This window comes from Podarcis vaucheri (assembly GCF_965113315.1).
Source record: "Podarcis vaucheri genome assembly, chromosome: 1".
Lineage (NCBI taxonomy): Eukaryota > Metazoa > Chordata > Lepidosauria > Squamata > Lacertidae > Podarcis > Podarcis vaucheri.
The window spans coordinates 103,908,075-103,980,163 of record NC_138759.1 but is presented as its reverse complement, the minus strand read 5'-3'; the positions used below and the strand labels follow the sequence as shown (position 1 = coordinate 103,980,163).

Genomic DNA, 72,089 nt, shown 5'->3' with positions numbered 1-72,089 from the left:
TTAAAAGCTAAGCATACATGAACAGAGCACTGTCAATGTCACACACATAATTGGAATATAGGCCACAGCTGTACACCTTCAGAGGAAAAAGGCTGCATGGTTGAATAATGCTGTAGATTTTGTTTATTATTTGGAAATTATTGCCTTCATTCTCTTCCTCTTACATTTTCTTCAGACATTCAGATTCCCCCCCCCCTCCCCAAAGGATAACAGAACATAGCCAATTAACAACAAAATAATTGAACTCTGGCTATAACAATCTACCTTTAAATCAAAGGAGGAAGGCAACCAGTACTAAAATTTAATCTGTCCTCTGGGCAGAGGGCATCTTGCAGGTTCTAGTTGGATAGCAAATGCAGCTTAGAAGCAGTCAGAAAGGATCATGCGACTGGGGGCTAAAAACTAATTAATCTCCATAAAGCTGTAACTGAGGTAGGCAAGAAGACTTGAAATCCGATTACATTGTTGCATTTAAAAGGGGAGGTTGCAGTGCATATTTTTCATGTTGATTGTAACCACCTGAGCTCTTAGTGCCACTGAGAGCCTCCTGGGAAAAAAATGGGAAGAAGTAGTCCCATATCAGAGCTGCACAGATGCCCAAGTGGTGGAGCAGTTCAAGTGCCCAAGTGGAATTGGCCAATTTTGTTGGTGCCAATCTGAAAGGGAACATGTTTTGCCAGCTTCTTTAAAGGTTCTTTGCTGGTCAACATATGAAGGAAAAGATTCTGTTTTTTCAACAGAAAAGGACAACAGTAACAGAATCAAAACTCCTCAAACAGTAAACCTCCTTAAACCTTCTTACACAGTGATACAAAACCCTCTGCCACCAAAAAATAACCCCAAAGGAACAATTGTGGTTCGAGGACCCAACCCCCACAATGTGAAATGAATACACACGGACACATGATATAAGGTTAATGGGCATGGAAAGGCCACAACTTTATTGATTACAGCAGTGAAAAGGTATTGGCTTAGGCATTGGATCTCAAAACAAGTGGGTTTATTCACCAGTAGGTGGAGCCTGTTGATGCTAATCCAACTATAGGCTCCCCCCTTATGTCACCGAGGGTCGTGCTATGGCCTCCCGCCAAGCAGGCATCGGACAGAACACACGACCGCCAGATTCCTTTAACGGAATACCCAAAAATTGAAGGCACTCACAACGAGACGACAGCGACGAATGAGGCCAGGGAGAGGCTGGCGCCGCAGCAAAAGGCTGCTGGACACGCCCCCCCCCCGAGGCACCTGGTTGGATGCCCCCAGAGGGGCGTGGGCGCCAGACAGGTGAGGTGGAGGCAGGGGGCAACACCCCCTGCTAGGGGCGGTGCTCGGGCTCCTGGCCACAACCACTCCCCTCTCTTCCAGGGAGGAGAGTCCTTCCCCCACATACCAAATCCAACCGTGGGAAGCCTCAACAGCGTTTGGTCCATCACCCTCTCACCACATTGCCCTGAACTATCTGTACCTGCCTCAACCAGGGCTCCTAACCTGGACAATCAAGCCCTAGCTGGGCCACCCTCAAGGGAACCTCCTTGGTTTTTCTTCCACATTTTCCACTACAGAACACTTCTGCGCATACAGGGTTTTCAGCACAGGGGCAGGAAACTGGGTCAACTCCATGGAAGAAACCCTTTGTGTATTGCAGTACAGTCATACCTCGTGATAAATGTGCTTCGAATTAAGTATTTTCGGGTTGCGCTCCGTGGTGACCCAGAAGTAACGGAGTGCATTACTTCCAGGTTTCGCCACACATGCATGTGCAGACGGTCAAATGATGTCACGCGCATGCATGGAAGCGGGGAAACGCAGCATGCACAGATGTGCAGACACGGGTTGCATTCGCTTCAGGATGCGAACGGAGCTCCGGAATGGATGCCGTTCGCATCCCAAGGTACCACTGTAGTTCCCTTCAGACTTCCACCAGCCCCATGTCCTCCAGGTGGGGGAATGGCTGGTACATGTGGTGCTGCTGTTCCTGCTGGTTTCTTCAAACATTTGGTACCTCTTAGTACTGAGCAATTTGATGGAACTAATGGGAAATGGACCAGTAGTCTTAGGGTGATGGAAAGCATAGGAATGCAGGAAGCTGCCTTCTACTGAGTTAGACCATTTGTCCATCTAGCTTACACTGACCAGCCTTGGCTCTCTGGGGTTTCAGCAGAAATGGCATTAGAGACAAACCTTTCATCTTGTGGCCATTATGATGGTATTGAGAGTTTTCACAGTTAGACTTAGTAGTTTCACTGTATATTTCACCTATGCTCTTTTTTGCTGAAGCAAGGAACTGAACCTAAGAAATCTAACAGACATTAATGAAAACATATTCGCCAAGTTAAAGTGAGTCCGAAAGTAAGTTTTGATTAAAGCTTTGAGGTACCAGGCACATATTCTTATGTAATTATCGGCATCTATTAGCAGGTGCACACCACTTAGGGCTGTGGCTTTCTATACACTTTCATGTGTGATTCTCATTAATTATAGTAATGTCTGTGAGTGCATAATTTAGCAGTTTATGGATTAGTCCAAATATCCAAGATTAATACACAGGAGTACTTTCACATGTCACTCTCTAGAGATTATAGGATGGGTCATAACATAATTTTATTTACCCCTTATGTTCTACTCCAAGCTGTGCTGCATGCTGGAAGGTTACTATAAGTATATTTTCTTTCTTTCTTTCTTTCTTTCTTTCTTTCTTTCTTTCTTTCTTTCTTTCTTTCTTTGTTACTATGCTGCTGCTGACTGAGCAGATCTGAATATTATCCCCTAAATGTAAACAGACCGAAGTATTGGGGTCATATCCAGCTAGGTTCTACTCAGAATATACCCACTGAAATTAATAAATCTAACTTAGCCATGTTCATTAATTTCAACGGGTTGACTCTGTGTAACTTTGGATACAGGGCCAAATAGGAGATTAGCATCTAACCCAGGACTTTAATCAAGAGTTCAATTATATCCTAAAACCAAGAGGAGCAGAATGCTAAATGCTGAAATTTACATACAGTGGTACCTTGGGTTACATACGCTTCAGGTTACAGACTCCACTAACCCAGAAATAGTACCTTGGGTTAAGAACTTTGCTTCAGGAAGAGAACAGAAATCGCCCGGCAGCAGCGCAGTGGCAGCAGGAGGCCCCATTAGCTAAAGTTGGTGCTTCAGGTTAAGAACAGTTTCAGGTTAAGAACGGACCTCTAGAACGAATTAAGTACTTAACCCAAGGTACCACTGTATGTTTCTGTCTTCAGAGGCTGACTTCTCAGTTTGCATGTCTTAGGCCACATTTACACCATACATTTACAGCACATTGATACCAGTTTAAACAGCCATGTCTTCCCTCACATAATTATGGAACCCGTAGTTTGTTAAGGGTGCTGGGAGTTGGTTAGCTATTGTTCCCCTCCCAGAGCTACAATTCCCAGAGTGGTTTAACAATGTATCCCTCTTCCCAGGGAACTCTGTGAGGGGAACAGGGTCTCCTAACAACTCTTAGTACTCATAACAAACTACAGCACCCAGAATTCTCTGGAATAATAATAATAATAAAGTTATTGCTTATACACCGCCCATCTCCAGCCACACTGGGCGGCTTCCAACAGGAGATTAAAAATACATTAAAACATTAAAAATTTTCCTCAACAGGGCTGTCTTCAGATGCCTTCTAAACATCAGATAGTTGTTTATTCCTTTGACATATAGTGGGACGGCCTTCCACAGGGTGGGCGCCACTACCGAGAAGGCCCTCTGCCTTGTTCCCTGTAACTTTGCTTCTCAAAGTGAGGGAACTGACAGAAGGCCCTCGGCGCTGGATCTCAGTGTCCAGGCTGAACTATCGGGGTGGAGAAGCTCCTTCAGGTATACTCGACTGAGGCCAGTATAAGCTGTGACTGTTTATAAACCATTAGCATAGTGCTTTAAATGTATGGTATAAGTATGGCCTTAGCTGCCTCCAAACCATGGAATAGATTAAATTGGAGGCTATTTGAAAGCAAGGGTGAAGCACAGCTTCAGCCATTGCTATCCATAGCAAATGGCTCCTCCCAGCCCCCCCCCCCCCAGTTACGTTGTGCTGGCCATGGTGATTGTGTGCCCATGTTTTGTACAGAATTTAGTAAGAACACATGAAGTTATGGGGACTTTGCATACCACAAATGCCATCCCAGATCTTTATTTCTTTTGTCAAAAGTGTGCCAGAAAACTTGTATCGTGTTGTGTCAAATACAAAATGTTGCTATTGTTTTTCTTCTTCTCTCTCTTTTATTCTCCTTCCTTTTAAAAAGATGCTTTATGGATTCCACATTTTAAAGCAAGTTCATACCATATATGGCCAGTGCTGAGGGTATCCCCATGTCAAGTTTAACATTCCGAACATTGTTTTCTACCTACTCTTCTGTAATGATGCCCAAGTACTAATGCATTCCTGGGGTGGGGGGAACACTTTCTGCTGTGTTTCTGTTTTGCACTGGATGCCAGTTCTTACCTCACACAATAGAAAAATAGTAGAATGCATTAACGATGTTACAAAAATAAAGTCAACTCTTTTAGAAATGAAATTAAAACCTGAGGATTTCGTGGTTATTTCCACATTAAAATGCAATATCCTGCTATATTGGATCCTTATATAGGGGACAATCCCATGGCAAGATCCACTGGGATGAGCAGCTGAAGTTGCGGTGGATCTCTGAGCCACATGGCTGATTCCTAGCTAAACCAGAATTAGCTGGTGTTAAATCCCCAACCCAGGCTCATAGGAAGATAGGTAAAGGGACCCCTTACCATTAGGTCCAGTCGCGGACGACTCTTCCGGTTCATGTGGCCAGCATGACTAAGCCGCTTCTGGCGAACCAGAACAGCACACAGAAACGCCGTTTACCTTCCCGCCGGAGCGGTACCTATTTATCTACTTGCATGCACTTGGACGTGCTTTCGAACTGCTAGGTTGGCAGGAGCAGGGACTGAGCAACGGGAGCTCACCCCATCGCGGGGATTTGAACCACCATCCTTCTGATTGGCTAGCCCTAGGCTCTGTGGTTTAGACCAAGATAGACTGGCATAATATGCTGCGCCTGTCTCAAGCAGCTGAGCCAAGCCCAGTATAAGTCCAGAAAGTAGAGTTATTGGGGGGGGTGCAGGGTTGGGACCAGGGGAGGGGACTTAGGCTGGATCCTAAACCATTCAACTTGGTCACGTGACCTGACAACCTGGCACAAAACACTAATTTAAAGGCTTATTCTCCCTCTGCAGGCTTAGCCAGAGCAGCTGCTGCAGCAGCCCTGGTGATGAACAGGGTTTGGATCTGGTGTAACTCTACCCAGTGCCGGATTTACGTATAAGCTAAACAAGCTATAGCTTAGGGACCCACTCTCTTGGGCCCCCCCAAAAATGTAAAGAAAAAAAACCTGGATGTACATTTCCAAAATATAAGGTAAAAAAACAAATAAAATAAAACCTACATACAGCAACAGTGTTTTGTGTTGTGTAGGCTCCTATGATGTAAGTAATAGGGCCCCGCCTGCTAGCCTGGTCTCCAAAATATAACATATAAAGGGCCCCATTACCTCCAGTAGCTTAGGGCCTCATGAAACCTAAATCTGGCCCTGATTCTACCCCACCTTAATTTACACCAGCTTGTTTTATTCCAACTTTGTCTGCGTGTGATTGCTCCTTTAGCGTACACAGGGCATGATAGAAGTCATGTTTATAATTAGTCCAAAGTATTGTACACCTCAGACTTGCTCCCTAGTCAGTATGAACTAGATTTCAGTCTTCATTTAGAAAGGGGCCACTTTAAGTGTAAGGGAGTACCACTGAGAGCAATGTACCGGTACTTGTCTTTCTTTTAAAACTAAACCCATAGCTCATAAAGGATGGACAAAAGCACCTGAATGCTTAAAAACAATGGTGCCACAGTCTCCATTGTTAATAATTGAGCCAGAAAATATCATCCCCAGATCTATCTGAGAATGATGGCAACTAAATTCTGATTTAATATAAAAGGCACTTCAACTATTAATAATGATTACAGATAATTTACAATGTGGCATGATATCATATAATTAAAAAAAAATCAGAGGAAATGACAAATCATTTAAAAAAAAAATCTATGCCACATGTTAATAAGAGGCTAAAACAGACTTTATCATCTAACTCTCCTCACAAGCCTTAAATTACCAATTACACATGTATAAATAACCCATTTAATATTTTAAGATCTTCATTTGCCACATTATTCTCCCTCCTTCTCCCATGCTTTGTCTCAACAAATAAACTTGGCCACAATGAAAATAAACCCGCCGAAGTCTCGGCAACCAGAGACAAGCTCTAACACACTTCTGCACTGCGGGTTGGGCTCATGGGATACCTTACAGAGGAAATGCATGCCCACTGAGCATGCCCAGACTATTAAAATGAATTGACATGTTAATGGTGACAGGAAAAGAGCACCAGAGAGCTTGCTAAATTACTGCTCAGTCAGGCACTCGGAATTCCTGCGTGGCTCACTCTGGAGCAGAAACCTCCAGCAAGGGCTGTGTGGGAGGAAACGCGAGGAAGAAGAAGGAGAAAGTGAAAGGGACGGGGAGGGGGGGAGAGAATTGAAACTTTATTGTCAAGTGCACTAAAACAAACAAAAACTGAAGGGATGTCATGTTAGCAATGCACCTACTCATAAATCATATGGATTTTAATCATACCTGCCACCTCAGCCTGCTTCCCCCCTGAGACATTGTTTTCTTTGCTGCTTCCCTCCTTCCCTCGCTTTCAATTATCTGGAAGCTGTTTCATGTGTTTATTTATTTATCTAAAGTTCACATGCAGTATGCATGCACAAATTTCCTCCTGGGGACAGAGACCACGCAGATCATACAAAGATGCGGTGGAGCATAGCAACTCACAGCGCAAATGAACCTGCTAAGTCTTTCTTCTTCTTCTTTCTTCCCTCTCTTTTCTTTTTTTTGTAATGTGTTGCTGGACCGGGATGACAATGGAGGGGGAGGACAGAAAGTAATTAGGATGTGTACAATGATGGATTATGGCTTAATATTCAGGCATTGCACCTTTTCGATTCAATAGGTAGGCCCCGCAAGATGACAAACCCAAAATCGACACAATGGCTGATAAAAACCCAAGTACGGCTTATTATTATGCCTTTTGTGCATGCAAAAACAACACATAAAAAGAGTTTGATTTCAGTGGTTAGAATTATACTGGAGGTAAGCTAGTCTTATTCTGTGGCAGACATGATTCAGACTCCTTTCCAGTATCTCTTTAGTTACTTCTGTAGTTTAGGAGCTAAGAGTGTGGGCTATGAGCCCAGGAATCTTGAATCTCCTCTCAGCCATGAAGGAGCTATCCAAGCACAGTTTGATCCTGGTTAAACTATAGTCCCCATTTTGGACCTATCAGAGAACTGTGATTAAAGCAGATTAGGTTCAAAGTGCATAAGCAGAAACAGATTTTATGCTATTTTATACTAAACAAGATTCTGAGTTAAGACACTTTTGTAAGTATTATTTCTGTTATTATTAGACATATTTTAATCTACATTTACCACATGGTGTACTGCTCAATTAAAAGAACATCTAGACAGCTCTCTAGTTTGGAACACCCATAGAAATTAAAAGGATCACGGGGAGTTTGACATTTTGTAAATTGAAAGAATAATTAGTGCACCATATTGGGATTTTTTTTTCCATTTAAAAAGACTGTTCAAACCACCCTTGTGAGGCTTAGCAGGAAACAAAATTTAGGCCCAGGTTTCTATTGTATTTTCTCAGAAAATGATAATAAATAGAATAAACTATAATTAACTCTGTAATCACCAGACATCTCTCCTTTTATAAGATTGCATTTTGTGATAAGAGGTGTTCATTTTTCCATAATTTTGTGTAACCACAGTGATGTCAACTGATTGGCTATACCCGAGAGGCCTGTTGACAGTTTCATTCCTATTGGGTGCTCCTTACCCAGACAGCAGCCTGATTTATTCTTCTCAGTCTATAGCAAGCATCTTGTGAGACCCAGAACCATTTTAGAAATCTTGTTTGATGTAGCATGAGACTGCCTGTATTAAAATAGGTTTATACTTTGTCTCTATGGCTTTTGATTTGCTTGTCCAAAATACTATTTTCTACTCATGGACATGTGTCGCACAGCAAAGTCAAAATGCAGAGTCTTCACAGTAAATGAATAAAACTTTACTGAGGCAAAACATACTTCTTTACAAACACATAGTGTAGGAGAGCAAGGTAAAACGAAAGAAGATTAGTCTAGGCTGGAGATCACACAGAGTCCATTGTATTTATCCTTCCTGGCTCCTTGTGTCTTCCTGTAAAAGATACAATATTTGTACAAGGAATGAGTCATCTTAGAGGATGAGTCGGAGTGAGTCAGCTAGCTGAAAGAATCTGCACTTTTCAGCACTTTTCAGCACTTTCTATACTTTACTGCTTCTGCTCTCAAAGACCTTTGTCACATGACAACATGTTCTTGAACACTGTGCCAATGATACATGGCACATATACTATATATTTTGGAAAGTTGTTTGTCTATCTGTCTGCTTTCTATGAGTTCATACTGCTATTAAGACAGGGTATTAAGACAGAATATTTTTGTTTGCATTTCAGTGCAAGCCTACCTAATTCACTGTTCTCAAAACAATACAGTGGTGCCCCGCAAGACGAATGCCTCACAAGACGAAAAACTCGCTAGACGAAAGGGTTTTGCGTTTTTTGAGCTGCTTCACAAGACGAATTTCCCTATGGGCTTGCTTCGCAAGACAAAAACGTCTTGCGTTTTTTGCAAGTTTGTTTCCTTTTTCTTAACACCGTTAATACAGTTGCGACTTGACTTCGAGGAGCAACTCATAGAACGCGGTGTGGTAGCCTTTTTTGAGGTTTTTGGTGATGTTTGAAGCTTTTCCAAAACTTTTCCGACACCGTGCTTCACAAGACAAAAAATTCGCTAGACGAATAAACTCGTGGAATGAATTAATTTTGTCTTGCGAGGCACCACTGTACATAGAATGAGATGCCCCCTGCCTTCACACTTTTGAAATTTACACTTCTCTGGATCTTGCAGTGCATTTCTCCAACAAAAATGTGCACATTAGGGAAAAGTGAGCATAAAATGAACTTGTTAGTGAAAATGGTATACAAAAATGCATTATATTGGGAATGATTGCTTGCAAAAATATGTACATTAGGCAAAATTGCATACAATAGTAAAAACACAATGGGTAAAATACACATTAAAATGCTGATGATTATTATTTTATTTTTTAGACATCTACTTACTTTCTATGTCTGTGACCTGGGAACGTTGCCTGGGTGGATTCCAGCTTGCCCACAGATTGGCCAAGGGGCTGGAATTCCCAAGGGGGTAGACCCAACTGAACAATAAGCATCACTTGGGTTCGCTCCCAGGGTGGATAAATTGAGGTCTAGCCAGGCCTCATTCCTAGGCCTCCTCCCTGTTTTACATAGGTTGCTTGCTAGCAGATGAGATCTTGTTACGTACCTTGTTGGTTGCCATATTTGGGTCTGGGTAAGAATTTTTTCCACTTGGCAAACTGGCACCAGCCATTTGGTTTTCATCTACCTCATAGCAATCACCACAACTAAACACATAACTGTGTGGTTAGGCACTGGGTAAGTGGGGAGGTTATGGCCTCTGTCTGCCCCTCCTTGGTTAAGGGTATCCTGGTAAATTGATCCAGGAGGATATGCTTCTGTCCAAACGCCAAGGTGGGGTTAGGGGCCATAGCACTCCTCCAATGAGAACCCCTCGGTGGTAGCCTTATTTGATGTAGGTCATTAGGGCTCCCCCTACTGGTGGTTTACAATTAGATGCGCCCCAGCAGACAGACTTACCCAATGCCTAAGCCAAACATTTTTAATCTATAAAGTTGAGGCCTAATTGAAACCAGACTATATATTTGCTGTCCTTCTTGTCTGGATATTTCATAATTAGGGAGCAATGGAGTCAGAAGGCCTTGGCACACAACTTTCTTTTAAAAATGCCTGTTGATATAGAGATGCAAAGAAGTGATCTTAGGGCTGGAAAAAAATGGAAAACAGAGGAAATGAAATTGACAGACTCATTCATCCATACAAGGGCCAAACAAAAGGTAAGTATAGTGGTACCTCAGGTTAAGTACTTAATTCGTTCCGGAGGCCCGTTGTTAACCTGAAACTGTTCTTAACCTGAAGCACCACTTTAGCTAATGGGGCCTCCTCCTGCTGCCGCGCCGCCGGAGCACTATTTCCATTCTCATCCTGAAGCAAAGTTCTTAATCTGAAGCACTATTTCTGGGTTAGCGGAGTCTGTAACCTGAATCATATGTAACCTGAAGCTTATGTAACCTGAGGTACCACTGTATGGAAATGTGATGAAAAATGCAGAGGAAAAGGCTTAAATAATCCCCACTCAAAAAAGCTCCCAGGATTTTTACTGTATGAAATGACAACCTTATTGACTAGGAAACCCCATACCAACCAGTTTTCTACCCTTTAGGCAGGAAGCAAAATAGCAAATGTTAGAGGGAGCTCGCTCAGTTACAATGAAATGGAAGCTTGTGTCCTCTTATGTTCCAGAACGCAGTAAACATTTCTCTTTTTCTTCCTATCCACTAACCACCCCTGCCCTGTGTCATTCCTCTTCTTCACACATTACATTTGAAGATAAGCACTGAAAACCCATCTCCTTCATTCTGGCTTTTCGAGGAGTTGCCAGAACATGTAGGAAACATCACTTGATTCCTGCTGATGATTACATGCAAGCCAATATATGTGAGTTTAAGGCCAGCAACCACATCAAAGGAAAATGACATGAGCACACTCCCATTTCCCCTGACCTTCCAATTCATTTCACTTTCTCCCAACCCAAGACATATACCCTTTGTTCCGTTAAAAAACAACAGCAGTTGACAAAAAAACTACATTAATTATTATACTTACTATTATTACACCCTCCGAGTTTCTCATCCCATTTGAAGAAGAAGCGCAGAGGTGCTCTTTGCCCTTATAGGCAGGGATGAGAACTTTGCTCTCGACAGAACTATCAAGTTTTCCCGAGGTTTTAGAGAGTGTTTTACAGCCGTTTGCTCTCACCCTCTTTCTCATTACAAATGAGGTATCAGAATTCTAATGACTTACATGTTCTGTCATACTATACTACTCTGACCTTTTCAGTATTCCACATTTTGAAAGCTTGACAAGTCTACCTCCGCTCTGCAGGTTAGTAAAGGCTGTCAGGCAAAGTGGGGAAGAGGATGGAGGGAGAAGCAGAAAAGTGAGGAGAGATTCATGGGCTTTCCTGTCAAATGTATTTTGGTTTCTAAGGAATCTGGCAGGAGAATTTCACTCAAATTTATCTCAGCCATTCTCCGTTTCTCTTCTTAGCCACCCCTAATAGCAGGTGCCTAATAAGAGAAAGGGAAAGGAAGATGTTGGTTTCAAGAATAGCACAACAAAGGGCCACCATTTGCAAAAGACACATAAAATATGACCAAATACATGTCCCAGCTACACATTCTGAAATACTCTCTTCTACACAACTATTAAAGGTGCAGGAACCTATTAGCATCTAGCTGCCTTAACAAAGCAGGGCTGAAATCCAGACCGGACTACTGCAACGTGCTCTGTGGGGTGTTGCATTTAAAGACATTTTAGAAGATTTATCTGGCTCAAAATGCAGCTGCCAGGACCTCCCCCTGCATGAAGCATAACCCTCCAATTCTCAGCTTTCATTTATGAATAAGCTTTTAATATCTGCAGCACAAGATATATGAATCAAAGCGCACAGGCACGATCCTTTTCCTTTGTTGGTGGAAAACCAGTCAGCTTCTCCCTTTTAGTGTTTTACACTGCTGTGCCCAAAACTTTTTATGGAGTTTTCAAGCCTAATTTCAAGTGCTTGTTTTAATCTTAAAATATTTGGGATAAAGCTATTTGTTGCCCTGCTTGCATACAGAGATTTCCAGCGGAGACCCTCTTTGTGTGCCCTGCCTGCTACCTAGATCAGTGAGGTTGGTGGCCAAAGGGTCTTCTCTGTGGTGGCCCCATGGTTTCGTTAACTCCCTGCCAATTGATCAATGGTAGGTTACTATGCTTCAAGCATTTTGGAAGGTTTTAAAGGCATATATATTCCAGGTGGCTTATTTTTGACTGCTAGGCACCACAGTTGCTATGGGAAAAGCTTTAATTCATTGGCTAAGCACATCTCGTTGGCTTTTACTTCTGGGTGGATTTGATGGTATTTGTTTTTGTCTTGTTTGTTTCTCCTCTTTGTGTGTTTGTTCTTTTAAAATTGTTGTATGCTAGCATGGACGGGCACTGCTCTCCAAGGCAGCTCAGTGGCACAGCATCTGCCCAAGGACCCAGTTTCAACCACTGGCACCTCCAAGGGATGTCTATGTCCCCTGGATGCAAATGTCCCCTATCTGAAACTCTGCAGAGCTGCTACCAGGCTGTGCTGACAATATTGACCTGCATGGGCCAAGTGACTCATTTCCTATATTTTTACGTAGATTTTTTTTATAAACAACAACAACAAATTAATAGGCAATCTTGTGCCACGGTTACCTGGGAGAGAGACCTACTGGAGTCAGTGGGACTTATTTCTGTATAGGATTACATTATAGAGGTTGCTGAAGGCCCCTATGCATAGTAAAGGTCATTATCTTTATCTCTCTTTTTTGATAACAATTTATTAATTTTCCAAAGATAACAGGAAATAAAAAAACAATAACAATACAAAAATTTACTTCCCTCTAGTCCCTTCCTTCGTTCCATTATTTATTAATATACCGCGTGTCCATTGTTCAGTTTTAAACATATTTAAATTACTTATTATCCATCCATAACAAAATTACAAGTAATTTTAAAACCCTGCTAATGTATTAACATGTGTACAATGCTTCTGTACATATGCAATAAATGTCTTCCATTCTTCTTTAAATTTGTTGCCATCTCTTCTTCTTAGTTTCATTGTCAGCATATTCCATTGGTTTAACTTGCCAATCTTATTTAGTTGGGACACCATAAAGGTTATTATCTACATTGCATTCTAGAGTAAAGTTGCCATGGTTTTTTTTTAGAATCCAAGGAAGTGGCCTTATATACAATCAAACATGTGACTCATGTAGCTCAGAATTGCCAACAGAGTTTTGGACAGGAGTCTTTCCCAGCTTTATCTGGAATTGTACCTCTATGCTGGGAAAAGCGTCACCTTCTGATTTCTGCAGCTCAAGCTGCTGTTGAAGGCATGTAAGTAGGGCAGGCTTGATTTTGTAATTATTATTATTCAACATTATTATTGAATAATATTATTATTATTCAATCCTTCGCTTTTATAATGGATAATAAAAAGATGAGGTTGACGCGCAGTGTAAATTAATACTGCAGAGTCTTCCTCAGTAAAAGAATAAAAGCTTTACTGAGATAAAATAAACTTGTTTGCAAATAACAGCATAGTGAACAGAAGATTAAACTAGCTTCAGAGCATACACAGAGTTTCCACTGAGCACAGGCTTCACTGAGCACAGGCTCCACCACTCACACAGACAATGAGTCACTGAGCCACTGAGTCTGCCTGCAAGCAGATACAATACTTATACAGAGAATGAGTAATTTTCTGTATTCAGCATGTTACAATTCAGCATGCTACATGATTCTGCAGCTTTTCAGCAGTTCACAACATTTCTAGACTCCTTTACTGCTTCCTTTATGGCTTATGCTCTCAAATACCTTTGTCATATGACAGAGATAGCATTGCGAGAGACTATTGAGGATGAACAAGTAGCCTACTGTATCAGCCCAATGCCACACTTTCCGCCACCATCTCTTTCCCACAATTGCTTGTATTATAGGCCAAGCTCTTTACATTTTGAAAATTGGTTTTCTGCTAAATGTTGCTCCACATCATATTTTCAGCCCACAGCTCTCTAGATGAAATAGCCTTTCTCTGAACATTTGGGGCAGTTTGATTATTTTCTTCTCCTTCTCGTGCAACAGCTTTTGTTTGCTTTGACTTGCAAATCAACACTGAGATAATTCACTTTAATCAGCATAATATGGTACCCCAGGCTGCCATATTTTATGGACATGAACAGTACTTGCACAAATGTGGAACAGTTTAAGCAGGCTCTGCTGTACAAATACCATGCTACAAACAAGCTTTGTGACGGTGCTGCTGACACAGGCTCCATGCCTTTAACAGCTGGATAAGAGGAGAAATCCAACAGGTAAAGATTCCCCTGTTGCAACCTCTTCTTCTGAGGAAGTAAGCACCTGTTGGATTTAGTCTGTCAAGCAGCTGTCAACAGTACAAAGGTTTCCTGGGGGTCTTAAACCTCTCCCCGCATCCCTTTTTAAAAAACAACAGTTCTAATGGAGTACATTTGCTTTCTACAGGAAAATCACGAGTTAATGATCACTGGGCATATTTCTCATGGATTATTTAGAGCACCAGGTGCCTGCTATGTTCTTACTGGCTGGAAGTGGAGAGAAGATGAATCATTGTTGCAGCTGTGAACAAGAGTGCTCTGGAAGCTATAAGTGAGTAGCTTTGGAAGCTGGTAAGGATAAGGATCTGTTTTCTTGGAATCTCTCTTCTATGTTTATGCAAGCACTAAGTACTTACTTGCAAAGGAAGTCCAAAGAGATGTTTTTGGATTTTTCAGTGTGCTCCCATGGCTGTTGTTCTTCCCTCGATTCTCTTTTCATCCTTTGACTTACCGTGGGGATGTCCTATTAAATTTTGCAGTTCTTCTGTATTTCCAACTTGCCATTGATCAGTTATAATGCAAAACCTTAGCTCCTTCTGTTACTTCAGGACTCTTGCAGGCAATTATGCAGGTGAAGGAATGATGCAAATGTTTTGGGCTGACACTCAGCTCCGTTACCAACTTAATATTTTCCCTTTTGAAAAATGGATCTGCGTTTTCAAAGGGGATGGGAGAGTTGAGAGACACAGTTTTATTTCCCTCTCCCATAATAACTGTAAGGTTACGGCTTGCGGTGAGAGATAATGGGATATGTATTACACTCACCCCTGGAGGGCCACATTTCCCCATCTAGCTTAGATGAGGACGTTTTGCTGCTGTGTTGTTGTTGTTTTTAAGGATAAGAATATATATTTTCATTTATTTATACCTTTGCCAAACAAAATAATAAGTATGTACCTATTCTATATAATAAGGCCAGGTCTATCAATATGCCATGAAACGTGATGGAACTTCCAAATCCAGGGGAAGTCTATATCTGAATGTCAGAGTATGTTATAACTTTTATGCTCTACTGCTTACATGTTTCCCATAGGCTTCCCAATCTTGTAAATAGCCTGATGCATCGGGGTAACTTACATTTTTTTTCCTCTGTTTGAAAATAATAGAATGCACTCATTTCTTTCTGTTTAAAAATAATAGAATACACCTATCATCTATTCCTTGGCCTGTTTGGAACTTTATATGACAAATTAAGTATAGTGGGTTATATCGGAAGCCGTGTGCAGTCTGAAATCATTAAATGTTGCATTGCCTTGATTGTGGTGGTTTTACAAAAAATAATAATAAAAGAAGTAGTTTCTAGTCCCTAAAGATATGAAGATATGCTCGCAAATATTTGTGCAAAGCCTAATCTGAAACCAGGAAGATGCTGATGAGATTGCCAGAGGATAGAGCTTTGGTACTTTGGACAGCTTATTGTTTCCTTGAAGAAAAGACAAAATGAAATAATATGCCCAGACACAGTGTGGTCTATAAACAAAACAACATTGTTTTCCCTTTAAGGTTTTGTTGCTTTGCAAAGCAACTGCTGCTATTATGCACGAGACTGAGGCTAGACTAGGAATCAGTGATCACTGTCTACACTGTAATATGAGCAGGGGTTCTGTCACTCTTTAGAATGCACTTTCCAGTAAATGTACTTGGGAAGAGGTGGAGGTATGCTTGAAAAGCAGCCCTACATGAACAATTAGTGCCCCACTGAACAATTAGTGCCCACATCAATGATGGGTAGAGCACAAGCCCAACTGCCTCTCTTGTAACCCAGTATCTAAACAACACACATTTTTTGTGGTATTTTAATTGACTTGTTCAGGAAAACAGCTTTCTTTCTTTTGCAAAATAGGACACAAGAGCACCCGTAGCAAAGGATGCCATGATATGCGAGGGCTGATTGCAACTCATCTGCACTCTTCCCACTTTGGGATTGACTCACTTCATGGTTCCCTTTTACTTCTGCAAAAGTAAAAACTGCAACATAAAGCTGTCCTTCCCCCCTTCCTCATCTTGTGTACCACCAGAAGGCAGGGGGAGACTGACTCTTATTTTATCCATTCCTGTCATCATCAGTGTCACACTGTCTGAAGCCCCACACAAACTAGATCCTAAACTATTTTACTTGAAAATAAAATCTGCAGAGCTTCTCCAATATGCTTTCATATGGGGTTTTTTTTTTCAGGCACACACCCCTTTTTCTCCCATAGGATGCATTTTTAAAGCTCTGTTTTTATGTTTTCAAACGCATGTAACAAAACAAGGAAACAAAGATGCAAGAATTCGTGGCACAGAAGTCCAAGAATTACTACAAGTTCTGTATATGCAAACCAATAGGTTTGTTGTCATGCTTTGCTTAGGCTATCAGCCCAGAACATCTCTGTGTAACTGACCATGGGTAGCCTGCATCCATGCTGGTGGTATAGCTAATTAAAAAGGTTCCAAAGCTGCCCCTCAAAAATTGTTAGACTGTTTTCCTTTTCTTACAGTGCCTACTAAGCATGACATTTTTGTGTACTGGTTTTTGAACCATTCTGGGAGGGGTGTTTCTAGGATTGGGTTCTAGGTGAAACAGTTATTCTCCCTTGTTATTTTAGCTATTGGATGTTGCATGCTGTTTAAGGAATCTTGCTATATTTATAGTATTGAAATGTGGTTTCTGTATGTTGTTATATTTTTGTTTTCCTAGGTTACTATGGAATTTTAACTATGTTACTGTTTTGCTATGTTATTATGAAATTGTTTCATAGTGTTTGCTTGAAATGCAACGGTGTTTCCTTGTTGTAAGTCACTTTGAACATGACTGTTTTGTGGAAAAGTGGCATATAAATGAAATGATATGAATGAAGGAACTAATGCTGCTTCACAAAATGTGAAGAAAGGCATCACCTGATTTGTAGCTGTGTTCATGACCTGCGTTTACGTTCATGCCTGGCACATGAAGTTGGTGCGCTTTAAAATGTAGACTGGGCCGATTCCTCCCAGGCTGTCCCTGTTCAAATGTATGCAGATCTCTGAAGGCTTAACCACATTCCACGTTCTATCCTCTTATTGCAAAGTGAAACACTGATGCTGCGTGTTTCTCTAACTTGTCTTATAAGTGCTGTGGCTTGATAATTTTGCAATAAAAGCTGCGGTGCTGTTTGTTACGCCATGTTCCTGCAAAGTCCCCTTGCTTGCTTTCCCTGCTGCAATTGCCCCATCTTTGTAAGAGAGAGAGAGAGAGAGAATTGAGTTCTTCCCTTTTCCCGGTGGCTGGATGCTTTTGTAATAAGGCACGTGCAGCCTCGCTGCAAGTTCACCGAAGGAAGTGAGCATTAGAGCTGCGGAGAAAGGCTCATCCTGCCAGCAAGTGAGCCCAGGTAAATGAGTGACTCAGTGCCAAACTGGAGCACTTAGCACCATTCACTCGGCAGTAGCGTGATGTACCACAAGCTGAAAAGTGATCATTCAGGCAGCAGGAAATCTAAAGGTTAGCAAGCACTGCAAAGAAAGCTGCTGTGATGTTAAGGCAACAGATGTGACTGAAGGATTTGGAACTGGCATGGCTGTGAATAGAGGTGAAAGAAAAATGGTTTGATTTCCTAGTAGAGCTGAAATTAATAGAATCTCCCCCTCCCCTTCCCTCAAATCATAGTCAAGCATTCATTTCCTTGGAGGACTACTCAGCTTTGAATTGGCATCATGTTTTGCTCTATAGGACTCAAACCAGTGATGGTTATCAGACTCACAGCTAAATAATTATAATAATATTGATGTATTTGTCAGCTATGCCATTCACATTTGCAGCATCTAACCTCCTGCGGTAGAGCTGACAGATCTGTGGCCCTCTAGATATTGTTAGGCTACAACACCCATTACTGGCTGTGCTGGCTACAGATGATGGGAATTGTAGTCTGGCATCACTGCTGCCAGAGGTTAGAGAAAGGTCTTTCACATTTTTCTGTTTGATTTGAGAGGAAATGCTATAGGAGAACATTGGTTTTATTTTGCTAGGGTTGCCATATTTTAAAACGTAAAAACCAGGACACCTCATTCTCTACCTACTGAGCTATCCTAGCTCAGCTACTGGAAAAGGGTCCTTTAATGGAGGCAAAATTTGAAAGTTAATGAGGGCTGGCGAAGGATTTTCCTAGTACTTTATAGGTTTGTTTTTTTTAAAAAAAAATGCCCAGGTGAATATGACAGGTGATGGTCAGCAATGGTAGTACTAAATTTTGGGAAGACCCCAAAATTGTTGAGCTATTTTTTAAGAAACCACCAAAAATGTTGAGCTTTTTGTAGACAAAAACCACAAATTTTTGATGGACTTGCCTAAGATCCAGGGCAAAGCTCTGCCTTTTGAAAATTCCCCCTGGGTGTCAATTCCACCTTTGAAATCTTGGTACAGTCCAGGAAAATCTGAACGTATGGCAGCCCTAATTTTGCTTGTTTAAAAGAGGAGGTTGTGCACCAGATTTGGCTGAGACCTGAACTGAAATTGAGCTGATTAGTGGGGGGATCCCTTGAGTCAGGTTGAGGCAGCCTCAGATCACCTTGTGATCAGATGAAATCCAGGGATGTCTATGTGTCAGGCATGGAGGAGAGTTAGGTGGCAGGCAACAAGAAGGAGAAACTGTGAAACAGCATAGGAGGGTGGGAGGTGCCTATGTGACCATGTCTTCCTGTGAGAAGGTAGGGATGGATGTCTTTGGATGAGGGACTGTGAGCTTGGAAGCCTTTGGATGCAAAGCTGGCTTCCTCACCTGACCTCTCCTCCTTCCCACCTAATGCCTTTTCCACCATGCAGGATGGAATCCTCTGCTTACCAGCTTGTTTAACTGCTCCTTCACAAGGGTCTTTCTTGCATAGAAGGCACTTGCGAAGGAGAAGCACCCTGCAGGATTGAATCCTCCTGTCCCCAAGTTGGATGCAGGACCAAATCTGGGACAGATGCTTCATGCAGAGCCTTAATATTCTAACTGTCAGTGCACGTTCACCATAGCTCATGGATAATGTACTCATACTCTATCTGTGAAGAGGGAATTGTTCACATTTCCTGATTGCCATGTGTTATCTCCAGAAGGCCTTGAGGAATGTGCATATCTCAACTGTGGCCTGCACATTCTCTGGGCGATTTGCACAATCTCCAGGCAATGTGCCCACTCTTCAAGAAAAGGGTCCTTGGTTTCTATCTCAATTCAGAGGTGTGAGCAAACCATTGCCTACAGGCTGAATGCAGCCCACTGTCTGATTCTTTGTGAGCTGAGCAGTGAGGAAAGTGGTCGGGATGACAGCTTCCATTCCTCTGCTGTGCTGCACAGGAGTGACCATGGAGAGAGGTGAGGCTAAATTCATCTACCCCATCCTGATTTTAAAAAAACCCATCCTGGCTATTAAGCTTAGGAAAACAATTAATAGCATTGTGGTGTGGCATTCCTTGGGGTTGCAGGGAGGAAAGAGTTGACCACACTGATTATCAGGGAACAACTGACAAGCTGGGAAAAGGAGGCTGCAGCCATGGACTGCCTCCTGTTTTGCAAAGGGCTGCCCAGTCCAAGTCTAGTTTACAGATAACAAATAAGGTCAGTCAGACCCCCTGAAGTTGCCTATCAACTGTTAGCAGGATAGCAGACAGCACATAGGTCATATGGGCACTAGGCTTCAAGGAGAAGCTCAGTCTTGTTTACATTTTAATGAGAAACTGTCTTCTTCTTGAACCAACACACAAAGCAAAACACAATTATCCTTTAAAAAAAACAACCAAAGAATGTGTACAAACATGCAGATACTAAAATGAAGCATGCAAAATAATGCATGCAGTAGTGAAAGCAGTGTACATAAATGCATTATATCAGAAATTCATTGTAAGATTGTGTATATTGGGAGAAATTCGCACCTAAATGCTCATGACGTTGGGGTTATATTGCATCAATAGGCAAGCAAGCCACCTATTGGAGCATGCTGCCCCCTGCACAACCTTAGAAAATGATGTCCGCATTGTCTGACGGAATCACACGTTGTCTTAAGTCAGTCTATCCTCAACCTTTTCGTAAACCACTATGGTTTCTTTTTCTACAATCAAGCAGTAGATAATTTTCATGAAATGAAATAAATGAATGAATGAATCCTTCCCTTGAAAATCAGTTCCTAGTGTCATAAGAAGAGAGCCAGTGTGCTGTATGGTTAGAGTGTCGGACTACGACGTGGGAGAACAGAGTTCAAATCCCCGCATGGTCATGAAGCTCACCGGCTGACCTTGGGCAAGTCACTGCCTCTTTGCCTGACCTACTTCGCAGGGTCGTTGTGGGGATTAAATACAGGGGCAACCACAAAGACCACCCTTACCTCCTTGGAGAAAAAGGTAGGATATGGATGCAATAAATAAACAGCCACTTTTGATCAGCTCTTCACCTTGGCTTCCTTCCACCTCAGCCTCCCCTCACACACCTTCTGATAATGGTTTGCTATTAACACTTTCTCCCCCCCCCCCCCGCAACACACACTTTTTACATGGGGGGGGGAGGGGAATGAGTTGGACCAGAAGCAAGGTAGCGCTTCAGAGCTGGCAAAAAGAAAAGTCAGGCACGGATCTGATGCAAAGCTTTGAATCTGGCAATGGGAGTTACCTAATAATTATCTCCAGTGGATTTGGACAACTCACTTTCCATGCAATGACTGCGGCTGATTCCCCTGTACGCTCCTAAAAAATCTGTCTAGCTAACGAGTCCAAAAATCAAACACCTGTGTGTCAGGATGAACAGCTGCACGCTTGCCACTGCGCTCTCTCTCTCTCTCTCTCCCTTCTCTGTCAGCCGAAGATGCCACATGCCAGTTGCTGTACTTGGAGTGTTTGGGGAGGGCAATCCATTAGAGAGAGAACACAGCATAATTAAGAAGCAACATGCTTTCTGCTTCCTGCTGCCCTATTTTCTCTCTCTCCCCTCCCTCCCTCCCTCTCCCTTTTTTTTTTTTTTTTGCTTTGTTTAAACATCCCTGTCAACTTTATTGTGCTGTGCTTCAGGGTAGCAGCCAGGAGTAGCACTGAGCATATTTCTAACCCCTCTTCCCAAGTTTTGGTTTTTTTTTTTGGTCAGCATGGATAAGTGGAGACACTTTCCTCTTGTGGTTACAGTTTTATGCTTGGCCCTCTATGTGGCTGCAGTGATGTGGTGTATTGGGGGGAGGTAATAAATCATTGGAGAACCAAAAGATCCAAGAGATATACATCTCGCAAGCTGTAAAAATTACTAAGCTGAAAGTCCTTGCAGGAAAATATGGACAGCTTTCCTGAACTTCAAAACATTCCATGCACCAAGCATAAACAGCTATAGATTATGAGCATTATTGAATGGGCATGTGTCGAAAAGGAAAGCATCATGCTAATAATGCATTAAAGCTGCAGTGCCAAATGAATTTGTTTTAAACTCCCTTTTTCAGATTGTATGTCTTTTTTTACTGTCTTTCGCCATAATGTCTCCCGGTCCTACTGAACCTGCAACACACTTATTTTCTTATGAATAATTTGCACTCCCGATTCCTAATTTGCCAAGTGCAGGGCTTCGCGAGCCACAGTACCTTTTGTGCTCTTAATTCTCTCGGGGCTACCTATACTTGTCTTTTCTGCACGCTGGATCACTGCTAGTCGAGGCCTGAAAAAGCATCTCTAGCAATCTTTAATTCATGTGATTAAAAATTCAAAAGAAGCCCTTGTACCAGCTGTTAAACTATGTTAGTAAGCTGTAATTCAGAGTTCAAATCCCAGCAAATTGAAGGTTAGGTTAACAGGATCATTCAGTGGAACTGCATTATATCGTAGCAACTAGAACAGTAGGTGGACTGTTTTATATGTGCTCATTTGCGGCAGATAAACTAACGATGAGCAAAGGCATAGCCCAGCGAACCTTGCCACTAGATTTGATCTCCTCCTCCCTTATTTTCTGCAGCAGGCTTTAATTTCTCTTAAAAGAATGGCAGACGAAACTAACTGTGGGCTTTGTTTAATCTGTGCACAGATAGGAGTGGAATAAAAATTAGCATGGAGTGTTTTGTTTAAGATTATCTGGAATCTTAGAAATATGTGTTTCATCTCTGCAACTAATTAGTTTAAATATAACAAAGGTGGAATGAGTTTGATGGTCTTAACTCTAATGCACTTTCCCCTTCAACTGAGAGTAAATTATCTGTATGAGACAAAAAAAAGCCATGCTATTAGCACAGTTTGACTTGATTATTCTTTACTCAAACTGCTCCCAAGACAAATTTCTGGGAAACTTCTGCTGTAATTCCACATCATCATCACCAAAGCCATTTATTTCAGCTTCGAAAAATGCATAGATTAGGTTACAAAGTGATGGTGGCTATAGGTGTTTTTTGGCAAGCAGATACAAGGCAATGCAAAACTAGCTAATGGTCCATTTCCTTCGAGTGATTAAGCAAATGCCTGCTACAACTTATCTTGACTGCTCTTGCCAGGGTACAACCTGGAGCAGGAGCAATAGGCTAGGTGAAGTGATGCCCCAAGCCAAACAGAGCCCACCCGCTGTGTGTTGTAGCCAGCCAGGTGCTTGGCAATTCATCTCTTTCTGCAGTTACTGGCAGGCAACAAAACTAGGTTTTTCAAATCCCCCCTGGCCCGCTATGCACAGCTAGTAGGCTATGTTCAGCTTGGTGGGTTATATACGAAGCTGTGAAGGCTTGGAAGAGTCAGATGGCAGGCAAAGCAGAATAACAAGCAAACATGCCAGCCATTGAGGGCTGGGCCTAATGCACCGCCAGAGTTCATTTTGGTAGGCTGCAAAGATTGATCCCTTGCCGTGTGCTCAGTAGGCTTAAATCCCACAAGTGGTTAGGGAATGGCGATGTTGTTTGGCTGTGCTTTGCCAGTTCTGTGAAATTCGGAGACATGAGTCACCCAAAACCTCTTGGCATGCCAGGAAGTAAGTTGATACAATCCAGGTTGCCATTTTACTCCTGGTGAAGCGGTCATCTGAGTCACAAACCTTGGAGGAGGTGTTGACCCACAATCCATCCTTGTGGTCAACAATCATTGGCGTTATTTTTCGCCACAAGTAAAACAGCAAGATTTTCTTTCTTTCTTTCTTTCTTTCTTTCTTTCTTTCTTTCTTTCTTTCTTTCTTTCTGCCTTTTTCCCCATATATTGCTCAGCAGAGCCCATCCATTGCTGAAAAGTTAATCTGTGTTCAGATAATAGTCACTCAGTGAAAAGAGCACAGCAATTTACCCTTCTTGCTTTGCTGTGCTCATGTTACATCAGGAAAAAGAGAAACCTCGGGGATAGTACATTGTTAAGGGGGCTGGGAATTGTAGCTTTGTGAGGACTCAACAGCAATACAAACTACAGTTCCCAGGATTCTTTGCAGGAAGGTGTGACTGCTAAAGTGGTATAAGAGTGCTTTCAATGTATGGTGTGGGTGTGACTTAACTCAACGGACCCAATCCTTTGGTAGAATGCTCCAGCTTGCTTCAAGGACAGTTAAGAGCCTCTCCTGTTCATGCTAAGGAAAGCACATGGAACAGTCTGAAAACGGAACTGAAAGTGCAAAAGTGAAAACTGTGAGCAGACCCTACAGCAGCACACCCTTGCACTGCCATTGTAGAGTTGCACTGTTCTCTCCATGACAACTCTGATTAGATCAGTTACATTATTCTCACATGGAGAAATGTGGAGGCAGCGGCAGAGTAGATGCCCGCGCTGCTCAGGGCGGGCACACTCCCGAGGGTGGAGGGGGCACTCCCAAGGGGGGGGCGGGGCACGGAGAGTGCCCTCCCAAGTGCAGGATAGCCGCTCAGGTGCACGGAGCGGCACGCGTGCCCTGCAGCCGGGGGTGGAGCGAGCCGCCCATGAGGACGGAGCGAGCCACCGATGGCGGACATTCAGCACGCCACCCGCCTGCAACTGCCAAATGTCACCCCCTCAGTGAAGACACCCAGGGCAGTCCGCTCCCACTGCACCCCCTTCCTTCGCCCCTGCGTGGAGGTGTGTCTTGCCAGATGCCTGCTGCATGTTTATGTGTGCACACTTATCAACCAAGAGTTGGATAGATGAGAGTCACTAGGTTATACGGTAACCTTTTTTTGCCAGATAGAATACATAAAGATGATACGATCAGAGAAGAGGCCACATTGGACCAGTGTGGTGTAGTGGTTAGGAGTGGTAGTCACGTAATCTGGGAAACCGGGTTCGTGTCTCCGCTCCTCCACATGCAGCTGCTGGGTGACCTTGGGCCAGTCACACTTCTGTGAAGTCTCTCAGCCCCACTCACATCACAGAGTGTTTGTTGTGGGGGAGGAAGGGAAAGGAGAATGTTAGCCGCTTTGAGACTCCTTTGGGTAGTGATAAAGCGGGATATCAAATGCAAACTCTTCTTCTTCTTCTATATGGCAAACACAATGGAAGTACCAAGTAAGGTTTTTGTCTTAAGTCTCTTAGGGTAGCATTAGAAAAAAAAAATGGTCTGGTGGTAACTTTACCAGTTCCCTGATGATTTAACCCAAAAATGGGGGAAGGTACAGGTGAGGTTAACCTGCAACAAATGTTACTAATTTGCAGCAGCTCAACTAATGCAGGTAAGTCCAAATAATAAATCTATATAACACATTTATTCTTTACTGGACCAAAATCCATGAACTCTCTTTCAAAAGTCACCTTCGTACCAGTTTTTCCAAGTCTTGCCTTTGCATTTTAAGAATGCAGCAGCTGTATTGGAAACCTTGCAGGAGAGTTTCTCTACACTCTCTCGAAACATACAAGGGGAAAAGAGGTCATATCTTAATTTCCTGGGCTTTAAAGCAAGTTCTTCTAACATGAATTGATCTTGATGGAAACTCCTCAACAACAAGTCACAAATTCTTGTCATAGATGATAGGGACATTCTTCTGGACAGATGGCTTGGAAAGGAAAAGGAGGAGGCCAAAAGATATTTGGCCCATTGAGGTCACCAGGGATAGATGAATTATGCCCAGGATATTGAAAGAATTAGGTCAGGACAATTCCACACCCTCTGCAATACTATCCGAAAACTCAGGGACCACAATGAAGGTCCAGGATAACTTGAGAGGAGCAATGCTAGTCTGTATATATGTGGGTGAGGGAAGTGCAAGGAAGGCCAGTAAACCCAAAAATATGTTGACTTGACTATAGTCACAGGGAAATTAATAAAATTAACCCATTAAACAATATGGATGTGATAGATATTGTAAAATCAAACTAATGCTGATCAGAAGAAACCTCTATCCTTGGAAATATAAAATATGATCATGCTGAGGATGTAATATACCATGTTTTCCCAAGTATTTTTAAATCATTTTACTGAACTTTTTTGTTGTCTTACCTTAAGGCAGGAGGAGACCGGTGTAGTGCCCTCCAGATATTGTTGAACCACAACTCCCATCATCCCTCACCATTGGCAGGGTACATCATCTGTATGGAGTGGATTATATGGGCTATTTATATTGTGGGCAGGAAAATGTGTAGAGCATTTTCAATATTTGGCAGAGAGGGTTACTGGACCTTTTCCATATGAAACTTGGAACTAAAGGCTGCAAGAATCCATTATTAACCTAGTGCCTCAGTACCTGAGATGCCATATACAGAGACTTACAGTGGTACCTCGGGTTACATACGCTTCAGGTTACAGCCTCAGCTAACCCAGAAATAGTACCTTGGGTTAAGAACTTTGCTTCAGGATGAGAACAGAAATCATGCAGTGGCGGTGAGGCGGCAGCGGGAGGCCCCATTAACTAAAGTGATACCTCAGGTTAAGAACGTTTTCAGGTTAAGAACAGACCTCCGGAACGAATTAAGTTATTAACCCGAGGTACCACTGTATTATGAATGACTCATTGTGATGTGATTATAACCCCAAAACAGTGTTTTACACACATAAAAAGGTCCTGGGCTCAACACTGACCTAGAAAGCATTTGTGTTTGTTATCACTTCTCTTATAACTAGGGTACACCTCTGACATTCAGAAGTGTTTATGAGCAGATGCCTAAGCCTTTTTTTATATGTTACTCGTATGAAGGGGCAAGACAGAGACAGGAGGACCACAGAGCCACACCCCTGAGGTCACATGGTTTCTCCTGGCTCCTCACATGTTGAGGAATAGCTTCTGGTATATAAAGCCTTCTCTCCCTGTAGATTTCCTGTGTGATTTAGGATCCTGAAGTAAGAGGGTTCCATGTTGTATGAGGATCTTACCTGGCTAGAACAGGCACCTCATTTCAGAAGTTAACCCTCAATTTTTGAGAGGAAGGGAGGAGTCATGTTGCACCTTGGGACAAGAAACACCTGAATAATAATAATAATAATAATAATAATAATAATAATAATAATATTTATACCCCGCCCATCTGGCTGAGCCTCCCCAGCCACTCTGGGTGGCTTCCAATCAAGTGTTAAAAACAATACAGCAGCAATAGTGAAGAGGAATCTAGAGACCCCCAGTTCAGAAACAAGACTATGTCACTGGTTCAGTCCATTATTTTTATTAATGACTTCAATGGGAGGAACAGGGTGGTGTGCGCATGCAGATTGAAAAGATCTGAACATTCTTTTTTTATATAAAAAATGCAGAAGTTAGTTACAAAATTAAAAATAAAAATGGAAAAAGAATTTGAATAAGATCCATAAAACTTACACTGCATTTGAGTTTACAACACAAGGCATATAAAGTCATTCTAAAGGAACTCAGTATCTTTAGACTTGTAGGAAGGGGATGTTTAACAATCTTCAAATGTGTGCAGGGTGGGAGGAAAAACACCACAAATGAAAGGGAAGAGGCAGCGAGATACATGTGGGAATATTGCTAACTGCAAGAGACAATGGCCAAGGGACATGGTAGGATGGAATTGCTTTCCTTGGAAGTCTTTAAAAAGCATTCGGCAACCAAGAAAGGATTAGCTGCATACGGAGCAGGGTGTTGAGGGTTAGATAAGATGCTCTGCCTTCCAGCTCTATAGATCTTTGACTCTCAAGATCACGGAGGAGTCCTAATCTGTGATCCCGCTCCATTTCTTCTGAGAGCCAATTGCTAGCCTTCCAATTTCCTTCCAACTTCGAGCTGAGAATCAAATCCTTCAGATACCAAATCAGGAAATGGGATGAAACTGCTGCCCAGATGTTCCAAGCCTATGCACCATGGTGGACTTCTACAAGCTGTTTTTACAAACAAGTGTGGTATCTTAAATAAGTATGTCATGCCTTCCCTCACCCGCTCCTTTCATTTTGTTTAACAGCATCAACCTCTTTCTTCTTGTTTTAACAGCGTGGCCTAAAATTGCATCTAATACATAGCTATAACTCACACCACCCAACATCTGTCAGGTGAAAATTGATATAGTGTCATTATATTCACCAAGACAAGCTTTATATTATGGGTTGGCATGGCATGAAAGTGGCATAGGTACACTGATTCCATCAAATCCTGTGGTTGCCATCCCCTGCTAAATAAACAAAAATATCTTCAAACATACTTGTCAATGCAGACAGACTTACTTTAAATATTTGGATACTGCAAACTGACTTTATCTACTTCCATCCCTTGGATATAGCAGCAAACATTCCAGTTGTGTTTTATGATTCGTATTACTTTATGTTTAATGAATATTCTCATCTTGTTATGTGAGCTATAGTGGGTGTTTGACTGGAACCGTAAGGCAAGCTATGAATTAAATAATCCCTCCCTCCTCAGATTTGGTGTATACTAGCTAGCCATTGATGAGCCAGTAATAGCAAAAAAGCTGGGAGTGTGTGTGCTAAATGTGAAGGATAATGTTCAAAGGCTTGATTCAAAGGATAGCTGTGGCACAGGTGTCTTCAGTGGCAATGAGTACCTCCTTTGAGGGTCTTCTGGCCGTTCCTCACTGCGAGAAGCAAAGTTACAGGGAACCAGGCAGAGAGCCTTCTCGATAGTGGTGCCCTATCTATAGAGTGCCCTCCCTTCAGATGTCAAGGAAATAAACAACTATCTGACTTTTAGAAGACATCTGAAGGCAGGCCTGTTTAGGGAAGTTTTTAATGTTTGATGTTTTCACTATTCTGCTGGGAGTCACTCAGATGTTGTTGTTGTTTAGTCGTGTCCGACTCTTTGTGACCCCATGGACCAGAGCACGCCAGGCACTCCTGTCTTCCACTGCCTCCCACAGTTTGGTCAAACTTATGCTGGTAGCTTCAAGAACACTATCCAACCATCTTGTCCTCTGTTGTCCCCTTCTCCTTGTGCCCTCCATCTTTCCCAACATCAGGTTCTTTTCCAGGGAGTCTTCTCTTCTCATGAGGTGGCCATATTGGAGTCTCAGCTTCAGGATCCGTCCTTCCAGTGAGCACTCAGGGCTGATTTCCTTAAGAATGGATAGGTTTGATCTTCTTGCAGTCCATGGAACTCTCAGGAGTCTCCTCCAGCACCACAATTCAAAAGCATTAATTCTTCGGCAATCAGCCTTCTTTATGGTCCAGCTCTCACTTCCATACATCACCACTGGGAAAACCATAGCTTTAACTATACGGACCTTTGTTGGCAAGGTGATGCCTCTGCTTTTTAAGATGCTGTCTAGGTTTGTCATTGCTTTTCTCCCAAGAAGCAGGCGTCTTTTAATTTCGTGGCTGCTGTCACCATCTGCAGTGATCATGGAGCCCAAGAAAGTAAAATCTCTCACTGTCTCAATTTCTTCCCCTTCTATTTGTCAGGAGGTGATGGGACCAGTGGCCATGATCTTCAGTTTTTTGATGTTGAGCTTTAAATAATAAATTTATTACCATGATTATTTCCACCTACTATTGCCTATTTCCAATCATCTAAAACTAATCACACACTGTTGTATTGATCCAAACATGCCCAGTGCTGACATGATGTTCCATTTCTTCTAACTGGAAGTTGGGCATTTGGAAGCCCCTCAAGACTTATGCTCCTCCCTCTTACACCTCCCTCTTCCTTTTCCACCTTTCAGGCCTAAGCACAATATAACATTATATGTGCACCATGGCTGATCAAAACCATGGTTAGCTTCAAACAAGGTTTGTAAATCTGATTCCAACATTGAAGTAAGCCCTGGGTTTGCCTAATAATTATGTTTTTGCTGATGTTAATTCTGTGTCATTGTTAGCTCTCATAAAGGAATGGGAGGAACAAGGGGAAGCGAGCATGAAAATGGGGCACTCCTGGTGCTGACCATGGTTGGACAATCTGGAAAGCAAGGCTTGCAATGGGCAACTGGGTTAGGCCACTTTGCCGGCTAACATTTTGTATTTTTATGCCAACCATAATCCTCCTTCTGAATATTTGAAACTTTTGGTTTTCATATTGATTTTAATGAGATGAAAGTTGCATTCCCCGTTGTGTTACAGATGATGTGTTTTTAGTCATCAGCATGCTTCACTGCCACACAAACAGTTAGGGTTTTATCAGAATTTCAAATAAGTGCAGTAAAGCAAACCCACCCCTTTGTTTGTAAGAACAGCAATGGCAAAACAATGTTCTAGCATATACTGGATCAAACCCTGTGTTTTTCACAGGAAAGCTTTGCACAGGATCTGAGTCTTTTACTGCCTTCCTTGTGTTTAGTACATCCCTGAAACTATGACCATGGCTAGCTTTTCGGTCATACCTTCCTTTATCTTACCTAGAGCTCATTGGCTGCAGACTTGCACAAAGTCAACAGGTGACAATTAGCATAGATAGATGATAGATAGATAGATGATAGATGGATGGATGGATGGATATTGTGTATACATATAAAGAGAGAGGGATAGAGTTACTACAGGTGCTCCTTTTTGTGCCCCCCCCAGCAACCCATAACAGTTGTATTGGACTGCAATAATATAACTGGGGGGAAAATTGTCCTGGCAATGCTGAAAGTGTACACACAAGGCCACTAAGGTCCACACAGCAAGGATTGTGAAATAACCCATTAAAAATAAACATTTGCAACCACAGATAGCTGGACTGAAATCCCTGCTCTGATACAAATAACATCTGGACAACTTTTTGCATGCATCTTTTGGCATAAAACACCCTGGAGGGGAAAAAAATAGAAAAGACAAAGGGCCACTAAAAGATTTTATTATGCTTTGGGTGTGGTGCCATAAATTTCAGGGGATTCAGGCAACAATTGCCAAACCTGAATTTAAACAGCATGTTGTTTTTAAAAGCTGTAACATTAGTGATGAACAAGTCAATATTCTTACATAATTAATCCAGCGTGAAATAGAGGGACTCGAAGCCATCCAGTGGTTTAAAAATAACTCAATCATTTATAAGATCCCCAGTACTATAGGATTTAACATGAAGGCACAGGAAGTGCAGGCATGCTGGCACTGAGCAGGCTGTTTTAATTCTGCAAAAGCTTTATAAAGTCAGCTTAAACAAGCCAGCTTGCGCTGCAGAGAAGCAACTTGGGGGTTTCTCAATGGATAGGCAGTTTAATGATCCAGTAATGCCCTCCCCCCATGAAATGTAGAAACTGTCAATATCTAGAGATGTCTTTAAATGGACCAAAAAGAGAGAGGATATAACAGGAGTGTGTGTGTGTGTGTGTGTGTGCGCATGTATATTTATTAATACTTAAATGAAACACTGAAAGTAACATGTAGGGAAAGGAGTCTTGAACTGGATAGTTAATGAGAAGCTTCAGACAGTATGTAATAATAATGCTATGACTCTGAAAGCTTTTTAACTTTTAGTGTTTAGTCATTAGCCTTGTTTCCTATTGACCTGAAGAAGTAACAAATACATGCCAGCGATGGAAGACAGCTGTGAATCTAACCTTAATGGTCAAGTAAATAACTAAACAGAAATGCTTATTTAGAAGTTGCTCTGCAGTGCCACCCGCACTGGCGTTTTGAGTCTCAGACTTCTGGAAGCCGCAAAGGTTTCTTCTAAACAACCCAAGATCCCAGTGTGTTTAGAAATGGGATGCCTTGTGGATCCCTAGCACTAGCTCATTGCATACCAAGGAGGCATCGCCACAGACCTTCCCCATTATGTTTGTGATTCATTCCCAAAGGCTGTCATGGGTTCATGTCCTGAGTAAAATGCTGACAGACTCAGGAAAGGACATTATCCTTTGGATACTGCCTTGTGTTGACTTCTAGGCTACCTTATTTACTAGTCAAGTCCAGGGAGACATCATCAGTCAGGTTGCAGGGCAAGCATCGTTCTAGAGACTTTCTTCATTTCTCCCATGCCTACGTCACTGCTGGTGCTTAGTTATACCAACATTGCCTATGTATTTCACAGACTAATTGTTGTTTTTATTCCAACCAACACATGGTTGCAGTTGGTTTCCTCCCCTCCACTTTAAAAATAAAACAAAACCTGGGAAAGCAGAAGTTGTCCTATCAGAAATAAACAGGACAGTCCAGAGACCCCCACTGTTGCCTGGAGAATCACACTATTTAAAAGCCCTTTTTGTTATTGGAGCAATGCAAATGATGGAAGATGTCACTTTTATTCCAGTTTAGTTGTCATGGCTACCACCAAAAAAAAAAAACAACCCTTGGGAACTGTAGTTTTGTGAAGCGCTAAGAAATTTCCAGGAAAGAAGTCAAAGGACAACCATTCCCATAGCTTCCTGGGACAGAAGGATAGTGATTGAACTGGCCTTTAAGACTGCACTGGGCATAATTGAGGGATCCAGTTCACAAGGAGTGACTAGGCATATGAAGCAGACTTCCCATCTATAGATATGACCTCAATGCCTGGACAGCATGAGAGTGGTTCTGGCAGGAGATGTGATGGCAGGGAAGAAGTCATCAGACAGAGCTCCAGTATTTCTCCACATTACATTAACTTCGTGGAGTAGATGACAAATGAAAGGGTCATTTTGGTGAGATACCTGTGAAAACCAGGTCCTATAGATTTGGCAGAAGTGCCATAGCTCTGTGGTAGATAATCAGGTCCCATGTTCAATTCCTGGCATCTCCAGGTATAGCCAGGAAGGTGCCCTGCCTGTCATTCTGGAGAACCTCTGTGAGTCAGTGTAGATAAGGTTAGACGAACCAATATTCGGACTCGGTATAAGGCAGCTTCATATGCTCCTTAGGCACTTACTAGGCCTGAGATAGGCTCTCTGTATCCTATCTAGGCTTCGGCTAAAGCCAGAAGTGGCACGAATTTTTCTTTTTTTTATTTACATGGCCAATGAATGGAAGTGGGCATTGCCACAACAGGCTCATCTCCTCTACCTGCACACATCAGTTGTAAGGACAGAAAAGATCTATAACTCAGGTGAAGTTAATGTCCCTGTGTCTTCAGGATTTTGTTGCTGTTGTTTTCAAAAGTATCAGTAGCTGTTTTCAAATTCTGGAAGTTATTTCTCTGTAGGTTTCTATCCTCCACATTGTTTTCCAAAATGAATCTGTTGCATAGAGTGTCTGTGGGCTTCCTCCTATCCCATAAAACATCTCTCACAGATGTGAACAGAAGCTCCACATATGGGAAACCTGCATGATTATATTATGGGGCTAGAAGAAACTGTGTGTGACTTCGAAAGGGCCTTCCTGATGACAATACAAATCTAATTTAATTAAAACACTCCAGCATCTTGCACTAAATCCAACAATAAAGGGGATGAAAGAAGGGGGGATACTGGATGGGTACGCATATAACCACCAATATGATTAAGTGGGGGGGGGTGCTTGAGAGATCTACGGGTTTCTACTTCTGAGTGAAAATGCTACATCCACTCCTGTGATTAAGTGTTTTGAACATGCTACAGAATCAGGAACATTTTTGTCTTTCCATGTGCAGGAAGACAGGTGTTCCATCTGGAACCTGTTTGATGAGAGCACAATGGATTTTGTGGCTCATTCTCTTGGCCCTTGGAATCTGCAGTGGGGGAAAATAATCCTTCTGTATCAATAGTGGTCCACACTGCACCCATTTCAAGGGCCTTAGCTGTACACAGGATTCTACCCACTGAGGTCACTAAGATCTAAATTCCCCTTTAGGATCTGGATTTTAGTTTTAGGGCTTTGATGGTCTATGTATGAAATGTGGTCCAGACGGTTTCAGTTTTGCTGCATACAGCTATTTCACAGGCTTACTGCTGCCTTTGATCCTCTTTGAGGTTGGCGTGTGGAAATCTCTGACTTTCATGTGGGTAGAATGCAGCCAACTGTACAAAGGTAAGCGTCACATTCATTCCCCTATCCTCTTTTGCCTCAGGTAACACCCCCTAATGTCATACAGCCCCAAGAAGAGGGCTTGTGATGGAAAGTGGACTTTAGGCTGAAAAATGTCGCCCAGCCCATCAATCAACGAATGTACATGTATGTGTGAACCATACCTAAGGAAGAACGGGGAAATATTCACTGAGTATTCTGTAATGTGACAAAGGTCTTTGAGAGCAGAAGCAGTAAAGGAAGCAGTAAAGCAGTCTAGAAATGTTGAGAAATGCTGCAAAGCTGCACAATCACTCTGTATGCTGAATCACTGTGACTCATCTTGAAGATGACTCATTCTCTGTATCTGCTTGCAGGCAGACAGTTTGGAGCCTGTCAGTTTGGAGATAGCTTGGAGTAGGGGTTGGCAACCTAAGGTCCATGTACCACAAGTGACCCATGGGGGTCGTTTAACCGGCCCATGGACCCCTCCACACGCTCGGTCGACACTCCTGCAGCCAATGGGAGGCTGCGCACACCTCCATGCCAGAAGGAGCGCCAGAAATAGCATTTGCACATTCATGTGTGCGTGCGCACACACTCCGGCCCACCGCAGCCTCTGCGGGACCGTGAGCAGCTCCAAGCCACAAAAACTTTGCCAGCCCCTGGTTTGGAGACTCTGTGGAGCCATGAGTGACAGTGGAGTCAGTGTGTGTATATGGAACCTGACTCAGAAGTGAAGCCTGTACTCTGTGTATGCTCTGAAGCTAGTTTAAATCTTCTGTTCACTATGCTGCTTATTTGCAAACAAGTTTTAACTCAGTAGAGCTTTTATTGTTTTACTGAAGAAGACTCTGCATTATTAATTTACGCTGCGTGTCATATTCAACTGAAATGTCGTGGCATAGATCCTCACTGCCACAGTTTGTGTCTCTAATAAAGCATTTCGAATAAAGGATCTCTGAAATACATATATAGCCCTGTGTAGTATTTAAATAAATGTGTTAGGAACTTGAGGTATGTGTATATGTATCTGTATATCTCCACTTTAAACAGAGCTGTAAAATGGCTAATCCTTTACATTATCTGTGGTGCCAGCTTTAGAATTTGCCATCTAGTGGCATACAGCAAGTGATTTCATTTAAAAGTTGTCTTTTTGCTTCTGATTGCATCACATGCTGGAGTTTTCTCTCCCACCCCCACCCCATGTGATTATTAGAGCGACAAGAGATTTGTCTAACACAAATAATTTGTGATACTTGGTAGAGGCCAACCACATATTGCAGAGGGCTAGCTTGTTAAAATAACTTTCAGAACTTTCTGATCCCCTTCAGCCCTAGGAAACCTTTAACAAGCAGCAGCATACAATAAGGAGTAGCTCAGACTTGGAAAAACAAGAAACAAAAATGGTTAAGTGCAGCGTGGGAAAATAAAATGCACATATTGAAAAGGGGAGAAGACATGATGGCCAGGTATATGAATGAAAGGTGTTTCAAAGAAAAATGGAAACCACTGGGATGTAAAGGATGCCAAGAAGTCTAACCACATATTGTTGAAACTGGACGATTTTCTCTGTTACTTCAAGGAGACCAGGTAACTCTGGTTAATAGCATCATTCCGACATTGTGACTGTTTTGGTAGATTTCTGTCCAAATAAAGCCAAAGTTGTTACCTGTGGCATTTATCAATCCAGCTGTTTACAGTTGAAATTAAATAAGGGTATGTCCAGTCATTAGGGTATTCAGTCCAGAGCTCTTATCTCATTCCGGGGACCAGGGATGAGGTTAGCGTAGAACCTGTCCCAGATGCAACTTGGAAGGATGTGTGCATAACAGGTGCAAACAGATTATTATTTTTTAATCTTAAAATTATTGTTTGATTATCATCCCCACTAGTACAGATTGCTAGAAAACCTCTCTTAAAATTATAGTGCTAGACGTTTTGCTGGATGAAATCCAGTGCTACATTTCTGAATACTCTTTTGCACTATTTCAAGAGTGACCATCATGTGATGCGGAAAAATGTACACCCAGGCCCTATTAAATGTGATAAATGCATCTGATGGGGATGGGTCATGTGCAGTGCAAGGTATAAATAAGTACTAGGGGTGGGCATGGACTCCAGCATTGCCTTGTGTCTGCACAGTGTTTGTGTGTTTTAAATCTAATATATTTCTGAGTCGCTCTGTGCTCTCTCCACTTCAGTTTGCATTTTGGGTTCTGGGTGAACCTGTATAAAACAAGGCTATTAATGGAAAAATCTAAAAACATATATAACTTTTTTCTCTTTTGGCTAAAGAGGTATAGGAGCCCCTCCAGAGTTGATTATGTCTGACAAATTGCAGACAAACAGGTCCAGGAGCTTTTGGTTGAGCGAAGTAAACATGATTTATTTTCCTTATGGGGGAGGGAAACAGGGGTTTGTCTCTTTTTCCCCTTATAATAATAATTAGGAGGCAGCTAAGTAGTACATATTGTTGCTTCTACTTTTTGGGGTTGTTTTTTCAAACTCTGTAGCTTCACACCAGCCCTATTACAGTGGTACCTCAGGTTACATAGGCTTCAGGTTACATAGGCTTCAGGTTACAGACTCCGCTAACCCAGAAATATTACCTTGGGTTAAGAACTTTGCTTCAGGATGAGAACAGAAATCGTGCTCCGGCGGCACGGCGGCAGTGGGAGGCCCCATTTGCAAAAGTGGTGCTTCAGGTTAAGAACAGTTTCAGGTTAAGTACGGACCTCCGGAACGAATTAAGTACTTAACCTGAGGTACCACTGTATTATTGTTATTATAATTATTAATTTGTTTGTGTCCTCTGATAGTCCTTTACAGGTATTCCAATAGGCTTTTATTGGTACCTGAAAGACCTTACAATGCAAGCTGGCTGTCTAGAATGCTGCCTGTCAAGTTCTGGAGAGTTCTGAGGTTCTTTTTAAAAAACTAAAGCAAAGAGGGTGTGTGTGTGTGTGTGCGCGCGCATTACCCTCTCTTTTAATTTTTTTACTGCTCTGTTTAGCAACAACAAAGCAGCCCAGAGCTCTTTAGTGCTTCACAGGCAATACAGCTCACATAACAACAGGCCCTGCCAGCACCAGGTTTCAGGGAGCCTTTGACACAGTGACATCAATAGGCCCACACCATCCCAACAGACATCATATTTTCAGTGCCATCTATCTTTTGTTCTGCTGCTACTTCCATGGCAGCAATAGCAACACCACCACTTAGTGCCCTCCTAAGGGCACCCCTGGGTGACTGTTTTAGTGGTGGGTAGATGGCAGTGTCACTTCTGAACAGGATCCAAGCTCAACTCCATGTTAGCCACCTGCCACTTTAATTTACCCAAAGCAAATGTCCCAACCACATGGCTGCCTGGAAGTCCGGCAAGGCGGGTGCTGGAGTGATACAGTTGGCTTGGGTCAGCATGGGACTCTGTTGAGCTCTCAGTCAGTGCTCAACCTGGTTGCACAGCAGTGCCAGAGACAGGGGCACACTTCAGACTTTCCCATAATGCCTGGGGGCCTTGAGGGCACATGATGGTGGAGTGGGGCCAGTGAGCATGGCCCACTCTCTTCTCCACATGTGATGGTAATCTCATGGGGGGAAAATGACTGAATAGTGCTATAAGCTGAAGCTGGTTCCAGTCATTTTTGTTCCTACACAAAACAGTCTTTCACAATAAAATTCTATACTTGGTAAAGAAGGAATATCTCTTGAGGAGTGCGTGTGTGTGTGTGTGTAGCCAGTAACAGCCATTTTAATGTAATTGTATTAATTCAGAGCTTATTTATATTTTATCATCAGGTTAGGTTTCTTTCACCTCCAAGAGCTAATTTTTTTCATACTGTCTGCTTTCATTAAATCCAAAATCTAGGCCAGTTTAGCTAGGTTTTATGGATCGTTTCATGTGACATTTGTAACTTGGCAGACACCGAGAGTGCGGATGTACGAAAACAGCATCCTCTGAAACAATAATGCATTAAGGTGTTCCTGCTTGTTTTGTGTGTGGTGGCGTTTGCCAGTTTTAATATTGAAAGCATTTCAACACTCTGAACTTCATTAGCTCCATAATGTAAACAGTTTATCATAGAGACCTGCCTTTTGGTGGGTCGCCTTGTGTGGGACAGTGGTCACCTTTTATTTCCATTGCTTTATCTGGATTTTCCAAGCATATTATCCCATCATGTGCAAATTTTCCAACTCTCACAAATCAACAAGAGGTAGAAGATTTTTTAAAAGGACATACCTTCTCTGCCAGTGAGATAAGTTAGATATCCAAGTACTGTAGTTTTCCATCTCTTAAAAAAAGGGGGGGTAAATACTTGCTGTAGAAGCCTAGACATCTTTAGAATACATTGTAAAGAAAAATCTCCAGGTTGGCCTTTGGGGTGCAACTGAGTGGATCTAAAACTCACTTGTTCCCATATGAAAGTTTTGTTTGCTCATCTCCTAGGAAGAATTAGGGCCCCGCAGAGCAGATCAATAACTATGTAGGATACCAGAAATAGTTTCAGTTTTGCTCAAGCGCGCGCACACACACGCGTGCACGCACACGCGCGCGCACACACGTGGGCATTTGCATATACACACAATTCACATCAGAGGTCCATATCTCATTTTGTGCTTCTTTCACCTCACTTTATTTATTTTTGAAGCATGGGGTTACCTGGAGACAAAATCTATGTAACCTGAGTAAAAGCATCTTTCTTTCTTTCTTTACTTAGTGTAGTAAACCATAACTTTTGAGTTTGCTCACCCAGCATTATTTGTTTAATAGAAATATTTTCCGTACCACCTGGTTCTGGCACAAAGTCAAAAATTTGCATTTATATGAGGTAGTTTATCAAATATAAGTCTGTTAAATACACATTGCATTTTGTTTGTGAGAAAATCTGTTCATATTTAATGTAGTTTTTTAAAAAAATTAACCTTAATGAAAGCTTCTGAAAATTGTTGTTCTAAGCATTTGAAATATGCAACACGAACTGGTTGAAGACATAAACATGTTTTCCATTATATGTTATCAGATAGCCCAAAATTACTTCAAAGAAGAAATGTGGGACTATGTTAAATTAAAAAGATAAGAAAGCATTTAGTTTAAAAAGCAAAGGTTTTTAGAAGAGTAAAGCATCTGACAGTTAACCCCAGCATTTCATAATCTCCTACTGGGTGGGACAGCAAAGGAGCGCAGGGAGAGAAAAGATATTTTAGTTTTTATATATGCATGCTCATACCATCTACACCAACATACGGACATGCTGACAAATATAGCTGATCAGATATATGCAAGGGGGTGAAAGACACATTTGTTTTGCGTGGTGATTTCAAAATGTAATTATTTGCACATGGTACAACATTGCTACCTTTGAGCTCTCAGGTCCTATTGGCAGCGTGTGCCTCTGCAGCACATGCAACAACCCCAAAAGATTGAAGAGCAACTTTCCCCTGAAGTTCCAGCAACTAATTTAAACTGCTACCACGAATCTGAAGTCATCAAAATATCCCCAGCCATTTAACACACCCAAGAAGAGAACCTTAGATGTTCTCTTCTCTGGAGCGATCTTCCATGACATGGTATGTCTCATCATTGTTGAGTTGTTCTATTTTGTATTTGAACATTTTCTTACCACAAAAAAAAAACCTTTTTGAAAAAAATCACCAGTTGGAGATTGGGCAGGAGAGTCCATAATTTTCTGGTTTAACTGTTTCCATGCTGAATCTCCTAAACTCCTTTTCAAACTTAAAGAAGGTTCTCTGGGCTCCTAAGAGAGAAAGCCACAAATGTGATGTGCAGGTGCCCCGGTGTGTCATATCTCTTGGCCACAGTTCATGAGTTTTGATGAGCATGTAGAATGCTGGGCATTCAGGATCTACACAATCCTTCCCTGTCGGCAAAATAATCCCCACAGGTATCATTTTACATGAGGGACGCGGGTGGCACTGTTAAACCACAGAGCCCAGGGCTTGCCGATCAGAAGATCGGCAGTTCGAATCCCTGCGACGGGGTGATCTCCCATTGTTCGGTCCCTGCTCCTGCCAACCTAGCAGTTCGAAAGCACGTCAAAGTGCAAGTAGATAAACAGGTACCGCTCCGGCGGGAAGGTAAACGGTGTTTCCGTGCGCTGCTCTGGTTCACCAGAAGCGGCTTAGTCATGCTGGCCACATGACCCGGAAGCTGTACGCTGGTTCCTTTGGCCAATAAAGCGATATGAATGCCGCAACCCCAGTCGGCCATGACTGGACCTAACGGTCAGGGGTCCCTTTACCTTTACCAGCTAATGAGTACTGGAAGGATTATAGGCAGGGGGCGGGCATCGAGAAACAAGAGCAGATGCCAGCATGCTCATGGGAAATCCAAGTTGCAGAAGTCCTAATATTGTTAAGGGGAAAGAGTGTCCAATGCAGGGGTCAGCAACCTTTTTCAGCCGTGGGCCGGTCCACTGTCCCTCAGACCATGTAGTGGGCCGGACTATATTTTGGAGGGGGGAAAAATGAATGAATTCCTATGCCCCACATATAACCCAGAGATGCATTTTAAATAAAAGGATACTGTCAGGGGTTCAGAAGCAGAGACGCAGAGAAGGGTGGAAACAGAGAGCGAGGGGGAGGAAGCCGAAGGGAGAATGAGTGATGATGACGACCCGAGATCTCCAAGCCTAAGCAGTGAGTCAGAGGACTCCCAAAAGGGAGCCCCAGTGAGCAGAGCAAGGGGGGGATCCGGGGGGACACCCCAGGAGGAAGGGAACAGAGGAGATTCAGAGAGCAGCAGCTGGAAGTCGGGACCCACGCTCATAACTGAGGGCGGCAGCAGCTGGAAGTCGGGACCCACGCTCAAGACTGAGAGCAGCAGGGAGGAAGGTAGCCAGGCATCGGGTTCCGGAGGCTGTCAGCAGGAGGGAGGGCACGAGTCAGGGGTGGTCACGCCCTCCTCAGAGAGCGAGGCAACGGTTAAGAGGAAAGTAGAGAGTTGGGCGCGCGCGCCAAGTTCAAATGCAGCGGAAGCTGGAGCAGTAAGCAGCCCGGAGAGTGAGCCAGGTCCTAAAGCCCGCCGCAAGGAGGCAGAAGGATCAGGGGGGTCAGCGTCAGAGGAGAGTAGAAGGGAGGAGGCCCAGGGGGGCAGAAGGACCCAGAGACGTAGGGAGAGGCGAAGGAGGTGGAGCAAGGCTAGGGTATTAAGCTGGTGTGCAAGAGGCGGGGACTCAGACGGGTCTTCGCCGACCTAGAGCAGAAGGTGTAGAGCTGCACGCTGCAGTTCGGAAATGAAACCTGTAACTCAATAAAGACTCTTTTAAAGTGGACGCTGTGTGGCGTGGTCCTATGTGAGCTGGGACCTGGTAGCAGCTCTGACAGTAAGACCCGTCTCATCAAAGCTTCAGAAACCTGAAACCTCGCAGCGGGAGCAGAAGCCGCTAGGGGAGGAAGAGGGGTGTCTGTAAGCGAGCTCACAAAGGTTAGCAAGATGACGGAAGAACAGAGGATCTCCGCGCTGCAAGAGGCAGTGACCCAGTTGTCCTCAGAGGTATTGGCTTCCAAGAAACGGGAGGAGGAGACTACAGCCGCCTACAGAGACCTACACGCCAGGTTTGAAATGCTTGTTAAGCAAGGGCAACCGGGACCCAGACCGGAGGGCGTGGGATTGGCACGGAGAGCAGGAGGGCTTGTGGCTCACTTCGATGGGACTTTGCAACAGTACCCTAATTTTAGAGCAGACGTAATGTGCGCACTGCAACTGCTGGCAAAAGACTTTAGAGATGAGGAAGAGAAGGTGGGGTTCATATTGTCCCATTTGCATGGGGATGCCAAAGCCTGGCTGCGCAATTTGTGGAGGGATAAAGATCCGGCGCTTCAGAATGCAGATGCCTTTATCAAAGCGATGGATGCGTGTTTTTTGTCTACTATTGATGTGGATCTTGCCAGACGGGAGATTCATGGACTAAAACAAGGGAGGGCGAGCGTCCGGCAGTATCACGCCCGATTTTTTGCGCTGGTCAGTGCTTTAGAATGGGATCGGGATTCGCCCCCTGTCAGAGACCTCTTCTGGGAGGGTCTAAGTTCTGCGGTTAAGGATGAAATTGCAAGGGGGGAGAGGCCCCGAAGCACGCAGGAGGTGGTCCAAAGGGCGCTGACTGTGGGGGTGAGGCTGGAAGAACGTCCATGGTGCAGAGATGAAGGACGTGGAGGGCGCGAAGCAGCGAGAAGTTTCTCTTTCGTTCCGAGGGAAGCAGCGCGTGCGCAATCCACACCTCCGCCGGGAGGGGGAGGGGAACCGATGGAGGTTGGAGGTGCAAGGGCTCAGTCAGCAGCCAGAGCCCTAGCACCGGCAGCAGTGAAAGCGAAGCCTCCTAGAGGGAACAGGAAGTGTTACATCTGCGAGGATCCAGGCCATTTGGCGAAGGAGTGTCCCCGGAGGCTCCACAAGCACACTGCAGCCTCAGCAATGGTGACTGCAGCAACGCAGCAAGGAGAACCACAGCAGGGAAACGACGATGTCTGGCTGGAGACGGAGGCACTGGGGCCCAGCCAGACGCATCTGTGAAGCAGTCCCCAGCAATCTTGCAACCCACGGATCCCCTCCCACCCAAACCAGTAGTGCAGCTCACAGCATCTCTCCAGCTACCCGACGGCGTCACTATCGAAGTGCCGCTTTCTGTGGATTCTGGAAGCAACGCAGACTTTATAGCGCAGAGCTTTGTGGAGCAGCACGCTATACAGCTATTGCCTGCCACTCTGCCCCTGCAAGTCGTCACAGTGGATGGCAGAGAGTTGCTAGGGGGGCAGGTGGTGAAGCAGACGCCACCGATGGTGATGCGCCTTGGCAACCACAGGGAAGTCATCAGTTTTAATGTCACCCAACTGTCGGACACGCCCATTGTGTTGGGCATGAGTTGGCTGGACAGGCACAGTCCGACACTGGCTTGGTACCAGAGACAACTGATCTTCGGCTCCTCTTATTGCGCAGAACACTGCATCCTGCCCCGACGGGAGGGAGAGGAGGAGGAATCACAACTGCAGTTGGGAACGTTGCAAGCGGTCCCCCACAAATACGCGAGCTTTTTGGAGGTCTTCTGCGAGAAGGAGGCGGACAAGCTACCCCCTCACCGGCCATATGACTGCAAGATTGACCTCCTACCGGGGGCGAAGCTGCCGAAGGGGCGGCTATACTCCATGTCTGAAGATGAAATGCAGGAACTCAAACAGTTCATCGAGCATAATCTGGAGCGTGGCTTCATCAGAGAATCCAAGGCAGTGGGGGGCAGTCCCGTTTTCTTCGTGAAAAAGAAAGACACGCCCCAAAAAAGACTAGTTGTGGACTACCGCCTTTTGAACCAGATGACCAAACCGTCTGATTACCCCATGCCCAGGATTGACGACCTCCTCGCGACGGTGCGCAAGGGACGCGTGTTCACCAAGTTGGACCTGCGAGGGGCGTACAATCTCATCCGCATGCGGGAGGGCGATGAGTGGAAGACGGCCATGTTCACACCGCTGGGCACCTACGAATACAGAGTTATGCCCTTTGGATTACAAAATGGCTCTCACTGTTTTCAAGCTTTTATGCATCACGTGTTGGAGGGACTCCTCTACAAGACATGCGTCTGCTTCCTGGATGACATCCTGATTTTCTCTGACTCGCAGCAAGCTCACGACCGAGACGTGAGGGAGGTGCTCAGCAGGTTGCAACAACATAGACTGTACGCCAAGCTGGAGAAGTGCCAGTTCGACACGACGGAGGTGGATTTCCTGGGATACAAGTTGTCGGACAAGGGGATAGCCATGGACAGCACCAAGGTTCGTGCGGTATTGGATTGGAAAAGCCCGCGCAACCGGAAGGAGGTCCAGCGGTTTGTCGGCTTCGCCAACTTCTATCGCAAGTTTATCAAGGGGTTCGCGATGCAGACGGCAGCAATTACGGACACGCTCAGCTCCAAAAAAAAGAAATTCATCTGGACGGAGCAGGCGGAACAGTCCTTTCAAGCGCTCAAGCATCTCTTCGCATCGGAGAAGCAACTGCTGCATATCGACCCCAGTAAACCGTTGAGGGTAGAGACAGACGCGTCAGACAGAGCCGTGGGAGCTGTCCTGCTGCAGCGAGACCCGCAGGGGGTGTGGCGGCCGGGAGCGTTCTACTCCAGAAAGCTCAGCAAGTCGGAGCAGAACTACACCATCTGGGACAGGGAGTTGCTGGCCATTCATGCAGCTTTCAAGGCGTGGAGGCACTTCCTAATCGGCGCCAAGCACACGGTGCAGGTCTGCACGGACCACAAGAATCTGGAGCACTGGCGCACGGCTCAGTTCCTGAACCAGAGGCAGATACGTTGGGCGGAGTTCTTTGCTGACTTCAATTTCCGAATAGAGTACGTCCCAGGCGACACCAACATCATGGCGGATGCACTGTCCCGAAAACCGCAATACCTAGAAGAGGTGACGCCAGCGGCGGCCATGCACATCTTCGCACCGACGGCGTGGTCGTGTGCCTCAGCTACAGTAGACCTGGATGCGGTGCGACGTGCATTGCGGGACGACTCATTCGCGCAAGACAAGATGGCGGAACTGCTCAGAGGCACGGCTACCACGGGCGAGTTCCAGGTGCGGGACGGCTTGCTCCTACGCAAAGGGGCTGTCTATGTACCAGGAGACGACCTTCGCGCCAAGGTACTGCAACAGTTGCACGACGCACCCACGGCCGGTCACTTTGGCACAGAGAAAACGATGGAATTAGTCGCGAGAGACTTCTGGTGGCCCAGGCTGAGAGGAGAGGTCGCGGACTACGTCGCGAGGTGCGACACCTGCCAGAGGGCCAAGCCGGTACACAGACCACCGGCGGGACTGTTAGAACCGCTGCAAACACCGTTTGAACCGTGGGAGAGGGTGGCCCTGGACTTTGTGACGGATTTACCCAGCTCGAGAGGCAAGACAGCTGTGTTAGTGGTGGTGGACTTGTTCACCAAGATGGCACATTTCATTCCGTGTGCGAAGGTGGCCACGGCGGAACAAACCGCCAAACTGTTCATAGATCACGTGTTCAAAGTGCATGGCCTGCCACGGTCTATCCTGTCCGACCGCGGACGCCAGTTCATCTCGTCTTTCTGGCAGAAGCTGATGGGTTTTCTAAATGTCAAGGTCAATCTGGCATCAGCAAGACACCCGCAGACCAACGGGCAAGCAGAGAGGGTCAATGCCATCATGCAGCAGTACCTGAGATGCTATGCCACTCAACAGCCTGCGACGTGGGTGGATTACCTGCCGCTAGCCGAGTTCGCTTACAACAACACGAAGCACGTGTCCACAGGAGTGACGCCGTTCTTTGCCAACAATGGGAGGAATCCCAGAACCTTCCCGGGACTGGAGAGAGTGGGGGAAGGAGAACCACAGACGGCGGACGCGTTCGCGTCAGAGCTGCAGGCGGTCCACGATCAACTCAGACGGCAGCTGGAGCTAGCTAAGCACGCCTACAAGGTGCAAGCTGACAAGCACAGGCGGGTTGGCGAAGTGATCCAAGTGGGAGACTGGGTCTGGTTGGCAGCCCACGCAGTGCCGACCAGGTCGCTTGCCAAGAAGAAGTTGGGGCACAAGCAGATCGGTCCGTACCAAGTCGAAGCGCAGATCAACCCGGTAGCCTTCCGACTGGCGCTGCCGGAGGGTTCCAGAATGCATCCGGTGTTCCACAGGTCGGTGCTCACTCCCTACAAGGCACCTCACAGGTTCCAGGAGCCAGGGACGGCGCCAAGTCCGCTCCGGGAACGGACGGAGACGCGGGAGGTGAAGCACCAGGACCACATCAACGAGGTCACGGAGATTTTGGACTCCAGATGGGGGGAAGAGGGAGTCGAATACCTCTTAGCCAGAGAGGGCACCCGGGCCAGCGCCAATAGCTGGGTACCAGACTACGCTTTGGAGGAACCCCTGCTCAAGGACGAGTTTCATGCCCTCTTCCCACACAAACCCATGCCAGCGAGCTTCTTCGACGACTGGTTGTTCACACCCACACTTTCTTCCAGCACGTTCCATGGATTCGACTCAGAAGGGGAACCCGCACGGAGCACCCGTTCCCCAGAAGGTTCACCGGCAGGTTCGGCATCAGGCAACTCGTATTGGTGGGACGATCGACCAGAGGAGCGATGGCGCAGGAAGTGGCTGGAGATGCCAGGTCGAGCGACCGACGCAGAGACTGACATGGACGTGTTCGGGGAGGACCTCGGGTTCGAGCACGGCGGTACAGAGATGGAAGAGCAACAAGTCAACGTCGACGACCGCGAGGGGGAAGACTCGGAGGTCTTCAGTTGGCGGCCACCCACGGGGAGCGACCTGTATCCAGCATTCCCTCCCATGATGATGGAGCGCCCAGCACCCACACCTGACAGCGGGGAGGGGGGAAGGGGGGGCTTCGAGGGGGGGATGGATGTCAGGGGTTCAGAAGCAGAGACGCAGAGAAGGGTGGAAACAGAGAGCGAGGGGGAGGAAGCCGAAGGGAGAATGAGTGATGATGACGACCCGAGATCTCCAAGCCTAAGCAGTGAGTCAGAGGACTCCCAAAAGGGAGCCCCAGTGAGCAGAGCAAGGGGGGGATCCGGGGGGACACCCCAGGAGGAAGGGAACAGAGGAGATTCAGAGAGCAGCAGCTGGAAGTCGGGACCCACGCTCATAACTGAGGGCGGCAGCAGCTGGAAGTCGGGACCCACGCTCAAGACTGAGAGCAGCAGGGAGGAAGGTAGCCAGGCATCGGGTTCCGGAGGCTGTCAGCAGGAGGGAGGGCACGAGTCAGGGGTGGTCACGCCCTCCTCAGAGAGCGAGGCAACGGTTAAGAGGAAAGTAGAGAGTTGGGCGCGCGCGCCAAGTTCAAATGCAGCGGAAGCTGGAGCAGTAAGCAGCCCGGAGAGTGAGCCAGGTCCTAAAGCCCGCCGCAAGGAGGCAGAAGGATCAGGGGGGTCAGCGTCAGAGGAGAGTAGAAGGGAGGAGGCCCAGGGGGGCAGAAGGACCCAGAGACGTAGGGAGAGGCGAAGGAGGTGGAGCAAGGCTAGGGTATTAAGCTGGTGTGCAAGAGGCGGGGACTCAGACGGGTCTTCGCCGACCTAGAGCAGAAGGTGTAGAGCTGCACGCTGCAGTTCGGAAATGAAACCTGTAACTCAATAAAGACTCTTTTAAAGTGGACGCTGTGTGGCGTGGTCCTATGTGAGCTGGGACCTGGTAGCAGCTCTGACAGATACGTTCTACTCATGTAGAAACACACTGATTCCCAGACTGTCCACAGGCCGGATTTAGAAGGCGAATGGGCCACATCCAGCCCCCGGGCCTTAGGTTGCCTACCCCTGTTCCAATGAGCACTGAATGCTGAATATCTCTTGGATAGAAGGCAAAATATGGAAAACTAGGAGTGGGTGGAACTGGAGTTTCCTAGAGAAGGGCATGGCTGGCCAGAACCAGTTGCAGGAGTGCCCCATAATGAAACGTTTTGTTGCAGGACTCGCTTGTAGTTTTGACGACCGAGAGGATTTTATTTTGTGGCTGGCATCTGGGAGTCTAGTCACCTTAACAGACCTCATTCATATAATAACATTTGCTTCTAGAAAAAGCACAAATTACCGTGAAGACATTAAAAGAGTCAATGCCTTCAAAAAACAATGATGGTATAGTGGTTAGCTCATAATATGCCCTGGATTGCCAGGTCATGTGTTAAATCCAGATGAGGGTCACTGATGCCTGGTGTTAGCCCAAATGAGTCCAATGTTAATACTGAGAAATCCTTGCAATGAGCTCGCCACCTGTCCAGTGTATTGCAGAAATCCTACTTGTATAGGTTCAGTTTAAACCTGATGCTTACTAGGAAGCTTAAATTGGAAGTAGGTAATCTGGCTTTTGATTTTCATTACTGCTTGCAAGTATTTAAACTCTTTCCTCTTCTACCTAGATTTTTATGTTTTAAAAGGCCCCAAATCCTTTTTTTTTTTTTTTTTTGCTATTATACACTGATATGAATATCTATGCTTTAAATATATTATCCATAACCCCATACCTTTCAGATCTATGTTATGTGATATGTTTGCAAACATGTACCTCTGGATAATTGTGCTATAATCAACCCCCACTTTCTGACAGGGGTAAACACCATAGATCTTGGTTTGATCTTGTCTGTATTTGGAATTAAATGTAGCATGTACACTTGTTTACTTCCCCTAGGCTTCTGTGTGTGCGCATGTGTGAAATTATATGCACTTAGTTCAAACTCAATATGCTACCACTGCAGCTGTGATTCTTGTTCCAGTTCCTGAAATGAAGATTTTTTTTTTCCAATTGGTACATATGATGATCTCTGTGTTCTGAGGGATAATCTCAGCAGTACTTACAATCCATAAGGATTCTCTCCCCACCCCCGTTTTGTTATCATATGTCCAAAGTTTCAACCCACTAAATACACACTTTTTGTAAGTGTATAATAGCTAACCTCAGGCCACTAATAGATTTAACCTTGCACGTTTTGTAGATCTTTTAAAGTGTTATGGTTTGAAGGTCAACTTCTCTGTCTTACTGTAAAGGAAAGCAAAGAAAGGAATAAAATTAGAAAGAATTAATTCTTCAAAAAGTTTATACAAATCAAAACCCTGCAGTTTCACACTGAGAACAAAAGAAGCATATTAAACACCAAAGTTTATCAAGACAAATTAGGTCCCAGTTTCAAATTTTCTTTAATCTTTTGCATCTGAACGTTTTTTTGCCTCATGCTGTTTTCCCTAGTTAAATGTTAAAATGAATTCTAGCCAATACCATTGACTTCCTCCTTTAAAAATATTGAGACACATAATAAAAAATTAATTACTTCCCCTAATTTCCGTGTGATTCTTTAAAAAGATGTAAAATTCATTTAAAGTAAGTGGTGACTTTGTCTTTGAAGATCACGACAATTAACATGGATCAAAGCGTAGGTTCTGTAACGATGATAGCTTATTAGCATAATGAAATTAACTTAGAGACAAGAATCTTTAATAGGTACAACAAAAACGCTTTAATAATACTTGAAGAAAATTATGTATTTGCTAGAAGTACAACAGTTTCAGACTTTCGATCCAATTAATAAGTTGTTAATTAGCTTTTTTCCCCAAACAATGTGCACTTTAAGTTAACATCTGGCCACTGGATAACACTGTTCTGTGGTACTTTTTGAGATGGACAGTAGAATTGTAAATCTGTTTTACTGGAAACACATTTTGGGGCTCATCTTTGGGAAACAGATCTCATATTCCATAATCTATTTCCTCCTATATCCAAGCCAATTAAAGGGGACGATTAATTCAATGATCTAGAGGGAGGAATGGGTAATGTCCTTAATTGTAGCTGTAGTGTCTGGTACATATGTCTGGGTTTATCTGTTATATAGTTTCTATATTCCACAGTTTGTGTGCTTTTATATGGTGCTTTTGTGCTCATACCTACTATGGAAGTAATTCTGCAATGAAAATACAAACACTTTCAAACATTTATCCAAACTTTTTTAAAACGTAAAAATGCCCGTTGGCTTTCATTTTTCAAATACTTCACAGAAGGTTTTGCTAAGAAGCTATCTACAGACTAGACTAAAAGCTGTTTGGGAGCAATGAACTTTTAGGATAACAGAGCAATTTAGCCCCTATGCCTTCTGCACGACATTATATATAAACATAAACTCTGTTCGCTTATTCTTTCTGATATGAAGAAAGGCATGGATGGAGGATTGGGTCCCTGCTGCAACCTCTATGCACTTATAGGCCCTTTGGTCACAGAACCTATCCAAAATCCATATCTTCTATTTGTCTAGGGCCTAGGCTAAAGAATCTTCATACAAGATCCTACATGCAGTGATATTGCTTCCTGCCCTCCCCCACCAACATGATGTGCTGTGTTTGCCTGTTAAGGATTAATCTGTAGCGCAGCAAAGTCAAATGCAGAGTCAAAATTCACAGTAAAAAAGAAAAACTTTACTGAGGCAAACAGACTTCTTTACAAACACTGTACAGTACAAACAATAATGGAAGAGAGCAAAGTAAAAAGAAGAGCACACTGAGCCCATGTATTTATCCTTCCTGGCTCCATGTGATCATGGTATCTCCCCTGCCAGGTAAGTATCCATGTGACTTCCTGTAATTGAAACAATGTCTGTATAAGGAATGAGTCAGAGTGAGTCAGCTAAAACAGGCTTCCTCAACCTCAGCCCTCCAGATGTTTTGAGACTACAATTCCCATCATCCCTGACCACTGGTCCTGCTAGCTAGGGATCATGGGAGTTGTAGGCCAAAAACATCTGGAAGGCCAAGGTTGAGGAAGCCTGAGCTAGAAGAATGAATCTGCACTTTTCAGCATTTTCCAACCCTTTACTGCTTCTGCTCTCAAAGACCTTTGTCACATGACATAATTTACCTACTGTAAATAGAGTACCAGGAATACAACGTTTTTAAACTACTGTGGATGGGATTCAATAAAGTTTTCCTCAGACTCACTGAAATCAATGGCCCTCAGCCACATCCATTAATTTCAGTAGGTTTACCCTTGAATAAAACTTAGTTGAATGCTGCCCTGCATTTATAAATCATTGCTATTTCCCTTTTTCAAAAATGACACAGTAAATTTATGATTGCTGAATTACCCCCAGCAGAATATTCTGCCTTTGTTGGCTTCTCATAGCAATGGAGCTATTCCCTGCAATCCAATAGCAGGCTATGTAGTGAGGCACCACTTTGGTCAATCATGTCAGTCATGTCCCCTGGAGAAAAGGAGTGAGGCAGAAGTGAAATCAGCATTGACCTCGCCACTACCCCCCTCCTTGCCTTCCGGTGAGCAGTAGCAACCTTCCCAACAGATTCCACCCCGCCCTCGTGGCACAGCTTGTTTCTTCCCAATATGCAAACTAAGCAGGTGAAACTATAAGATCCCGCTTTTGTATACATAACTGAGGTTGGTGGACCTCAACAGATCAGCATGGCTTCCTTTCAGTCTTTCAGTCCTTTGATTGAGAAAGTAATCAAACCTCATGTGGGCAAGACATTCCCACCAAGAGGCAAGTTCCAAACCAGAAAGGAGATCAACCCAATTGGTCTCCTTTTTACTATGAGAGAGGCCAACCACTGTCCTCCCCAGTGGCCACTTCTGCAACCAACACAACTGCTACAAGCAGGCCAAAGCAGTCTAGAGTAATACAATCTCTGCCTCTGATGGATTCTTCCGTCAACTGTGAAGTACCATGGGTGGAAGCAACGGAGTCATTAAAACAGTACAGTGCCATTAGCTTCTCATTGCAGAAACGGGGGAGCCAAATAGGTTACTTCAGCCACCAGCCCAACCAGCAGCAGCATCTGCACAAAAGCCAATAATGAGTTAATGTAGATTAATAGAGGGGTGTCTTCAACCTTAGCATTAGCAGTGCCAAAGACTCACACATGTGAAGAAATTGACTACGAAAAATCTTGATCAATTTCTACTAGAAGTCCAATTCCAAAATAATTTCTTGTAGTTGAGAAATATTTTAGGTCAGTTTTTCATTTCCTATTCCCTTTGAAATAACCCAATTTCCCTGTTAATATGTTGCTGTTGATGTTACTCCCTGCCTTCTGTGGCTGCTCTTAGTTGTGTCCTGGATTTGACTTTTCCCTGATGGCTCCATTCTTTTAATGCTGTTCTTTTCTGTTTTTGGAATAATTCATGTTGTGTGCTCCCATTTGCATGGAGTGAAAACAACCACAAGTAACTTTGAGGAGGATTTCATACACACACACACACACACACACACACACACACACACTTTTCCTGCCATAAACTAGTTTCAAGGAACTTCCACATTGGCCTTTGTGCTGGCATTGATGCTAGGCTAAGGTATCTAAATTTGGACCTTGTAAGCCCATAAACCATGCTCACATTAAGTAACAGGCCAAGCCTAGTTCAGGATTCCCATGGCTGGCATAACCATGAACAGCACAGACTAGATTGATGCACCATATCTGTAAACAGGAAAGCAAACGTCTCTTCCTGCACACACGAGTTGCCCATTTTGGTTCCTGGTTTTCCTGCAAACCAGCCTGAAACAAGGGATATCGCACAAAGACAAGCACCTCTTCTAGCAGGAAGAATGGGAAGCCATGAAAAGTATGACTGGGTATGGAGGATAAAGCTGTAAGGGAACCAGAGGCACCGAGTTGTGCCCAACACTGGGGAACCCCGGCATGTACCTATAACACGTGTGGCTGTTGCATTGTGAGGATGCCGAAAGTGGGAGGAGGCTGAGCGTGACTGGCCCTGTGGAGGAAGTGAGCTCAGTAGAAGGGGCAGACTGGGGCGAGGCATTATGGGACTTGTAGTCCCCACTCACCCTGCCCCGGAGGCTGGACTGGGAGGTGCTGCAGAGGCAGAGATGCCGCAGCAGCAGTGACAGGAAGGGGAGCTGTCCTGTTGCCGCCACTCCAGGTTTTGGGGGTTTGGGTATATGGTCACCTCCAACTCAAGAGGCCCGCGCTCAGCCTCCTCTGCCCCCTCAGCATGTGTGACTGTCACATCAGGAGGAAGCTGATAGTTGGAAGGAGGCCCCTCAGCCCTGGCCCAACAGACATGGAGGGGACTGAAGACCACCAGTTTTTCCAGGTTGGGCTGGAGAATTTGGTGAAATGGTGGCTGCCATTTCTTTGCCTGCAAATAGGATGGAGACTTTTGAAAGTCCACTTCTGCACAGCTCCAGTAGTAAATATAAACTAATGTCTTCCCATCCCCCCCCCCAGACTTCTTACAGGATCTCTTCTGAAAGCATTCCAAACAAGGATACAGCTACTACTGCAAAACATTTGTTCCACTGTCACCACTGCCAAGAAAGGACTGAAGCTGTGAAATCAAAACTTCAGAATCAAATTATGGAGTGAAAGCATTCCTGCAGTGCAAATCAGCTGTCGGGTGCTCTTTCCTTTGAGTGAAGGTAGGCTTGAGTGGGCAATGAGAGTAACTTGCCCAGATGCCCCCAGAAACCTAGCTCAGATTGCTTCAAAGGAGATTAAACAAATTCAGACAGTATAGGTCTGTTAAGCCTCCCTCAGCCTGAAGTTTTGGTGTCTTCCTGATGTTTTGAACTACAAGTCTCATCACCCTTGACAGTTGGCCATGCTGACCAGGACTGGTAAGAGCTGTGGTCCAACATGTGGAGGACACTAGGTTGAGGAAGTCAGATCTATTTGAGACAGCATACTTCTGAATGCCATGTGCTAGGGTTGACTGATACCTTCCCCATGCTTTAAACTACAACTCCCATAATCCCCTGAGCACTGGCCATGCTGGATAGGGCTGATGGGAGTTGCAGTTCAAACTTCATCTAGGGCACTACTTAAGAATCTTCCTCTGACTCCAAGCCACTATTTCAGAGCCCCAATAGTATTACCTTAGTTTTCTTTACTACAATGGACCAGATAGGATAATATACTTGTGCGGATTGCTGTCCTAAGCATGGGATTGTGGGGTTGAGAGAGAGACTGCACCTTTCTTTCCTCTGCACCCTCTGTAACTATCCTCTGAAGCAGCTGGGCATCCCCAGATTTGCATGCTATTTGAATGGGTTGTACGTGTGTAAAATCTGATGCGCAATGCCCCACATTCACAGCCAATTTCTCAATTTTATATGGGTTTCAATTATATAACCAGGGTCAATGCACAATGGTTTTCACATGCACTTTTTTGACTGAATAAGTATGGCAATGGCAATGGAAAAAAAGCAGGAAGACGGGGAAGGAGTCCTGTGTGTTACATAGCAAATCTGACAATACAGTCTGCCACCCACCTTCCATTTTACCAGCTAGGGTGTAGCTTGCAGCTTCGTTTCTAATACAAAAGGAATGTAATTGTTGAAATGTGTAGTTATTTAATCCCTCTGTATTTTTGTGTTATGTACTAGCATACCAAAAACAAAACAAAACATTGGGGGAAGCATGAAATAGACCATACAAGCTAGTGTACTACATTTCAGATATCGTTTAGTCCATGTTTTTAATGTAACGACTATACACATTTTCCAGTTAAGATGTGCAGAGCTGTAGTAGGATCAGGCTCCTGCTCTTGATTCCACTCCATACACACGTTGAGCATAACTTCTGGAAGGATCTGTCCATGTGCTCTGGAAAAGGCAAAGTCAGACCTGCATACAAACACACACACACAAACAAACACAAAGGCACATGTCTGTCTATGTGTATGGCATTAGAGAATATCACAGTCTGGCAACTGTACTCCTTACTGATCTTCCCAAGTACCACCAGCAAACATTCAATTGTGGAAAGATAGTTGTTAGGACACACGTGTGTTTGCACACGCACACACACACACACACACACACACACAAACCCCCCTACCCAATAGGTTTCTCAACTGACAGCTGTAATAAGAAAATCCTCTTGGGATGTCCCTCTTCCCCTTTCGTGGCTTAGCATCTGAATATTAACTTACAAGTATCAAAACAAACCTTAATCAGGCAAGTTTCTGCTATTCCCTTTAGGCCATGAAGAGACTGAAGGTGAGAGGAGAATAAACACTGGGTGGTATGGGACAGTAATTAACTCCAGGCGTAAGGTACTAAATAGCAAAATCCTTCAAATGCAGCTCACAGCCAGCTTTTCTTCTCTACGTTATAATAAGAAGGAAGTTGAATGGAACAAAAGCAGATTGGTTCTGAATGTCTAATGCAGCCTTGCAAATAACAACTCACAGTTACTAGCCCATTTTTAAAAAAACACAAAAAACTTTCCTGCTTGTCCACACACACTGATCTTCAGTTTTTTGTGTGGCTCTTGAACAGCTTTCCTATTTAATTGCCTGGAAGCCCGTCATAGGCAAGTGGCTGTTTGCAAACCTAGATTAATTCCATGGCCGTGGAATCTGTTACATAATGCTCCTAAAATGAATAATCCTGATCAGGGCTCCAGGCAGGTTGAAACAGGAATCCTGTAGTACTGTTCAGGCCTCTTTAGGCTGAAGCTTTTCAAGATGAACGAACACTCTTCCAGAATAAAAATGACTACATGGTTTTACAGTAAAGGGGCTACCTTGGACAACAGGAATCTGTCAGTGAAACAAGCAGACAGAATAGGGACTCATTTTTCTCTGAAGAATGTAGTGGTTGGTCAAATGGAATGCCATATGAAATGTTTTGCCCATTTTACATCTGAAAATCGTTTTATTAGTGTGAACAAGCTGCTTCTTTAATGGAGGAATCCTTAGTAAATCCTCGCCCAGGTATCTTTCCCTCTTTTTGGACTCACAACAAAGTGTGAGGGAGGACAAAAGCTCTCAGTTATTTTGCTTTTCCTTTCAACATAAATAGAAGGGTAAATGCTTGGTTTCATCATATGCAGAGCCCACATAATATTATCTGTCATGTGCAATTTTTGCAAAAGTACAGTTGAACAGGCAGAAATAACCTCAAGTGCTTTTTACAGACAGAGCTCATTCTTTTAAAAAGTATCTCTAAATGATGATGATGATGATCATAATAAGAAGCACCTGGGGGAAATTATGCCTCCACTACCCCTGGGTCTCCTCACATGAATATTCTTCATCTGGCCCCAGTTCTTGGCATGACTAAAGGCCCACTACGGGAGTCTGTATTCCTGAGATTTGTTCCACACTAAGAGCTAGCATAGAAATGTCTCACCAGCTCTTGATCTACAGCTAATAACAGGCACACGTATATTGAAAGTTGGATAGTGTTAGCAGAAATGCGGTTGACCTCATCACAGCCAATTCAATGTGTTGGAAAACTGGTCATTCTTGGGAAATAAGTGTAGGGCAGCCACTTGCTTAAGTTCTTGAAACTGCCCCCAACATAATGTGTTTCTCCCCAGGATTTCTGTTGGAATGATTCCTATGGGGAGAAGCTTGCAGGAAATGCCAGGGCTAGTAAAGCCTGAGAGTCCAGATGGATTCTTAAAGAAGGTTTGGAAAGCGGGAAACTGGGCTCCTGCTGTTTCCTGCTTATGGAAGATTCCTGAAAGATACATGTGGATTTACAGCCATGTGTGTTACTCCGTGGGAATGAAGCACTCCTGTGGAGGGTAGAAAAAAACTTTTTATTTTTTTCAGAATTGGCCCTCTGACAGTGCTTACTCACAAACGTGCGCATTGCCAAAATGGCAAACTAGTTTAGAGTTTGAGCTGCTTTTAACATCACCTCTTTCACTTTTGGCATCTGAAAAAAGTTCTAATAAAACAGTCTCAGAAGGGTTCCTTGCCTCAGGTTTTAAACAACTATAACGTGAGGCATCAGTCTTGGCAAACTTTAACCTGTTGATGGACTGGTGGCATTCCAGCACCCTTGGGTTGGTATACAGATTCCTATAATTTCCAAGAAACCATTATTGGCATAACAAATCAATCAGTACTATGCCCAGAAATGAGGAAAGCAGCAGTGTGCTTGAACAGTGTGCTTCACTTCCTCTGACCAAGAGGCAGTTGTGGATTTTTGCTGTCCTGAGCCTCGGATGATCTGAAATATGTCCTGTAGAGGCTGGGGAAGCAGAATCAGAAACTCATGTTTTTAGCTTTCCTCAGGTCTGTGTTGACATGCAAACTGGGATTGTTGAGGATTTCAGAAAGATCAGTTGATTGCAAAGCCCAGTGTGGCTGATTCTAAGCGCTTGGAACAATAATTCACCAAAAATGAATTTGCTTATATTTTATGGCACTGGAAACTAAAGCAAGTAAAGAGTTCTCGTTTCAGGACATACCCTTCTTGCATTTTCTAAATGAGAGGCTTTCGGGAGAATCGCAACCATATAAGCCACGTGAAGAAAGCACTCCCAAATTCTCTACATGCAGAGTAGACTTTCCTCAACAGCAGGATTTAAGGCTTCTGGTGTAAACTGCTTCCTCAGCTGCTTTCCACATCTCCTTGGTATTGCTGCCCATTGTGTTCAAAGAGGCCAAAGGAGTGACAAGTTTTATTACTGCTATAAGGAATGCCACAGAAATGGGACATAGTTCCCAAACTGAAACATTTCTTCATTATTTTGTAATGCTGGGATTCTATCATTATTGCACTACTTGGCACATGTACACCTGGAAAGAATGAGTGACTCCCAATATTTCATCTTGAATTTGCTTCTCTTCTCTCCCACACAAAAAATGGACATGCTGAGAAGGATTTCTGGGCTGCAATATAGGGGAAGTTTGTTCATTCTCCACCTTGATGGAAGAAGTATAGCTCTAAAAGGACTTTCATTTTTTTGGCTGGATTCATAGTGGCTGAACTGAGATCAGATTTTTGGCTCAGATGAATGACGGGTTTATATATTACAGGATAACATTGATTTTGCTTCATAGTTTTTGAGGATTATTTTTTTTCCTGTGAATTTCCCCTTTTGAATGAGAGACTGATTTGTTCTATGGGAGCCGAATTGTATTTCAAGCTACATGTTTATTTCAATCAGGGCAAAGCATTTAATAGAAAGTTTTCAGTCCTAGCATTCTTTTTCATTTTCATGCTGTCCTCATCCAACATGGCTGTAGCATGGCTAAGGTCCAGTTATGTTACGGATTAAAGGTATGTATGTAAAGCACCACTGGATGGTTAAGTCCAGTCAAAGGTGACTATGGGGTGCAGCGATCATCTCGCTTTTCAGACTAAGGGAGTCAGCGTTTGTCCACAGACAGCTTTCCAGGTCATGTGGCCAGCATGACTAAACCGTTTCTGGCACAATGGAACACCATGATGAGTGCCAGAGCGCACGGAAACACTGTTTACCTTCCTTCCACGGTGGTACGTATTTATCTACTTGTACTGGCATGCTTTCAAACTTCTAGGTTGGCAGAAGCTGGAACAGAGCTCACCCCGTTGCAGGGATTCGAACTGCTGACGTTCCAATCAGCAAGCCCAAGAGGCTCAGTGGTTTAAACCACTGCTCTACCCAAGTCCCCTAACCCATGTTACGGATTAGGAATGCAGGGCTGCATGACTCTAGGACTTTTTTTTCCAGAGCCGGAGTGATAATATCTGCTGCAGTAGGACAAGCAGACTCCTGTGAATGTGCTACAGCCACAGCCCCACCTCCTCCTCAGCTGCCTCTTCTTCCTCTCTCCCACTCAAGCCTGTTGCTTGTTCAGCATCCAACCATGTGTCTCCTCATGAAATCAGCTCTATGGTTACAAGGGGAGCTAACATTAGACTAAAGCAAGGGACCTAAGAGGAGAAGAAGAGAAATGGGGGGAAACCTCTAGCCTTCCTCAACCTACCTGCAAATAGACAGGTGAGAGAGAGAGAGAGAGAGAGAGAGAGAGAGAGAGAGAGAGAGACATATTTGTTAGGGTTTTGCAGCCAGGGCTACAAATGGTTTCAGATTTCACATTTACCTTGTAACACAGCAACATTTAATCTATTTGTAGCATTCTGATGATGTCACCTATTTTTTCCATAAATTCTTAAGCAACCACAGTTAGGCTGATTAATCCCAAATTATTTTCCTGCCACCACATTTCACCTTCTGCCCTCTCTTAATTTGTTCTCTCAGAACAGCTGGATGTGTCCACTGGTTTTGATGAACAGAAAGTTCTGTTCTTTTTCATGCAAACCCTTTTCTCCACACACAGAGTTCTCTTACTAGTTTTTTTGCTTTGCTTTGTTGTTGTTTTCTGTTCAAACTGTCTTTTGTCTTCTGCTCCTATTCAGTCATTGCCAGACCACGGGCACTTAACCACTACCAGGGATAGGAAACCAGTGGACCACCAGATGTTTCAGAACTTCCACTGCCATTCATCCCAGCCTCCATGGCCAATAGCCAGGGATTATGGGACTTGCAGTCCAGAAACATCTGAAGGGTCCAAGGTTATCCATCCCTGACATGATCAGCTCTTTCATCTCCCCATCTCTTGCAGAAACTTCCAGGAAATTACTTGAACTTTTTGTCCTGCCACCTCTTCTTTCTTTGGTCAGTTCAGTGGCAAAGTACACATATGATGGAGATTCATAAATGCATCTCTATCTCTTTAAAACATTTTCCAATAGCATCCATGGGAGCAGTCCACTTCAGATTAAGATTGTGGCATGAGAGAGTGGGGTTCAACTCATGCCATTTCCTTGATTTAGAAATCCCCCTCAAGTGAAGCTATAATTTTTACCAATAGAAGAAGAAAAAACATATTCTAGGTTTATTTTTTGTGCCTGGCTGAATTCCAGTTCATCACATAGTTTAGCCCACAGATTGTCCCTCCCAAACACATCTCCTTCCTCTTCCCCTATTCCAGCTTAGAGATAGATAACAGTTTTTCAGAGTGAAGGGTTTGTGAAACATCTAGTTGGCAAACATGTTTGGGAGTTTTGCATTGCTTCAAATATCTCCGGGACCAAGATTGATAGGACGAGAAATTTCAGTTATCATAAACGTATTGTCACAACTATTATCTATACTGTTTTGATGCATCAGTTGTGGATGAACAGACCAGAACAAGACTAAAGTGTGGTGGGTCCTTATCCAAGAGATGTTGCTATCAGATGACACAACCTTGACACTCCAAAGTAGCTCTACAGAGACTCATCAACCATTTTGTCCAAGCCTGCAGGGTGTTCGGCCTTACCATCAGCCTGACAAAAAACAGCATCCTGGGTCAAGACATCACCAGCACCCCATGCATCAGCATTGGTGATCATATACTCTGTGTTACAAAGATGTCTGCAAACGTGACATGATGCAAACATCAACCCCACCGTGTGAGAATCCATTGCAGACAGATGACTGGAGACAGGCAGTCAGGTTGTGTATTCATAGCAGTGACCAGAGGAGGAATGACCACACTGGGAGGAGCCCATAGAGAAGAAATGCCATGGTACATCTGCAGCAGCACAACCAGATGCCTTCATCTGCCCCAACTAAACATCTATCTCCCATATTGGTCTGCACAGATACAGCAGATGCTGCAAGCTTCCAACAGTTTGACTTCACCCCCAAAGGCGCACTCCTACATTGTTTCTTGAGACAGACGGATGCCAACAAGAAGTTTGGGATAATGGGTCAGAAAGGGAATGTATCTCCTTTCCCTCCCCCTCCCCCCCCCAAAGAGCGTTCAGATTTTCTTTTTCCTTCCTTTGGGGCATCAGAAATTTAAAACAGAATGAGGGGTGGAGTAGAGTTGTAGTCAATAAAAAGGCCTTTGAGAAGATTAACCAAAAATCTGCTTAATGCCTAATAGCCATTTCCTAACCACATTACGGTTATTACCCCTGAGTGCTGTGGTTTTCTTTCCTTTTCTTAAGTCTTCCCTGCGAGTGTGTGGCATGCCTCACTTGTCTGAGTCATCTGTTCTGCAAACACCCTTAAGCAGTGCATCTTCCTCTCCTGGCTCTTTGCTGTGGATTTCATCGGTTGGGTGATGTGAACCCAGACCTGCCTTACTCAACGGCCACCATGCACCCAATGGCCTTCTGGACCTTTCCAACCTGATGATTCTAATTATTCTCCAGATGGGAGAGCTATTCATTTCCTTGGAAGAGCAACTCTGCCGTTTGAGGCTGCCTTTATAGGACTCGAAATTTCAGACATATGACTTTGCTGGCACCTGGTCCTGCTCTTTGAAAGACCATAAGAAAGAAATGAACTGCTTTTACGGGTTGCCAGTGCCTCTTCGCCCCCACCCACCCCCTGTTTGCAAACATTTCTTTAGCCGGTTGTGAAATAGCGCTAATAGTCACCAGCTAATATAATGAAAAGCAAACAGTTCTGATTTCCCAGTGTGGGTGGAAGGAACCTAGAGCACTGGTTTTGCTCTCAACAGTCAGAAAACTCTGCCATCTCTGAGCTGTTTAATTATTGAAATGAGCTGTAACAGGACACTGGGTTGTTGCCGAGGTCACTGTAGACTACTGGAAGTCAACTGACAAGCCGTTCTTGAGAGAGGGCCTTCAAAGCCTGGGGCACTGTTTTAAAACCCACACACTGTTTCTCAAGCATTCAATCGCCGATAGGTAGTCTGATAAGTGGGACTGATTTGCATCGGGGAGGTCCAGTGGTGCTTTTCTTTTTTCTTTGAGGTTTTGTTTTAAGACAAGCCAAAATACGCTCAAGTGGTCACCGTGATGCTGTGATTCCCATGCCCTGTCACATTCCTTCAGAGAAGATCCCAGGCTTTTATCCCCCCCCCCCTTCCAGTTCACCCATCCCTCCCTCTGACCACGTGCCATCCAGGATGTAGACAAATTAATTCCAAGTGACCTACGTATGTGGGAGTGGACTATTTGGAAGCAAACAAGGAGGGAGGGAGAGGACGTATCTCTTGCCTTAACATTTTCATTAGTTCGTTCCCTGGATACAGTTTATTCGTGGCAATAAAAATTAAAAAGCTACACATTGTGTGATTCTGGAACAGTCTCGCTGCATTTTGTGTTGGGGGGGGAATAGAGTCAGTCGTTTAACATATTTATGGTAATGCTGAACCGAAAGTCTCCTAGTAAGAATCTGGAGGTTAAAATCCTAGAACTGTATAGTTGGAAGGAAAACCACGAGTAATTTAGTCCTACTCTCTGCAATGCAGGATTGGCCAGGGCGGCAGTGAGGTTGGCTGAAAGTGGATGAAGGGAGACCTCAGAGGCATATGGGGAAAATTTACTCAAAGATTGGGGGGGGGGTTACCCTGTCACAATGGCTTCTTTCCACCCCTTCGTTTTTGAAAAAAAATCAATAGTTTTTATTTTTTAAAAAAATGCTCTTCTGCTGCTGCCACTGCCATACACAAAACCACAGAAAGCTATGCAAGGAAGAAGAGGATGGAGTCTGCTGTACTCAGGTAAATTTCCCACAGTCCTTGGGGGGGAATTTTCACCTACCCCCTAAGTGCAAGTATTTCTGCTTGCACAATGGAAATTTCCCCATTCTCCACCACCTGGTGTACCTTCTACATATGTTTTGGAGGTTTTCCAAACCCTTTGGAGCAGCTTTCCAGAGGATGTGGGGTGCTTGCAGTAGGAGGAGAGTGAGGAAAGTTATTGTGCAAGCACATGTCCTTGACTCTGGCTACTCTGGCCTAGTTCTAAGATAAATAGGAGGAGGAGGAGGAGTTTGGATTTGATATCCTGCTTTATCATTACCCGAAGGAGTCTCAAAGCGGCTAACATTCTTCTTTCCCTTCCTCCCCCACAACAAACACTCTGTGAGGTGAGTGGGGCTGAGAGACTTCACAGAAGTGTGACTGGCCCAAGGTCACCCAGCAGCTGCATGTGGAGGAGCGGAGACACGAATCTGGTTCCCCATATTACGAGTCTATCGCTCTTAACTACTACACCACACTGGTGTATAGCAAAACTATAACCCTTTACAGGTTATGTATGAAGGTTAAATAACCACATGTGAGGGGGGGGGCACGGAGAGGTGCTAATTCCACCCTGTCACCATTCCAGTTGCCCTCCACAAGTTTGAAGGGGAGGGGTCCTGTATTTGTAGAGGCTCCTTGTGCATTTTAAAACCCTTGCTTTTCAAAGCTTTAAAATTGTAGGGGGAGCCTCCAGAAGGATCCCTGCTTTAGAAGATCCTGGAGGGCTCACAAAAAGTGACAAGAGCACAGACAAGGTCAGAGCTGGCACACTAATCCTCACAGCCCCCTCATGTGTTGGCTTAGAACTAATACAGAATGTCTGAAGAGGGCTCAAGACCGTTGCCCGTGGGCCAGTGGCCTAGAGGAAAAGAGATCTGGTCCCAGCACCCAGGCACTGCAGGCCTATTACATTGGCGCTACGGCATTTGTGCCACATCTCACTATCGCATCATCATAGGAACGGGTTATACAAATGTTTAAAAGTTAGTTTCTCATTGCAGGTGGACTAATAAAACCCTGCATCTGTACAAGAGGAGAGGGAAAACACCATCTTTCCACACAATGAGATTTAGAGAAAATTAGGGGGAAATGCAATTTCAGAATCTTCTCAAAAAGTAATGAACCTGTGGTTGTTTGACGGTACAGTAAAGTCTTCCAGGTTATCTAGGTGTGTGACATCAAGCTATGTGTCCACATTGGAACTTCTGTTGGACACTGGAGCTGTCGAACAAAGCCTTGAAGCCATGGAGGAGTGTACTGCAGTGCAACTATGTGCCAGCTCGGCATCTTCCTGGTGTCTATGAATGGGTCTACACTTTGAAAACCAATGGGTTCCTCGTGAAAGCACAAATCCTGCAGACTTTGCTGTATCCCTAAGTAACTCCTACGGCTCATTGATTAATATTTTGGAGGTCCTGCCCTAGATAAATGAGATTGCCTTTAGGTTTTGACCCCGGCAAAGGGTAATGATTATTTTGATCGCGTGCACACTTCAATCCTGCGTCTCAAAATAAAATAAAATTACATTAGAGCTTTATAATATCTGCAGAGCAGTAGGGAGTGTGCCAGGATTGGAGTGCTAAGGCGCTCATTTAGGACTCGTACATCCGGCTCAGTGCTCGAATGAATCTGCACATTCTAGATATACTTAATAAAAAAAAACCCACAACAGTGCAAAAAGTCACTCCAGTAGCCCACAAAAGCTCAAGAATGCACCTCGTTCATTTATTGAATTTTGTACTTACAACTTCTAAACACATCCCACATCCTGAGAAGTTCCAAAGTGATGGTAGTACACTTACTATACAATGGGATATATGTTTCGTTTATGTTCAATGTCCAAGCCACACATTAAGCAAGACCACATTTTACCTCTTGTCTTTCCCCTCAACCGTAGTTTGGGATTCCCCTCCTCCCAAAGGTTTTAGCTCAGCACTGAATTTTGCACTTTTCAGGTCTGCCTATTAAAGGCAATAACGACCCGTATATATTTAGTTTTTCAAAGGAAATTAGGGTAACCTGATTTTTATTATTCCCCTAAGTCCTACAATCTCCAGAGTAATAACTTTTCCTGTTCTCTAATTTACTTTTACATTGCTGGAAACATTTACCATTTAGCTCAGAATCTCCCATGACCAATTGGGGCCTGGTGTTTGCTAGGTTCTGTGGAATGTAAGGCCTTCTTTGCACAAGTTTACAAGAGACATAAAGGAGCTAATCTCTTTGTAAATTATGTGAACTGGAGTAAGTTCAATGCTTCATTCCCCCAGGTACCCAGTGACCACTCTTTGTCCCTGTTATTTAATCTGACAGTTAACCTTTCAAGGGCTGGTAGTCATTTTAGATTAACCTTTGTTTCTTAAAAAAAATTAGCAGGCAATTTCCTTCTGGTTAATTTTTTTGTTAATTGCTAATTTTTCCATAAGCATCTGATGGTCACCTCAATTCCTAAACTTCCATGCACTGTGATGTGCTATAGTTTTTGCTAATCTTATTGTTTTTGCTTGGTAAGAACTAGGGAGAAAATGTTTTTTAATGATATACATGTATTTATGGCATAATTTCCATTTATGATAAAAATTAATCCAGAAACCATTTCATATGCTAGAGATAGCACGTTAGACACAAAAATGAGTTTTTATAACAGATAGCCATCTCGAGAACACCAGAATCTTAGTAATTTATCAGTTTTCCTTTTAATTAAAACTCAAGTATAGTTTATGCACTGTTTGATTCAATGTCAACATATGGGATGCTTGCAAAGGGGGGGGGTGTCTGGCTTTCTGCTATATTTGCTGCAGTTTTCAGGACGACCAAGTTTGATGGGGTTTTCTAAATTACACTGCTGTTGCCTCAACATTCTCCACTTAAAGCTCTTCCTTGTTATTTATATTTTATAAAAGCTTTTGACAGAGGTTAAACTCTTTTTTTGCATGAAATACCGAAATGAGAAACATTTGAATCATGCTCTTTGGTACCTGCTTCCTGCCTCCTCCACAGACCTTTTTTCTCCTTACCTGCTTTTATGGCATTCAGTTTCTTCAGTGAAATAAGTGAATGAAAATAAGAACAAAGAGTGTGTACTTGCACACACAGAGAGATTACAGAGTGAGATGGGGGAATATTCACATATACATCTCATTTGATTCATTCAAGGTCTGTAAATGGACACATGGCAAATTGGTTGATTTCAGCCCAAAGTAGACATCATACACAAATGAGTGAATCATGGATAGGGTGCCTATTACCCTGGGTATGTTGTTGGACGTCAGCTGCCAACAACCCCAGTCTATATGGCCAATAAAATGGTTGGAGTTGTAGTCTGGCAATATCTGGAGGGGATCATAAGACCCACCCCCTCCTTGATTTACAACAACCACCAATAATTGGTGGCCACCAATAATTAAACCCAAATCCTTCAGTGTTTGAAGCTTCCTTACTACAGTGGTAACTTGGTTTATGAACTTAATCCGTTCCGGAAGTCCGTTCTCAAACCGAAACCATTCTTAAACCAAGGTGCACTTTCCCTAACAAGGCCTCCCACTGCCGGTGCCCTTCCAATGTTCGGATTTCGTTCTTAGACTGAGGTAAAGTTCTCAAACCAGGACACTATTACCAGTTTTGCAGAGTTTGTAAACTGAATCGTTCTTAAACTGAACTGCTCTTAAACCAGGTACCACTGTACTTCCCTTCCCTTTTTTATCCATTGTTGCCTTTACTGAATAAGCATGCATAGGGCCAGACACTTTATTTTGCAATAGACAAATCTGAGGTGTAGAGAGGGGTGGAGACATCTGTCAAGGAAGAATAAGCAACACACACACACAATTTTAATTTGGTAAATATTATTAATTCCTTCAAGACTACAGAGTGGTGTCTACGGATTAGAAATTTAAACAATTAAAATTGTCCTCCAGCACTAGGTTTTTTGGGGGGTTCTTTTTTAACCAACATCTTCATACATCCCTATTAAGTGCATAATGTCAAGGCCCTGTGAAAAGAGCGGGATTTGACTGAAAATTACACTTCTGTTCCTTCATGTCAGCTCTACCTCTTGCTCAAGCGATTCCTGCTACACCTCCATCTTGTCACTTTTGGTTTATACTGGTAATCTGCATCAGCCAATTATACACAGCTTAACAATTACTCTTACAAAATGCTTAATGTCTGATATCCAGGACATAAGGTTACGTTAATATAATCTAACACATATTGAGGAAGCCTACCACACACAGATCTTGCCAATTAGTGCACAATTTTAACAAATCAACATTCATGCAATTAATAGAACACTTCATATTCCCTCTAATTTTGAGCTCTGCATGGGAATATGTTATCAGGAAGGAATGCAGAATCATTTATTTATACCTGATATGTGTTCCACATGTACTGTGGAGTTGTTAAGAATTAGACTAGAAGTGCAGAAAGCACAGTTTTGTTGAGCCAACACTTAATAACCAACATGCCATTGTCAAGGCGAATTCACACTTGGAATTTATATAATGGCCACCATATGATGAAATGTAGCCAAACTTGTCATGTGGGCAGTGCTTTGTTTGGTAAAAAAACATATGCCAATACTCATATATTGATAATAGTGCTGTGGGTTCCAGCACAAAATGGCTGCCATGGGCAGCAAAAAGAAGTGCTGTTATTCTATACTGGTGAGTACTGTCTCAAAAAAATATCTGCACATAGGTTTCACCTTCAAGTGTTAGGCAATTTACTGAAGTGTAATTGAAATTGTTCATGACAATTCATCATGTGGTGTGATGACTGACTAAAAATTTCACACAATCGTGGTATCAAGTGATAACTGCACATATATGGATAACGTGATTTTTTGTGAACAGTCTATACATTCAGAAAACTTAGGAATCATTTATTTTATTCAAAAGATTTGTATATAGCTTTTCTACTTTGAAAATATACAATGTGACATGGTTCTGCTGTGACTGCACCACCTCAAATTGCAGGGGAGATATGGCCAAATGCTTTTTGCATAACACAAACTCCCTGCCCATGGAAAGTTAGCATATTGGTGAGGAGGGTTACAGTCAAACCTTGGCTCCTGAACGCCTCCATTACCATGCGTTTTGGCTCCCGAATGCCGAAAACCCAGAAGTGTTCCGGTTTTTGAATGTTTTTCAGAAGTTAAACGTCCTACGCGGCTACCACTTTAGTGCAGGAAGCTCCTGCAGCCAATCGGAAGTTGTGCCTCGGTTGTCTAATATTTCAGAAGCTGAATGGACTTCCAGAATGGATTAAGTTCAACAACCAAGGTTTGACTGTATATCAAACTGTTTCTGTGTTTTTAATGTGGAGAAACATTCAAATACTTGCAAACCTCCGCTATTGTCAGGTACAGTTCCAGAAGAACCACAGGTACACTTTTTCAGGACATGAACTGGCTCTTTGCTTGTGAACACAGCCTAACCAATGACTGCAGTTGTGTATTAATAGTTTTTCATTTTCCATCCAAGGGATGGCATCAGGGGTCAGCCTCCTTGCCCTGCTGCCAGTTCATTTGTCACTTGTAAGCAACTGAAAGGAGCAGAACCTTCACTCCCCTTGCTCTCTCCCATCTGGAGTGCTATGTGGATTGGGAGATGGGTCTAAAGGACAGCAGCAACAGCAAGGAGGAGGTGGTCCATCATGCTCAAAGACTCATAACTTGGCGCCACCATCATTATTTTTGTTCACATGCATATATTTAAAAGATCTGCCACTTTACATGGCAATGCCCTTTCAAGGTGGTATACTGAAATAAAAGTATAATTCAATAAAGACTCTCCTCCTGCAAGAGAGGGGAGTGGTTGTGGTCGGGAGCCGGACTCCGCCTCAAGCAGGGGGCATTAGCCCCCTGCCTCCCACTCACCTGGCTGGCCTACGCCCACGGGCAGGCACCCAACCAGGTGCCTGCAAGGGGGCGTGTTTAGCAGCCCAAATTGCTGCGGCACCAGCCTTCCGGCCTCACTTTTCGTCATCCCGTCGCGAGTCACCCACCCTCCACTCCCTTAGAGCTCAGGGTCTCAGTTTTCTTTTGACCTTGCTATGGACCTTAGGTTGGTCGCCCTGGTTGTCCGGGGGGGGGGGGCTGGTAGGAATTTTTCCATTTGGCATTAGGCTTTTTGGTTTTTTCGCCTACCTCGTAGCAATCGTCACAACTTTCGTGGTATTGGTGGGTAGGTTAGGCATTGGAATAATGTGTTGTGGTGTGTTGAAGGGCTAGGTGTGGCCATCGCCTATGCCTTCAATTTTTGGGTATTCTGTTAAAGGAATCTGGCGGTCGTGTATTCTGTCCGATGCCTGCTTGGCGGGAGGCCATGGCACGACCCTCGGTGACATCAGGGGAGAGCCTATAGTTGGATTAGCATCAACAGGCTCCACCTACTGGTGAATAAACCCCCCTGTTTCAGACTCGCCCCTCTCTGAGGGGGTGGAGTCAGCTGACGTAATCCAGTGCCTAAGCCAATACCTTTTCACTTGCTGTAATCAATAAAGTTGTGGCCTTTTCTTGCCCATTAACCTTATATCACGTGTCCTCGTGTTTTCATTCCACTACGCAGGGATCGGGTCCTTGAACCACAATGTCACATCCAAACACCAGTCTCAATGCCAGCCAGCAGGCAATAACAACAGATTAATCAACTTCATTTTGTGCCGCTTTTTAGACTTGGATGTATGTACATTGCCACAAACGAAACAACCAGCAGATTAAAAATCTAAAGCAATATATATATATTAAAACCCAGTTAAAACAGATAGCCTTCAATGCCTTTTTGAAGACTAGCACTGATGTGACCAGCCACATAGTCCTTGGGAGGGGATTCCATTAAAATAGGTACCACAACTAGAAAGGACTTGTCTCTATTGTTTACCAGTCCTTCTGCTCTTAACAGCAGGACAATACGCATGGACACATGGATGAAGGTGATCCATAAGAATCCATAAGAGCTCTGTTGGATCAGGTCAAAGGCCCATCCAGCCTAGCATCCTGCTTTCCATTATCCAACCAGATGTATATGGGAAGCCTTCAAGCAAGACCCGAGTGCAACAAAACTTCCTCTTCTTGTGATTCCCATGAACTGTTATACAGAGGCCTCTGACAGTACAGGCAGAAGAAAAAGCTTTAAAGGTAGGATTGCCATACGTCAAGGAAAATCCTGACATGTCCTGGTTTTCGGGTGTAAAAATGGCATCAGAGGGGAATTTTTGCAAACTGGCAAAATGTCAGGGGGAAAACATTTTGGGGGTTTGCTACTCTTTGAATAAGGGACACGGGTGGCACGGTGGTCTAAACAGCAGAGCCTAGGACTTGCCGATCAGAAGGTCGGCGGTTCGAATCCCCGCAACGGGGTGAGCTCCCGTTGCTCGGTCCCTGCTCCTGCCAACCTAGCAGTTCGAAAGCACCTCAAAAGTGCAAGTAGATAAATAGGTACCACTCCGTCAGGAAGGTAAACGGCGTTTCCATGCACTGCTCTGGTTCACCAGAAGCAGCTTAGTCATTCTGGCCACATGACCCGGAAGCTGTACGCCGGCTCCCTCAGCCAATAAAGCAAGATGAGCGCCGCAACCCCAGAGTTGGTCACGACTGGACCTAATGGTCAGGGGTCCCTTTACCCTTTACCTTACTCTTTGAACGGGGCCTGAAAACATACTGGTAACCAGTGCAACTGCTACAGTATCACAATATGATCCTACCATCTGTCCCCAAAAGAGCAATCAAGTGGCCATATTTATGTACCAGTTAAAGTTTCTGAATCGTCTTCAAAGGCAATTTCACATGGAGTACACCACTCTAGTCTGGATATGAGTGTTTGCATGATTGAGGCGACATACATGTGTGTGTGTGTGTGTGTGTGTCAGAGAGAGAGAGAGAGAGAGAGAGAGAGAGAGAGAATATAAGAAACATTCTATTGCCTTCATCTCATTAATTTCTCCACAACAGAGTGGGATTGACAAACAGAACTGATGGGAAAGCTTTTTCAGGAACGGGGGAGCATGGCAGAAAACCCAGAGATGCAAGCAAAAGAATGGAGCAAGAGAAGACAGCACTGGTGCCTGAACCAATTTCACCACATGCTTTTCCTTCCTTCTTCTTGTGATAGGCTAGCCTCATCCATAGGCTCACCATATATCTCTTCAGTGAGATTGTTAAAGAGCTGTTTTATGCCTCAGCCTCCCCTGCCGCCACTGCCAATAGTAGAAACCGATGAAGCTGCAAGGACTGCAGATGTAGCCGGTAAATCATTTTGAATTTTCCTCTTTCAGGATGAACTCCTGAGAGAATTCAGGCTTAGCACACTACTGACATGTTATTTATGTGTTGCTTACAGAACGGGAGTATAGTGAAGATTTCCTGTGTATAAACTGTATGCATTAAACATGTCAAAAATGCAGTTGCAATTTATTTTCCCATCACCGTCTTGCTGGAAGAATGTTGACGTTCGCAACACTATGGCTTTTAGTTCTCAAAGACACGTGAGCCTCGGTCTCCTGGGGAGGAAGCAAAGGTATTGTATTTGCGGTGCATTCACATCTTCCATATACCTTTTCTAGCTACCCCTGACCTCAATAATTTTTTGTAATGGTGTTTGTCATGGAAAGTTTAATAAGAGTTGGGTGACAGTTTCATTTAGAAGTTGTCTAGAAGTTTACGCAGACTTGGGTTTTAATTAGCCATGTGTCCATGGTGACATCACTCCACACTGTATGACACGTGTTCAAATGCTAACTCTTAATTAGACCACCCTGTTCCCTACTATCATTTATCATGAGAGCAGCCATAATCCAACAGGCCAGTTTACTTTATGTTTCTCTAGGACAAAAAAGTGATCACTGTCCAATAATGCGTAACTTGATTGTGTCTGTCAATAAACTCTAAAATTAATAATAATAATAATAATAATAATAATAATAATAATAATAATTACTACTACTACTACTACTACTTCTGGGGATTTCCTGTCTAGGATATACAGATACAGAGATTGCTGGCCACATTTTAAATGGATGTTTCCTACTTTATATACCACTTCAATCACACACAAGCTTTTTCAATATACAGATATATGTGTGTAGACAAAACTTATACTTTTCAACACTTGTTAAAGTACTCTGACAAAGTATCCTTAGTCTAGTCCTCCCAAGTGTTACTAAACAATGTTTTCGCCTACAAATGAATTCTATAGTACATTCCTGTGCATGTTTACTTGGAAATTAAATTGCCTCAAATCTGTCCTCAAAATTGACTCTTTCAATTATGAGCTCTGAGTTTCTATCTCTCTCTGGAACCATGCCCTAAGTATGTATTGCTTAAACAAAAAGTATGCATTTTCTTTCCCTGTTTTCTCCTGCCTCTACTTTACTCTCCTTCTTCTAACCCCTCAATGTTGAAATGTAGATTGCAAGCTCCTCAGGACAGAAACCTGCCCTCTTACAGTTTGCATAGCACTATGCCTATTGATGGTGCTGAATACATAGACTAGGTAAAAAAGGGTAAAGGACCCCAGACAGTTAAGTCCAGTCAAAGGCGACTATGGGGTTGTGGCACTCATCTCGCTTCAGGCCGAAGGAGTCGGCGTTTGTCCACAGACAGCATTCCAAGTCATGTGGCCAGCATGACTAAATCACTTCTGGCATGACGGAACACTGTGACAGAAACCAGAGAGCATGGAAATGCCACTTATCTTCCCGCCACAGCGGTATCTATTTATCTACTTGCACTGGCGTGCTTTCAAGCTGCTAGGTTGGCAGAAGCTGGGACAGAGCAATGGGAGCTCACCCCATCGCGGGGATTCTAACCAGCGACCTTCCGAGTGGCAAGCCCAAGAGGCTCTGTGGTTTAGACCACAGCGCCACCCTTAATACTTAGACTGGGATCCTCCTGGCAGGAGCATCCATTGGCGGGAAGTTCTGTTGATACAATGCTCCTGCCAGTGGAAGGATGTGACTCTTCCCTCTTCAGCCCTGCCTGGCCCCCCAATCTTCTCTGAAAGGGGGGACCCACTAGAGAAGCATACGAGGGGATGTGGGGCAATTGGCAAACATTGACTTCCTTCTGCCAGAGGGATCTTTCAATAAATCCCAGTTCCATCCACAAACAGGAGGAGCCCTTCCATTTGTTGAAACCTAGTAGGCTCCGAGCCATAATTAATAATAACAATAATTGGAAGAATCTTCTACTGAGTTAAATGAGATTTACTCCCAAATAACTGCCCATAGGGTTGCAGCCTTAATTGCAACTAATCCGCAAGTAAAAGAGGTATTGCTAATGTTCATAAAAATAGAGGAAGTGGAAAAACAGAATTTCCATTAGCCAAGCAGCTGTTCTATGAAATTCCTACTTGCCTCCCTGCTATCTGACACCAAATATCGGTGGGAGTTTAGGAAACACCATTATTTATTGGACCTTCTGACCATCTTGATGCTTTGGATGTCCTATGGGTGATTAAGATACATGAGGTTGTACAATAGGTGATTTCACTTTTGCTGATAGCATTTGTCAATATGTATTTTTCTTAACTACCCTCCTCCCTGCCCCCCAAGGATTTACTGTGCAAAGATCCAGAGGGAAGTTGGATTTATATAACTCTGTAGTTGGGGAATTCTCTAAGATGTGTAACCATGGCACCCTTGTCATTGGCAATCAAGTAATCTTGGTTTTTAAAAAGTACAGTAATTAGCCCTTGGAAAAAACACACACCCATAAAGCTAATTAAAAATGACAACATGGTCATCTCACCAGTCAGTAGTGGCTCTAACCACATTACAGCAATGCAATAAATAAAAGGAAACAACAGCAGAGGAATACTATAACTTGTAAAAGTTTTTTTAAAAAAAGCTTAATAATCTAAAGCATCACTATGTATATATTTCCAATATTAAAACAAGTAATTGGGGGGGGGGAGATATTATAGAAAATGGGCACA

At 43.8% G+C, this 72,089-nt stretch overlaps 1 long non-coding RNA gene across 1 annotated transcript; it reads left to right on the top strand.

Moving 5' to 3' along the window:
* The first annotated feature begins 33,139 nt into the window (after positions 1-33,139).
* LOC309519235 lies at positions 33,140-69,564 on the top strand. Its single transcript, XR_014213760.1, has 4 exons — positions 33,140-33,402; positions 52,118-52,297; positions 68,058-68,293; positions 69,267-69,564. It is a non-coding gene; the product is annotated as an uncharacterized lncRNA (long non-coding RNA).
* The last annotated feature ends 2,525 nt before the right edge of the window (positions 69,565-72,089 follow it).